Source organism: Brassica napus, chromosome C9, assembly GCF_020379485.1.
Source record: "Brassica napus cultivar Da-Ae chromosome C9, Da-Ae, whole genome shotgun sequence".
Taxonomy (NCBI): Eukaryota; Viridiplantae; Streptophyta; class Magnoliopsida; order Brassicales; family Brassicaceae; genus Brassica; species Brassica napus.
The window spans coordinates 38799047-38871135 of NC_063452.1; the positions used below are offsets into that span (position 1 = coordinate 38799047).

The window sequence follows — 72089 nt, forward strand, 5'->3', positions numbered from 1 at the left end:
ATTATATTATTAAATTATGTTATATTTTATACTGGTATAATTTAAATTGATAAAATTTATTAATTTATTATGTTTATTAACTTACTGTTTATTAATTTAACCTCACTAATCCCTTATATGTTAAAAGATAAACATTGTAATAAATGTATTTACACTATAATAGACACGTGGCAATTTCACGATGATTTGATAATATGTATGCTAATGCGTTCACACTATATTCATAAATGTGTTCATACTATGTACTTTGAGATTTTTTTAAAAAAAACTCACATATAAAGTTCCAATAAAACTCTGGATTTTTCGGTTCGAACAAAAATAGATAATGAATCAAAAGCCAAACTATATATATATATATTATTTTTTATTGTTTATGGATAAAGTTGAGCAAAATATTCATAAATTTTGATTCGATTCGTTATCCGTTTTGATTTGAACAAAAAAATCTTGATATTCGTAACTCTACGAAACAAATCAAATATTAAAATACAATATCCAAAAAAGAGGCAAATCACAAATACTAATATTTTTAGGAACATATATCTAATTCGATCTGTTACATGCATATATATAGATATATGTAAAGAATTATATATATACGTTATATATTATACTTTATATCAGTTTTACAATTTGAATTAAATTTATTATATTAGGTAATAGAATTTAAAAAGTTAAATAATGTTTTATATTTGTAATAAAATGTTATTATTAAAATTTTTAATTATTTTTTAAAAATTATTTTATTTACGGATCAAATCAGATATTCTTTAAAATTCTAAAACATTTCGGATATCCGAGTCAGCGAATATCTAGGTGGCTAAAGATCGAATCGATACGAATGCTTCTAAATACCGAGATGTTCGATCGATGTCTACCTCTATTTACGGATACAATTTTATTTTCTTTATATGAAAAATGACTAATGTCATGGCATTTTTTATTTTAAATTAAATTAATTTTATCTATCATTTATTATTTTGAACAAAAATGTCATTTAATATTAATTAACAATATCTTTATATATTTGTCAACTATTTTTATATACTTTTTACGTACACATACATGTGCACTTTGATGTGAGCACCTTGTAACTAAATATTCACCACAACTGAAGTATCAAATTTTTTTGAAAGTTGAAATATTTTTTCTTAATGCTTCTTTCACTACCGACAAAATTGTAGTGAAATGATTTGTCTTAATAATTTTCTTTTCTTTTTCTTAAATTATTATTTGTTTAGAAACTATAATATGAAACTATTGGTTCGACATGACGACTATCTAAAATTCATAACATGAAAATAAATAAATAATATTAATTTTTGGTTTTCACCAGAAAAAACCCAAAAAATCAAACATTTTAACCGAATAAACTAAAATTAATATTAATTTAAAATAATAGTTATATTCTAGAAGATTAAAACCAAAAAAAAAAAATTTAAAACCGAACCAATATCCAAATTAAACAGATTTAATGTATTTTTATTTAAAAAACGAAATTAATAATCATATTCAGGAGAAGGCGGAGATTATTACCTAGTTAATTAATTAATTAACAATCGCGCGTTGTACACCAACCCACCACGCGCTGAACATGTTCCTTTTGTAGTTACGCGCTTTATTCATTGGATACGTGGACAACACGAACACGTAACCTAATTGCTCAAAATAATTAATGGCGAGTCGACAACCGTCGGGAGAGAGTTTTTTTAATACGGAAAAAGGTTCATCTTTTTTTTAACCTTCCGAAAGTTTTATTAATTTATGCGATTTTCTCGGGAACTTATTTAAGACATTTACAGTTCGTCTCTTTTAGCAAATATTTTCTTGGTGTTTTCCTCTTTTCCCATATATTTTCTGTGTCCCTTATTTGATTGCCGAGAAACCGCGAGAAATAAAAGATTCGAGAAGGAGAATAAATCTCTCTTTCAAAATCTTTGTTCTTTTCTTTCATAGTTGCTTTCAGTTTTCGAAGCGGTATCTGCATTTTCCACCACAATTTGTTTTTTTTTTGCTTAAACTTTAACCACCACAATTTGTTAGCTCAAAGGTTCGTTTTCTTTCTACGTATTTCATTTTTGTTGGAAAAAAATTAGACATTTAACAGTTTTATCCTCTGCGTTTTTCTTATCTGTTTATGGGCTTGGATACGTTTTTATGAAGTTAGGTATTGCCTGAACCGGTTTAAAAACCTGATTTTTTTTCTTCTGTTAATATATTTTTGGAATTGGTACTTTGTTCTGATTGTGGGTGGATTTTGGGTTGGAGAGTGACAATGATTTGTCAAGCTTTACGCGCAGCACATTTGAACTAGTGGTGGTGGGTCTTAACATGTTTTTTTTTTCAATTGTCTATATCCTCCAAGTGTGTTATGAAACTTGGTTAAAATTAATTGTTTCTTCCAAACAATACAACTTCTCATGTTCTAACGCTTTTTCAAAAAAATTTATATGTATCTTTATTTGTTCTCTATCCATATGTCTTTTTACCTTTTTCTCTAAAATGTAGTTTTTACAAGAGTAGTGTCTCTCCAAGCGTGTATGTAGTTTTGCAGAAACCAAATGTTTATGCCCTTTTTATTGGGTATCTGATGCTTTACCTTTAGCTTCAAACGTCGGTCAAAATTGTGAAAAGATGCGAGGTTTTCTGTATCAGTTAGAAATTCAAATTTGGACAAATGATCCCACAGTTTGTTCCTTCCTTTGGTAGCACAGGACTATAGAAGAAGTTGTATTTTACAAATCTCTCTGGTTTTAATTACGCTTTCAAAATTAAATTACAAAGTTAGGTCCATTCATGATTAATATGTTTCCTTGATTACCATTTCATAACAACTGTCAGGAAAATACAAAAAAAAAAAAAAAAACAGGATATGTTATACAACTTTTTGTTTGTTTCTCATTCTGATAATAACTTGAGACCCATTTGGGTACACTTTCGTATCCAATGTTCTCTTGTCAAAATATTTCATCTCTTATCAATTCTCTAGTTCACAACTTAAGTAGCTCTTTTCGGTCTTAACTGGTTCTGTTTGTTCTTCGTATCTGCATTTCAGGGTCCTTGAGTAGAAAGAAAGAGAGTGAAAATCCCAGAGATTCTTCCGTACACAATCCGCTGAGGAACTTTAGTTTTGTTAAGAAATTGTGTTGTTATGGACATAAAGTCTGGTCACTCTTCTCCTGTAATGACTGATTCTCCACAGATAAGCAACTCGAGATTAACTGCTCGTCAGAGTAGACTACCTCCTTACTCATCAGCCACGGCTGTGTCACAGAACAACAATCTCTTGCTAACAGTTCCCAGAAAGAAAACTGGGATTATTGATGATGTTAAGGCTAATGCTTGGCTTGATGCAATGATAGCTTCTTCTCCTACCCCAGCCATAGTTAACAAAGACAACATAAGCAGCAGTGATGCTACTACTACGGATATGACTTATCGCGAATGGACGGTCAAGTATCCATCAGCACTTACTACTTTTGAGAAAATCATGAGTGTTGCAAAAGGCAAAAGAATAGCTTTGTTTCTTGATTATGACGGAACACTTTCTCCTATTGTTGAGGAACCTGATGCCGCCTACATGTCAAGTGATGTAAGTTTTTCTTTATTATTTCAGTTGAAATGCTAAAACAAATCAAGTTTATACTTCTTCCTCTTAATGAATTATTTGCTCTATGCCCCTTTTTTTACATGTTTAGATGCGTACGGCAGTGCAGAACGTTGCCAAGTACTTCCCAACCGCTATCATTAGTGGAAGAAGCCGTGATAAGGTAATGATGTCTACTGAACGTTTTCTTGTGTGGTGTAATGTAATAACCAATCATTTTTATGCGTCAGGTGTATGAGTTTGTTGGACTAAGTGAACTTTACTACGCCGGAAGCCATGGGATGGACATCATGAGTCCTGCAGGAGAGTCTTTAAACCACAAACATCTCAGCCGTACTGTATCAATTAACGAACAGGTTTTCATTTTCTTTCCTTTTTTTTTGTTTCTCTGTGATATGTCGGTTTATACAATCAGATTCTTGATATGTGACTTTGGAAAATTTCAGGGGAAAGATGTTAATCTGTTCCAGACTGCTAGCGAGTTTCTACCAATGATCGATAAGGTATTCACAGATACATCTTCTAATGTGTAGCTGAGTTATAAACATCATATTTGATTCTTGAGATTTATCCTCTCAGCTGCTTTGTTCGCTTGTGGAGAGTACAAAGGATATCAAAGGAGTCAAAGTAGAAGACAACAGGTTCTGCATCTCTGTGCATTACCGCAATGTAGAAGAAAAGGTTTTGGTTTATCTCAGTTTAATAATCAGTCTGGTTCCTTTAAACCAGAACACGTTTCTTAACAGCTCGTTCTGTTTACAGAACTGGACACTGGTTGCACAATGCGTTGATGATGTCATTAGAACATATCCAAAGCTACGGTTAACATATGGCCGGAAGGTACATCTGAAATCTTTTACATTTATTTCAACAAAAGAAGTTTCAAAGTTTTGACTTTTGTTTCTTTTTTTTGTCTTAAAAAAGGTTTTAGAGATCCGTCCGGTTATTGACTGGGACAAAGGGAAAGCTGTGACCTTTCTACTTGAATCTCTCGGTATGTTAAAATAAATCTTTAAGCCTCTGCTTCTGTTCTGAATCTTGGTTTAGATATTGACACCGAAACTTCTTTCAGGCCTAAACAACTGCGAGGATGTTCTTCCAATCTATGTCGGGGATGATCGAACAGATGAAGATGCATTTAAGGTTTGTTACTATGCTATAAGCTCCCCTCCAAAGCTCATTCTAAACCTTCTGTACAAGAAATAGTTTTGACTTAAAGCGCAAGTAATGTTAGGTCTTGCGAGATGGACCAAACCACGGTTATGGTGTATTAGTCTCTGCTATGCCTAAAGTCAGCAATGCCTTTTACTCTCTTCGTGATCCATCTGAGGTAAAACTTTTATACCATTAACCATTTTAACTGAATACTTATAATGAGTTTGATTATGTTTGATTGGAGCGACCGTTTTGATCATATGAGTTTGATTTTGCTGCAATTTAAATTTATCAGGTGATGGAGTTTCTGAAAGCATTGGTGACATGGAAGAGATCATTGGGTTAGTAGAAGAAAATGACTGACGTTAATATATATATATATTATATATATGGAAGTTAGAAGATTGTTATTATACAGAGACAATGGAGAAAGAGCTGATGCAAAATTAAAGCATTTCTTTGTTTGGTTATTGGTTGTTGTTAAAGTTGTTTAAACAGTTGAGATTTTAATTTAATTGGTCGGAGGAAGATCACATGAAGGCTTAAACATGCCAGAGATCTTCTTCATGATCATTTTCTCATTTTCATCTTTTATTACAGCTGTACATTTTTCTTTCATTATAAACACTTTTTTCATGTGTTGTTGGTCTTAAGCTTGGGTGTTCGGATACCCAATTGGGTTCTGACTGAACCGGGGTTCAATCGGATTTCAGTTTTTCAAAGCATGAAATTTGACTCCATTTGGTTATTTTTAAAATTCAGTTTAGATTTGGTTCGGATTTTCTCAGGTTCGGTTTGGATATAATAACACATCATAAACCAATAAACCCAACTAAACATGATTTAATTTTGGGTTCGGTTTTACACCGGATTTCGGTTACCCAAATATTTGTTTTTGATTCGAAAGCACACAATTTAATTCACAAACTTGACAAGTTTAATTAATTTACACAAACAAAAGCTTGGTGGCATGATTCAGAAATGGTTACTGTTGGAGCATGATTTATCACATAAATCCGGCCAATAAAAGACTTGATTAAAACACTCAAAATTAGGGTTAGGGTTTTGATCTTGCGTATTGAACAAGAAACACTCAAATCAACTCTTTTATATGATTCAAAGGTTTATTTATATTGAATATATGAACGGTAATACAGCGAAATTGAGAGAATGTGTCTAATGTGATACAAGCAAGTAGGAGTTTTAGCTAAAGAGACTAAAGAAAAAGCTGGGTGGCCTGCTCCGTCTACTCCTTTTATAGCTGCTAATGCATGAGTCACAGCGAAAGCTTGATCTCCGACATGAATCCATCATTATTAATCAATCTTACAATACTAAAAGTTGCTAATACTCAATGTTGAGCCTATCGACCTTAGTAAATTAAATCAGCCAATCATATGTTTTCAAATTGCCATGTCATATTCCTTTGCAAAGAAACAGATTGCAAACCTCGATTATTAATTTATTAAACCGTATACGTCTACGATGCTCCTCCTTCTTCTTTCGATCTCCACTTCGCTGCCTAAGAAAACCAGAACGTTAGGCGTTTCACTATATATCTTCATCTCCTTATTTCCCATGTTCTCCTTTAATACCCCGTTTGAGCTTCATAATATATAGTCACCACTCTTACAAACCCCTTTCAGTTGAATAGAAAGCCATACACATCCACAAACAACGCCTGTCAATTGATGAATCTATCAATCGTCAAAATCCTCTGTTACTACGATGTATATACAACTGTAGAATCTTCTCTGTCTATTTCTCCTATTCTTCACTGTTAGTTTATGATGAATCACATGTAGGAGACCGTCCCCGGATAATGCGATGTAATCCATCTGAAACTGGCATGATCATTGAACTTGAGCTTCTAATCCTTGATTAACAGGTTCCGCTTCCTATTTTCCTCCTGTTTAGTATTTTATAAAATTTGTTATCTATGTAGTCGATTCACCCACTAGAGACTAATAAACACCCATATAATATTTTGGTTTCTGCATCTTGATCTGTTTGTTATCATGTTTGTGCTTTGCTGATTGTGTTGGTTTTTGCGGAACAAGTTCAGAGTTTAGAGTTTGGCTGGACAAGACTCAGATGTCCTTCAAAACTTGAGTCTGACAGTCATGGAGCGTGTAGAGATTTAAGAGAGATCCATGGGAGTTAATCTTCCAGCTACACGTTCTTTCTTCTCTAGAGAAACAAATGCTTATCATTCATTGTTCCTGATATTGACCACTCTCTTTTGTTTTTCTTTGTTTATGATATGTGCAGGTTGCAGAGTTTAAATGCCTCCTCGAGTCCTCGGTGTTAAGCCAACACCAAAGAATGAGTACTAAAGTGTGCCAGTTATAAGCCATGATAGAACTCTAAAGCTTTGATGCTACAACCACTTGGCCACAGTGCACCTGCATTGGAAGGATCCTAGGTCAATCTTAAATACCATTATCTATGTCTTATTCGTTATCTTGAAAATATGATATACTGACTTTTCTTCTTATGTTCTGTATCTAATTCTCTTCTCGGTTATGTTATCACACTAAATATAAGGTCAAACTTTGTTTTGCTTAGTTTTTATATTCAGGAGCGGTTTCTCAGATCAATGAGTTTCAGGAATTACAGAGGGAACCACTCATATTTTCTTGACTTATTCGTTGGTTTTTATTAAAATAACAGCTTTTGAGGCTGACAAGTCTCATGTTAGAAAAAATATTGCATCTATCAGATTAGGTAAATTGTCAAAAATATCATTTTCAAAGTACCACTTTTCATGTTTACACTAACCACTTTTATCCTTATCTTTAATGAAGGGTAAAAGACATTTATAACCTTTTAATTACTTTTGACAAAAAAAAACATATGATTAACTAATCTAAACTTAAAACATCAACACTAAACCCTAAATCATCAACTATGAACCCTAAACCATGAAACATCAACTCTAAACCCTAAACCCCGAAACATCAACTCTAAACCTTAAACCCTAAAACTTCAAATCTAAATCCTAAAACATCAACTCTAAACCCCAAACGTAAACCCTAAACCCTAAATCTAAACTTAAAACATCAACTTTAAACCTAAATCACCAACTCTAAACCCTAAATAATGAAACATCAACTCTAAACCCTAAACCCCGAAACATCAACTCTAAACCCTAAACCCTAAACCTTCAAATCAAAACCCTAAAACATCAACTATAAACCCTAAACGTAAACCTTAAACCCTAAACCATATATTTTCTGAAATTCGAACCCTAAACCCTAAAACCCTAAACCTTCAAATCTAAACCATAAAACATCAACTCTAAACCCTAAACGTAAACCCTAAATCTTCAAATCTAAACCCTAAAACATCAACTCTAGGGTTTTAGGGTTTAGGGTTTAGGATTTAAGGTTTAGGGTTTAGAGTTGAAGGTTTAAGGTTTAGGGTATGTTTCAGGGTTTAGGGTTTATTTCAAAAAAAATATGGTTTAGGATTGATGGTTTAGGGTTTAGGGTTCGTATTTAAAAGAAAATAGGGTTTAGGATTGATGGTTTAGGGTTTAGAGTTGAGTTTTAAGGTTTAGAGTTTGAATTTCAAAATAGTATAATTCAGAATTTTTTATTTTTTTAGATTTTTATTTATTTAAATATTGATTTATTATATATATAAAGAATATGGGCATATGAGTCTTTTGCCACTTAATGAAGAAGATATTTTTGAAAATATCCCTTTAGTGGTGGTAAAAATGAAAAGTGGTAGCATGAAAGTGGTAAATATGTAATTTTTCCATCAGATTATGTATGTAAGGGCAGGGCACTATTTTGGATATCGTCTTTCTTTCTTTATGTGAACTTGCGTTGTCTAGATGTTTTACTCGCAGATGAGATTTAGGTAAAGAGTTCGGAAGAGATGAAATATTGGATTTAGATGACAATAAACCCGGGTATGATGCTGATCATGGATATGGTGAAGAGGAGTTTGAAGAGAGAATTGAAACATGAGGATCATGAGTTGGTTAATCAGAAGGAGGAAGAACTGGAGGAGGAAACAAAGGCAGATGAAAATGCAGGTGGGTTTACCGACGACATTGGAAATGGTCCGGAGAAGCTTGGGAGTGAAGGTGGTGATGTGCATGCTTATGATGATTTTAAGCTTGGAGAAGCTGTTGATGTGGACAAAGAAAAAGAAGAGCATCATGATGATCTCCATGATAGACGTAAGCTTAAGGAGTCTAAAATATTTAACGAAGATACTACGAAAGAGGTTTAAAGAAAGCGTTTGTCCCGTGGCAAAGTGACTGAAATTAAGACTAAGGGCAAGGGTTATACTTAGGAAAAATGAGCTATCCAATAGTAATCATCTACACTCTAGTATTTGATGGAGGTTTGTGTAGATTTACAGTGTACACCATTCTCTTAGTCATTGTATTTTCGACCACTATGTATAAGGATTGACCATATTTAGGGGAGGGTATGCGTAGCTTGACCATATATAATCAAATGTGATGCTTCTTTTGTTCTTTCAAGTTCTCATTGACGAACATGTACAGCTTCATGTTTTTCTTCTCATTTTAAAGAATATATAAAAGTCGTCATCTATAACTCCAGCTTATAAAATTCTGTAGATGGAGTAATCTTTTTTTTTTTTTTTTTTTTTGACGTCAAAAGGCCATTCTATTACTCAAACTTGAGGTGGTCTGGGTAACCAAACCGGAATAGAACAACCAATAAAAAGTAACTCCTTATGGAAGGATAGATGGAGTAATCTTTACCAATCAAAATTACGGGAAAAAATAAATCTGTGGCCAAAAAAGAAAATTATGTAAGGCACAAATGTTAGATTAGGATAACAATGCACAACCTGGTAATCTAAATTAAATATATACTAGATTTTGACCCGCGCGGGTATATTTTTTAAAAAATATGATGTTATTTGTTTTTTTATGTCACTATTTAGAGTTGGGCAAAAAAACTCGAATTCGAAGAACCGAACCGATCCCAATCCGAATAAGTAGTACCAAATCTGAACCAAAATTGATTAAATATTTGAATTATTCAAAATTTTGGTATTTGAAGAACTGAAACCTAATTCGATCCGAATCGAAGTATTTTGGGTATCCAAAATGGATTTATACACTTATATATTTTAATTATTTTTAGATTTAATATATATAAAAACATCCAGAATATATATGATACTTTTAAGTTCATTTAAATACTTGAAAATATATACAAATAATCAAACGTAAATATTTAAAATAGTTAAAATATACTCAAAACTCCAAAATACTTAAATAATTATTAATTCTCTATCCAAATATTTAAACCAAACCAATTTATATGTTAAGTTAGGTACTCTGACATATGTTATTCAAATTTATATGTAATATATTCTATTGTTTATATATTTTTTAAAAATTAAAACATATAATAAATTTTAATTTTCTTAAAATAATTTAAATTGGTTATCCATATCTGAACCGAATCCTCAAAGATCTGAACCGAACACGAAATCCCAAACAGATCCGAAAATGAACCCGAACGCCCACCCCTATTATATATCCCATATGTTCATAGGTTATAAAAATATGTGTTATCATATAATTAATTGTTTTTATACGTACCATCAAATAAGTAATCTTATAATTAATAATATTTTATACGTACAATCATATAAATAATCACATATATTTTATTTTCAAATTTCAATGTGAAATATAAAAAACATAATTTAAGTTGGTGTTTGAAATTTGGCTTTGTATTGTATTTTTCTTATATATATTGAAATTTATTTTATAATGGTTATTGGAAAATATGTTAGTAAAAATCAAATTTTGAATATATGTATATTTTAGAATGAATTTTTGATATAAAACAATTTTAAATTATTATTTTGATTTGAATATGTATATCAAGTAACATAAGCCCATTACTTTTTAATATAATGTTATGGACTTCCAATTTTTTTAATAGCATAAGCCCGTTACTTCGTTTTTTTCTTAATTTACTGCTACCAATGTTTCCAAACATCACTATTTTTTATGAAATTTCAAATTTATTGATAATCAACAAAGAATAGGCATTTACAGAAATTGAAAAAAGTAGCTAGCTTCTAAATAGTATAGTGGAAAAGAATTAACAAAAATCTAGATTAGCTAAGAGAGACATTGTCTCAAATTGTCACTTCAAACCAACGCCACATCAGTCCCTCTAGCTTATCCCCATAGGAATATTTCAGAGATGTGATTATGTTTCTCATAGTCTTATCAATCTGAGAAGCCAGCTTCTCAAAAGGTATCCAAGCTTTTCCATGCCTCCTTGCATTCCTCTCCCTCCAAATATGGTAAACTGTCATTTGAAAGACCATTCGTACAAGGAATTTATCTAGCATAGACCGACGATCATATTGAATCCTCACAACAGTACCCTGCCAATCTGGTGTGATGCGGGTACCAAAAAGTCTTCCCGACACTCGTAACCAAACCATATAGCTGTAAGGACATGCGAAAAAATAGATGGTCCCTAGTTTCATTCTTCTCCCCACACAGCAAACACTCCTGATGTAAACCCCAAACCCTCATACGATCTCCTGTAGACAGCCGATTCTTGATTAAAAGCCAAGTAATGAAAGAAAATCTAGGAACAGCCTGCGTGAACCAAACCACAGTGCTCCAATCAACTTTCTCACGCCTGTCTCTGAGTTGATCCCATGTCCTACTAGCTGAAAAGAACCCCTTATAATCATCCTGAGCATGCTTCCACAAAACAATGTCTGGACCTAGGTCACTCACAGGTAAAGGCCGTTCTTGAATCTGCGCAATGAGATCCTGGAAAACACAGGTCCTTCCTCCTCCAATTCTCCATTGTGAATTGTCAGTCGCGTCACATACCTTAGCAGTTCTCAAAATGCATAGATAACGAGTGTCTTGCTCGCCTGTTATATCAAGAAGCTTCCCTACATCCAACCAGTTGTCAAACGAGAAGAACGTCGACTTACCATTATGTACCTCATGATGAACAAATTGGTACGCAACACTGCGAAGTTTCAACAACTTCCTCCAAATCCATGAACCCGTGGAGTTCTCTTTTTCATCCCAAAAGGAACTATTCCGCATCAGGTAATATTGAATCCATGATTTCCACAACGAGTTACCTGTAAACAGACGCCATATTAGACTTAGAGCAAAGACCCGAGTGGTGTCTCTGAACCTTCTCAATCCTAAACCTCCTTCTTCTTTAGGGTAACACAAATCTGCCCATGCGACTTTTGCACTGTGAGTCTGTGTAACAGAACCTGACCAGAGGAATGCGCTGCAGAGACTCTCAATCTTGTCCAGACAACCAATAGGGAGGATGAAAGCTGAGCTCCAGAAATTTGCAATACTGTAGATTACTGACTTGATGAGCTGCAGTCTCCCGGCATAGGAGAGACTCTTATTAGCCCAAGAAAGCAATCGCTTCCTGATTTTGTCAATCAATTGCTCATAATCTTGTTTAGTAAGTAATTTTGTAGTCAACGGGAGCCCAAGGAAACAAATAGGTAAAACGCCCATGCCTATGCCATTTTCAGCTGCAGTTTCAATATCTGCTCCACATCCTCTTGAGGTGAAGATTGATGACCTATGTTACATGGAATCGGAAGCGGGTACCTGGAAGCGGAAGCGTTACGAAGCACAGAAGCGATTTTTTAAAAATATTTAGGAAGCGGGTACGTGTTGGAAGCGTATTTCATATATATGTATATATTATTAAACACCATAATAAAATTATATTAAATATAAACATTTTTCATACTGAAAATTTAGTTAATTATGCATATATGATAACTCGAAAATAAAAATAAGTATTTATAATTACAAAGTAACATATAACAATATATATATATATATAAGTTATATGACATATATATGGCTTTTAGACTGAAAAAGAAAACAGAGCACATCAATTAATCGATTGAACTCAGCACCAGAGACCACTTACAACACACAACCACTCTAAGCTGATTTTTACAAAAAAAAATCAATCGATTGACCCACAGAAATTATAGTTGAATAATACAAACAAACAAACAAGTGAACAAAAAGAAAAGTATAGTTAGATTACTATAAAGAAAACAGAGGTATATGAATTATCTTTTCTTGGAAGTTTACTGTAACGAGACTTTTTAGTTTTCCGCTATTACATTTCTTTGTTTCAAAAAATGAATCTGGATTTTATGTTTATAGAATGGACTAAGTTGGGCAACAAAACAAATTTGTGCTTTGTAAGCTATGTTTATGATACGAACACAGTAAACTGTTGATGTTACAATAACATCATCTTCCCCGAACATCATCTTCTCTAACGCTTCCAATTTGCACCACCGACGCTTCCACTTTAGAATCATATGCTTCCATTACGCTTCCAAACTCTTCAATTCTGGAATCGCGATTCCAAGACGATTCCGTGCGATTCCGCTCCCGACTCCGCTTCCGGAGCGAGAAACGCACAACCATGTACGCTTCCATGCAACGCAGTTGATGACTTAGTTGCATTTATGTGCGGACCAGAGAATCCAGCAAAACGGTTCATCACTTGTAGTACCCCTTCTAACGACTACACAATCCCATCTTTTAAGACTAGAATATCGTCGGCGAAGCTTAAGTGCGTTAAGTTCACTGCCCTACACTGCAGGTGATACTCAAAGCCTCCATTAGCTGCCGCTCATTCAAAATTTTCGAGAGAACATTGTTCATGATCACATAAAGATAAGGAGAGAGAGAGAAACCTTGTCGAATCCCTCTTGCACTTGAAAAGAAACCCTCAAGATTGCCATTTACTGCAACCGAGAAGGAGGCGGTGGAGATACAGACATTAATCCACTGGATGAACTGATCTGGTAAGTTCATGGCCTTCAACACAGAGGTGATAAAAGTCCACTTAACTGTATCAAAAGCTTTTGATATGTCGAACTTAATATCACATCGAGGCGAGGTGGTTGATTTGTGATAACCATTAACAAGCTCTGATGCAAAAAGGACATTTTCCAGAAGAAGTCTCCCTTTAACAAATGCACTCTGGTTCGGCTCAATTGCTGTAGGCATTAGGACTTGAAGACGAGCCGCTAACACTTTTGAAATGACCTTATACAAGAGGTTGCAGCAAGCTATCGGTCTAAACTCTTTCATACTCTGCGCATTCTCGACCTTTGGTATTAAAGATAGAACGGTAGCATTGATCCCAGTAGGCAGAAACCCATACAGGAAAAAAGATTGGATCGCCGTTATGAATTCACCTCCAACTATAGGCCAAGCAGCTATAAAAAATTCTTTAGTGTATCCATCCGGTCCAGAGACTTTATCATTAGGTAAAGAGTGCAGAGCGGTGACAATCTCCGTTAGAGTAACATGAGCAACCAGACTTGCAGCCAGATCAGAGGTACATCTAAAGGTCAGTAGATTCTGTAGTGCAGCTACCAAAATCTCCTCATTAACCTCTTGGTGTTGCTGAAGGAATCTCTGAAAATGCAGAACAGCTACGGTTTTAATATCTTGCGCAGAAGTGAGAGTCACACCTTTATTAGTAATGAGAACCTTGATCGAATTTTTCGAGTTTCTGGTCTAAATTGCTCGATGAAAGAAAACAGTGTTATGGTCTCCAGCTTGAAGCCACTTGATACATGAATTTTTCTGAAAAACCCGTTCTTCAATGGCGGCTAGCTTATTCCAGATGTTGGAGAGCTCCTCTACTGCAGCAAAATTTGCTGGAGAGGGATCAAGAAGGACCTGGTTCTGACAGATGCAGAGAGCCTCAAACGCCTGCTTGGTTCTCTCTGTTATATTCCCAAAATGGTTTCTGTTGAGAGCTCTCAACTCTTGTTTCAGTGTCTTGAGTTTGTGATGGAAACGACTGAGTGCACTCTTAGAGTTATGAATCGACTCAGTTGTGTCCCACATAGCTTTAACAGTTGGTAAGAATTGCTCATGATATGCCAAAAAATTGAAGAACTTAAAAGGCCTCCTTACTTCTTCTCTTGTGTCCGATAACAGTACCATAAATCTTGCATGATCTGAAACTCCTCCTGTATCAAACCGAGCATATGACTGAGAATATTTATGCATCCAAGTCTCATTAACAAGAGCTCTATCTAGTTTCTTTCCAACTGGGTTACCCTCTTGTTTATTCCACCATGTAAACAAAGCACCCACATATGTCAAGTCAGTGAGATCACAAGCTCCAACTACTTCCTGGAACTGACGCATACCCGCTTGATCTGAGAGATAATCTTGTGCTCTAGAATGTTCCCCCGATGCAAGAGTGACATTGAAATCACCAAGCAACATCCAAGAAATAGGTAGATGGCTGTAGGCCGCATGAGTTGCTCTGATATCCTCCCATAGGGACCGTCTTTCAGCCGCTGTATTATAAGCATATACTGCAGAGACAATAAATTCCTCACCCGAGTCTGGTATCTGAACTGCACAAGTGATAACCTGAGCACTTCGATGTAGCAACGTAACCAACACTTTATCTGACCAACATAAGCATATCCTTCACAAACTGTGATGATCATAATAGGTTGGAACATCACTATTTTTTTTTAACTGATATCTATATTGCCAAACAAAAGCTTAAAGTGCTTATACTTTAATAAGATAGATATTTTTAATACATAAAGAGATAATAGATTTTAATTAATAAATAATATTTGGTTTATCTTAATTTTGATATGCATATAGAGTGTATTATCCATATAACAAAGTATAAATTAGCATAAAATTAATATAAAAACCTAAGAAAATATGGTCATAAAATAAATATGATATAATTAATGTATTCATTAATTTTCTTTTTCTTTTTCTGACAAAAAAATCGAATCTAGAGAAATCTTCCTCTCCTTCACTATGTTTGTTGCACTATATATTCTTCTTTTATAGCCAAATATAATACATTTAAAATATATATATATATATATATATATAATACATTTTTTATATACATATATATATATATATATATATATATATATATATATATACACGACTACATGTAGTAACATTATACTCTCAAATCTTAATATTAATAAAGTTATTAACATTTACATGCAAAAACACTTACGAAAATAATAACTTATTAAGTTAATGTTGTAGAAAAGAGGAACATAAAGAAAAAGAAAAGAAAGAAATTCATTATATACAAAATAAAACAAAAAACAAAACTAAAAACATACATAACATGTTTGCAACAAATTAAAAAATATATAAGTTGGCATTTGGGTATAGCGCAAACAATTTAAGCCAATTTTAGCATTCTCTTAGAGTGTACTTCATATGATATTTTTTAGATAAACAACGTAAGACTAGAATAATGTCAAAACGTTGTCAAAACATACAAAATTTGTATATACTAAATAAAGTAAATAATTAATGAAACTTTGTGCCTTTTGGTGTGTACAACTGAAACAAATCATCATATACTATTAAAGTAAATATTAAAATATGTTTATGGCTTTTGATTAGCTCATTACAAATATTTTTTTAAGAACCTTTTTAGGATGATTCTAAAAATGTTTTTGTTACAAATATAACATTCAAGGATCAAAATGACAAAAAGATATTTCATTAAAGGATAAATAGACATTTATACCTCTATGTTTTTTTTTTGTCATCAACTTAAAAAACAAACTCATACTGACTCTGTGAACTATATCGGCAACTCCGCATCCATGTGAATGACGAAAGACGGTTGCATCCTAACATTTCGTGCTAGACTATCCGCCTACAAATTCTGCGTTCGTGATACATGCATGATCTCTGAGCTGAGGAAACTTTCTTGCAGGTTCTTGATATCTTCCAAATAAATTGCAAAAGCGGGTTATTCTTCTGGTTCCGAAACCATCTTCACCAATTGAGAACAATTCGTTGCAAACATAACCCGAAATTGACGCAAATTCCTCATACACTCCATTGCCCAAAGTAGCGCTTCCACCTCCGCGTGAAGAGGGGAAAGACTAGCTCTGATATTCGTTGCCCCCATCAAACCATCAAAACCTTCCAGGATACTAAACCAACCTTGGTCTGAGAACCGATCATTATCTTTCCAAGAACCATCTGTAAAACACCAACGCCCTGGAATCAACGGTAAATTTGATACCTCTACATGTTGTGCTGCTCTCTGTGTGTTTAATACTTGTGCGTCAGCCCAAAGTATTGCTTCTGTTTCAGCATATTTGAGCGTTTTCTCGGGTCAACGTCTATATTACTGAACCTTGTTGTTCCTTCCTTTCCAAATGTACCATAGAATTCATGTAAACTGATGATCGTCGATGTTCGGTCGAACTCTCCAAAATAGATGATCCATATTTGTGAAGAGAGCACTAGTGGGAAAAATAGCTGGATTTGAAGGTATTTGTGACACGGCCCAAACCTGACGAGCTGGAGAACATTCGAAAAACACATGGTTTATCGATTCCTCAGAACCTCCACATCTGGCACAACATACATCCCCTTGTAGTCCTCTCGCTTGCATATTCTTCTTAACTGCTATACATCCCGACACCAATTGCCAAAAGAAATGCTTAATCTTTGGAGGGCACCGTAGTTTTGAGCAGAACGCTTTCAGTATATCTGCTATGGATCCATACACTGCTGTTGGTTTTTCCCTATCTGGGTAAACCCGTTCTACTTGGTAGCCTGATTTGACCGTATATTTGCCGTTATTAGTGAAATGCCATCCATCTTTATCCACCATATGAGTCTTGCTCAAAGGTATGTTTTCTATTATTTTTGCATCTTCGGGATCCACTAAAGCCTGAATTACCTGCGAGTTCCAAGTTCGCGAAGCTGAATCAATGGGAGAGTCAACTGTAAGGGCCGGATAACTGTTGTGTTGTTTTTCATTTGCTAGTCTCGGGCGAGTGGTTGGGAGCCAGGGATCATTCCATATGGAGATAGATGATCATGATCCCACCCTTTTAATTAGTCCTTTGCTAACCAGAGATCTAGCAGATACGATACTCCGCCAGCCATACGACGGGGAGTATGATCGGATCGGTTTCAGGGGTGAAGCATTCCTGTAGTACCGTCCTTTAAAAACTCGAGAGAATAAGGTATTTGGCTTCTCAATGAGACGCCATAGCTGCTTACCAAGCATCGCCGTGTTAAAATCCATAAGGTCCTTGAAACCCAAACCTCCTTCGTCTTTGTTTAGACAAACTTTGTCCCATGATTTCTAATGCATGCATTTTGTACTACCACCTGGGCTCCACCAGAATTGTGCCACCGCACTCGTCAGTTTCTTCACTGTTGCCTTTGGCAAACGATAACAAGACATCACATGATTTGGTAAAGCCGTAACCACTGATTTAATGATCACTTCCTTTCCTCCTTTTGTAAAGAATTTAAAATTCCAGCCACTAACCCTGCTATACAAACGATCTTGAACAAATCCAAAAGCATGTATCTTAGACCCTCCGAGATTCTCTAGCAGTCCCAGATAAGATCCCTTCCCTCCTACATTTTGAATTCCCAATATATCCTGCAACTCCTGTCGGCTGGATTCCTCAATCTTATGTCCAAATTGAATCGAAGATTTTTGAAAATTTATCAGTTGACCTGATACATCCTCATACTCCTTTAATATCCTCAGAATGGTTTGACACTCTTCTTTTTGTGCCTTACAAAAGAAGAGGCTATCATCCGCCAAAAGCAGATGAGATATTGATGGACAAGCTCGAGCTACCTTCATTCCAGTTAATTGCTTCTCCCCCTCAGCCTTTTTTATGTTTGCAATTAAAGTCTCAGTGCATATGGTGAATAAATAAGGCGATAACGGATCCCCTTTACGTAAACCCCGTTGTGGAATTATGAGGCCACGTGGTTGACCATTTAATAAAACCCGATATTGAACCGATGAAATACATTACATCATTAACTTGATCCAATGTGAATCAAAGCCCATTTTGTGTAAGAGCGCCCGAATAAAGTCGCATTCCAATCTATCACACGCTTTACTCATGTCCGTTTTGATTGCCATATACTTTTCTTGGCATGCTTTATTAGTTCTCAAACCATGGAACATTTCCAAGGCTATAAGAATATTATCTGATATCAACTTTCCTGCTACAAATGCCGATTGAGTCTCCGGGATAAGTGTGGGGAGACAGAGTTTTAATCTCTGACATAAGACTTTTGATATGATCTTATACCCTACATTACAAAAGCTTATTGGCCTTAGTTCCGCCATCCTAACCGGTCTTTCCGTCTTTGGAATCATACAAATATTTGTGATATTTAACCTTGAGTCCATTTCTCTTGACACCAAAAACTTATTAACCATCTCCACCAAGTCATTCTTAATTATATGCCAGGAATGTTGAAAGAAGAGAGCTGTCATTCCGTCCGGCCATGGGGCCTTCTCCGGATGCATCATAAACAAAGCCTGTCATACCTCGTCCTCGGTCGCTATCCTTAACAGCGTTTGATTCATCTGAAAGGTGATACTTGGTACGATCTCCTCCAAGAAACTATCAAACTCTGATGGGGAAGTGGTACTAAACAAATCGTCGAAATAGTCTACTGCCACTTTCTCGACCCCTTTATCCTCCGTTATCCAGTTTCTATCTTCATCATGTAGCCCCACAATCCTGTTACGCACACGTCGTTGCTTTGTTAAAGCGTGATAAAATTTTATATTTAGATCTCCAGTCGTGTACCACGTGTTCCGACTCTTCTAATGCCAATAATCCTCTTCATCCTTATACGCATCCTGTAATTTCCTCGAGACCTCTATGATTTCCTGCTGAGTCCTATTGTTGTCTGTTTGTACCTCCCCGAGAACTTTTTGAAGTTCATTAATTTTTTCCTTTCCATATGGTAAATTATTTTTCCGCCATTTAGCAATTTCATGACGACAGTTGCTAATTTTTGTAACAATATCCTCAGAGCGACTTCCATTATCTTCTGACCGGCCAACAACAATTGATTCCATAAGACCTCTATGGTTAATTAATCTAGAATTATGGTTTAAATTTGAGGGGTGGGTATATGATTTTTCTTTAAAACAAACTACAAAATTTCAACATAGAATTTTAAAAATAGTTTCAATTATAATTTGGGATTTCAAATTAAAACATTGAAAAACAAGTTTAGCAAAAAATTGAATAATTGAATAATTAAATAATTATGTATATTTAAATATCTATAAAATAAAGTTAGAATGATCTTTCCTTCTTTAATGAAACATGTTTTAGTCATTTTCCTCATTGTGAGTTATTTTGGTGAAAAAATCTTAAAAGGGTCATTTGAGAAATTTTCCGAAATTCTTTAGTTGTTATTTCCAGTCTATCACATATATATATATATATACCATTAGATTAATTTTCCCATCGTTTATTTATAATGTTATACCAAATAATTCTGTGTAAAGTCCAATTTAGTCACCAATCAATGCATTATAAAATAATTTTGTGGAAAGATCAATTTAGGTTAGAACATCACCAATGAGAGAAGTTTTACAAATTCCGAAAATTTCTATTATGCTTTCCACTATTTTAACTCCCTCTTAAACTGTTTAATAATTAATTTAAAAGTGTAAAATAGTAATGGAAGTATGTTTCTACTCTAACATACAAACAATATTGCAAGGTTATATATATTTTCTACACAACAACAATGACTAATAATTTCTGTATATTTGAAATGCACATAATCTATAGAAAGTACTTTTATGTAGTACTAAACATGGAATCATTCATATTGAAATCTCCAGATTTCACATTGGTCATCAAACTTTACATATTGTATTGAAAATGATTACACATTTATGAATATATATATATATATATATATATGAAATGAAGGTTATTTCCTATTCTTCAAATAATAGTTTAAAAATTAATCAGATTACATATAAAGAAATATACAAAACATAAAATAGTAGAAAATATTAAAAATTTATTAAATATAGAGTATTTGAAATTTTAATAAAAAGTTAAACATGATCACTGAAAGATTAATAGAAATGTTAACTATGTTTAAATCTAAAATATAAATTAATGATATTTTGAATTTTTTATTATTTTCAAATTAGTTCATTCTAATTGGTTAAATATTATATCAAAACAAATAAGTGATATAACTAACTTTGCTGTTTTTTTAAGTTTAACATTAAAATATATAAGTTTTATAGACAAACAAACAGCGCGTAGCGCGATAGAACCTCTAGTACCATTAAAAGATGATCATTCTCAAATTATACTCTTAATGAAATTTGCAGTTTTCTCAAGAATACTCTTATTTTTACAAAGAATTAATAAAATCCATTAATAGTACTTAAATCTTTTGGTTTTAGGCCTATGGAAACACCTAAATGGATCTAAAAGTAATGGGCATACATATATAAAAGATATGTTAACTTTAAATTTAATATAAATATTCTAATTTAAATATATTATGAACCATAAATAAATTAACAAACACATGAAATATTATTTTCATAAATCTATGTATCAATATTCAAAATAGATAATTCGAATATTATGCATATTTTTAATACAAATCAAAACTTTATATCCTATACCATATATCCTATACATATCTGAATATCATTTTTCTGTGTATAATGTCATTTTGTACATAGTATTGATATGGCAAATACAAGTGTTTAAGAATATTTTAAAAATTATCTGAAAATCATTTTTAAATCTAAAATAAAAAAACAAACTTATAATAGGTTATTAATAACGAAAATAAACTAATATTGTCATATCAATAATTTTTTTTTATATTATCATTTTTTTATTTGGATAACATAATATTCTACAGAATCACAAATTTTTGTAATATTTAAAAATATATGAGTAATTTAATCATTTAAAAAAATACTATCAGATATTTTGTGTTTTTATCTGATCAATGGTGTATCATATCTCGGGTTAATAGTGAGTTTTTGGGTTTTTATCGGGTTCTATCGGATTTTTAATTAAAGATTTTTTCATCGGATTATGTACAATGTATCGGGTATATATGTTCAACCACGAATCTAAGTTGGATATGAAAACAATTCTTAAAACTCAAACATTATTATAAACCAACTATCATATTTCGAACAAATACCATATTTTGAAGAGAAAAAAATATGATAAAAACTTAAAAACTCAATTGTTATGGATCGAAACAAAAATAATGTTAGTTTGTAAATCAATATTTAATCAATAAATGAAAAACAAATCTGCGCTTAGAACGGGCGGATTAAAATCTAGTGCATCTTTAATTCCCCTGATCTCCTCCACATTCTTAACTGACTCATTAATTCTCTGACTCATGTCGGGCTCGTGGCGGACCTTTGTCCTTCTAAGGCTTGTCAACGGTTGGACCAGATTTTCAAAGCGATTTAGAGAGGGATGAAGCACCCACCTTCAACACAATGCATCATCTTTATTCATAATAAAATAATTAAGGCAAAACATGAATTATTAACAAAACTATTTTATGCGCATCATCATTTTTATTGGTTAAAAGTTTTAGAACATTAACACTGAGAAGAAACTCACATGGTTCTCTCAAGAAATAAATAAATTGTTGATTTAATTTTATAATTATATTTGGCGTTTAGATATTTCAACATATAAATCAATTTATTCAGCCAATAAAAATATAACATTTGGCGTTTAGATATTTCAACAAATAAATAATTTTTTTTAGGAGAGAAACGTTTCTCAATTATCTCTTTCATCCTTTCCTTCTCTCTCTTTTTTTTTTCTAAATTTTTAATTGGTAAAAGCTACCTCTAAATAATGTCACTGACTGATGTTCTTATATGTAGGGATGAGCACGAATCAAATACCCGATTTTTAGAGATATTCGTGATACAATATGTTTTATCCGAATAATCAATTATCTAATTTGATTTGATTCTTAGCTACCCAGATATTCGATGTCCGGATATCTAGAAAATTTTATATTTTAACTAGATATTCGATTCGATCTGTATATATAAAATAAAAAATTAAAGATAATATAAATATATAAATAATAATATTTTATTACAAAATAAAAAAATTATTTACCTTTCGAAACTTTAGTAACTAAGATAATTAATTTAGTAAATAAAAATATTATAAAACTTACATAATTTATATGAATTATATAATTTTTATATATAATTATTTAAATATATTTATATATATGTATAATGGATCGGATCGGATATATGTTACTAAAAATATTCGTATTTGTGATTTGCTTTTTTTCTTACAGAGGTTACATATTAGTATTTAGTTTGCTTCGTAGAGCTACATATATCCATAATTTTTTGTTCGAATAAAAATAAATAACGAATCAAAATTTACATATATTTTTCCATGCCCTACTTAAAGTTGTAACTTTCAGTTTTGGGTATAAAGATGTTGATGTGTTGTAATGTAGTTTAATTTAATTATTTTCCGAAACTAAATTTATAGCTATACAAATGAAGCTTGCAAAATTGTTCTTACAATAATACTACCAATAAAAATAAAAATATATAATTTATTTTACAAGTGCCACTTCAAATATTATCCGAAATATAAAAATAAAATAAGTGAAATTTACATATAATATTTATAATTTTTTTTTTAACATCAAACATCTGATCTATTACTAAAGTTTGAGGTGATCTAGATAACCAAACCGGAATAGAACAATTAGTGTAATTCGTATTAGTGATATGTTCTTGCTATCTTAGTTAATGAATTTGTTGTTTTGTTTCTAGAAGAAAGATGATAAACAATTGAGAAGTCAACTCTTCAAATTTGAAACCCCTTTTAACGCCGTTACAAAGGTTGGCTAAGCTTTTCTCCTATCAATGATACCAGATCCTTGCAAATAATACCAAAGTGTTAACACGTTGATATTTATAGCATATATTCCATAGCCCGATAAAAGACTTTAAATTTTGCATATATCAATGACTTTCTTTTTCTCTGATTTTTAGAAACCCAAAAGTCGGATTTATTCAAGATTGTGCAACTCCATCCATAACCGGAGGCAGACCACATGGAGGAAAGGGTGGGGGGGGGGGGGGGTGGGGGTCAATTGACACATGTTAAATATAATTAAATGATTTTTAGACTATAAGTTTTGTAATAAACAGTTCAGTTGGTCATTTTGTCCTTCCCCTGACACCCCTAACCTGAGTTCGATTTAGTTGAGGGCTTTTTAGTAATTAAACTTCTCAACTAAAGATAAATCGTAAAAGAAATCTTCAACTAAAAATTCTGTGAAATAAACCATCAACTTTAATTCCGTTAACATATGTTACCCTCTGTCTAAAAAACCATGACGGAAGGTGAGATACGTTAACGGTTTATAAGTTAAGGGTTTATAATGTTGAAAACTAAGTTGAAGAGTTTTTTAACGATTCAAAAATAGTTGAGGGGTTTTATCACTAAAATTCATTAAATGTTTTAAAATATTTATTAATATTTAAACATTGTTTTAGATTGATTTATAAGCTCTTAAAACTAATTTATAAATTTTAATACATTAATTTATACATCCTAAATTAATAATTTTCAACACTATTTACAACTTAATATAACTTTAAAATATTAAATTATTTGATATTGGCAATAATGATATAAGAAAATTTGTGTGTTTACATCGTTATTTTCAAATATCATATAATTTAAAGTTTCTAAGTTATATTAAGTCTTAAGTAATATCGAGGATAATTCATCCATGAAGTCAATCTTTCTTATTAGAGTAGGACACATTTTTATTCTTGATTTCCGTCTTCCAGCTCATACTTTCCCCTATCCCCCAAAAATAATGCATGACTATTTTTATTTTCATTGATTTTTGAACAAATACGATATATTTTTGTTTTCTTGTTCAATAAAATAATATATTTGATATATTGTTTTTGATTTATTGTATTACTTTATGTTTCAGTAGGATCACGAATAATGTTAGATTATTTTATCCTAACGAGTAGCAGAAATTGTAAAAACTTATAAAATCATTGTGAAACCGTATTAATCATATGTAAAGTATTAAAATATTTATGAAGATTTATAAATCGGTTACAGAATAATGTATGAAAATTTATAAATTATTTTTAAACGCTTTTATCAATCTAAAACAATGTATAAATGATAATAAAGACTTTAAAACATTTAATAACTTTTAGTGATAAAACATCTCAACTATTTCTGAATCGTAAAAAAACCATCAACTAAGTTTTCAACATTATAAACCCTCAACTTATAAACCGTTAACATATGTCTCCCTCCGTCACGGTTTTTTAGACGGAGTGTAACATATGTTAACGAAATTAAAGTCAAGGGTTTATTTCACAGGATTTTTAGTTGAGAGTTTGTTTTTACGTTTCATCTTTAGTTGAGGGGTTTAATTACTAAAAACCCTTAAATGATGTTTAGTACTGCTTCTGTTCCTAAATATAAGATGTTTAGGTAAAAACACACATATTAAGAAAACTATTTTTTTATAAAGTATCATAAAAACTATAAATTAATAGTATTCAACCAATTACAAAATAGATTATTAAAATATGATTGGGTATACAGTTTTTAATAAAGTAAAAGTTACCTAGGAAAATGAAAACATCTTGGCTCTAACTGGTCACCATTAAAAAAAATATGGGGAATAAGAAGAAATAGAATGAAAAGAATAAAATAAGAGGAAAAACTATTCTTCTCCTAATTTGATAAGGAATTATAGTAGTGTATCTATACTATTAAAGCAGAATCTCTACTAGGATTCTGCCCTTAATTTTTAAGTTATTTACAAAAGAATGCCATTATATCTTTTAGAATTTGTTTAATTATTTTCACCAACAATATATATATACTATTAAAGCAAAATTCTACCTTTAACTTTTGGAGATAATTACGATGGAATGCCATTAGAGAATATTCTGAAATTCGAAAAAGGTAAACTAAAACAATACATAGTTAACGCCAACTATTTCAATCGATGTATGTAAAAGCGTTTTCCTATATCAACAACCTATGTGACTAGAAACTAGAAGCAGTAAAAATATATACATTCTCTTTCTAATAAATTTATTAAGTTTGGGGAAAAAAATTCTACGATTCTTTTCTAAATAAAATATTATAACATTGGTTTCTTTCTTAGCTATAGGGAGGAGGTAGCTCTGACTGGCGGATGCGTGAGAGATGGGAAATGCAGACAGTTTCTTTTTTTGACTGAAGAAAAATGGAGAAACTCTGGTTGCTTGAGTATTAAGGTACTTGGTGTTTTCTAGGTCATTAAAAGCCCATCTTGGGGTGAATTAGGGTTGAAGTTTGATGAAACATAGAAATGATATTAGGATAAAAATAAGATGTGGTGGTTGAGTGTATTGATCAGAGAGATAATCTCTCTTGCTTTTGTTAAAATATTTAGTGCATATCATTCTCTATGATGAATAGATTATTATCTCAATTCCACTACTGTTATAATTTATAAACGTAAGGAGTGAGATTAATTTTGTTCTTAGACAGTTTTGTTTTGACAGAATTAACTGAGATGGCAGCAACCATCATCGGTAGAAATTTCCAATAGATAGTTAGGAAATTTAAGAAGATTTAATAACACCAATAGTTTGGGAATTTCCAAAACTAATTGTGTATATTCCAAAGAATATATTTTTCATTAACTAACTTTAATATCTACTACCAAACTTTAGCAAAAAAAAAACTTTAAGATCGACCAACCTAATCCTATAAATACAATTATAGCTAGTAGCTACTGTAAGTTTTCTCATCTTCATTCCAAACAAAAACCGAAAATGTCTTCTATTATACAAATCACCTTTTTGAAAAATGTGAAACCTTTCGAAATAGGTTGTAATGTTAATCTTACATATGTGGAAGCATTACAACTCCATGTACATATTAGAAACCTATTACAGTAGAACTTCTATAAATTAATACTCGATAAATTAATAATCTCTATAAATTAATAAATTTCGTCGGTTCCAGTTTGGACCGGTGTAAAATGACACAAATCGATAAAATAATAAGATAATAATATTTTTAAAACACTCATGTAAATATATAGTCCCATTAAATCATAAATTAATAATCTATCTCTATATATTTTATATAAGTACAAACTAAACATTATATTGTTGGTTTTATATTCACAATGAAAATACTTCCATTTTTCTTAATATTTTAATATATTTTGATAATATTTAGTAAAATTATATCGAAAACCACATAACAATTCTATGACACATAAAAATATACACCAAATAATATAATAAAATAATATGAAAGTCATATTTCTAGAATTTAATTAATTTATATACGGTAAAATCAAATATTTTCTTATTTTATTAATAAAAATATTCAAAAATAGAAAAAAAATCTAAAAACGGAAAATTTTGTAAATTAATATCTTTATAATTAATAAATTCTAAAGTCCAAACATTATTAATTTATAGAGGTTCTACTATTTTGTAAACATAAACAATAATTAAAAAAACATAAAAAATCAGCACAACGATATCAGCACAATTCTAAATGTCTTATACACAAACATAAAATCTATAAATAAAAATATAGTTTAAAAATATTTGTCTTTTTAATAAAATCTTGAAAAGAAAATGATCCCACGGGTCAAAATCTAGTTATTTCTTAAATATTAAAGAATATAAAAGAATCATAGGAACAAATATTCTTTGTAAATGGTGTAAATTGTAAAGAATGATAAGAAATTTACTATTTCTACTTACTCATTTGGTCACTATTTATAGCCCTTATATATTGGAACATCAAAATTTTGTAAAACATCTTTCGTTTAGGAAGGGGGGAGTAATAAACAGTTCGGTTGGTCATGTTATCCTTCCCAGACACCCCCTAACCTGACTTCTTTCTTTTCCTACACCTTTTATATTTATTATAGTTTGGGCTTTTTTGTTAGGCTCTGGGCTTAAGTGTAAATTATGACCCAGTCCGCCACTGAAACTACAAAAAACGAGTCATGAGTCCATGCATGATCCATTAATCATATATATGTCATGTAAGCTTACGGAGAGATAGATAATTGATTCTGTTTTTTTTTTTTTTTTTTTGACGAAAAATAATTGATTCGGTTGCTCTTCAGATTCCTCCACATTTTTGATAGCTGAACGATGCTTGAATACGTATATGAATATGAGTTAGGTGTGTGGTCAGTTTTTTTATCCCTAAAATTGAGATTTATAATATCTAAATAAGGAAAAATTAGTGCTATTTACACACACGTATTTATAATCAAAGATCCTAAATTATTCATTTTTTTTTTGCAAAACAAGATCCTAAATTATTCATTCAAAGACGTATCTATATATCAAAAAATAATAAAATAAATCACGTCGTTAGAGAACATGGAAGCTTACTCAAGTAATTACAATTTACACGTCGTTACACACACAATATGGTAGGTAAATCAAAAGGAAACAAAAAGAGGAAAACAGAAATCAGTGAGAATCATTGTGTTTTGAGAAAGTATCCAATTCACAGCCACACTTATAAAGGCACAGGTCCACTGAACTTTTGCAGAAATCAGCATCCAAATAAATTACTAACAAATTAGAAGAATGGTTTTTGGTTTTTGTTTTTCAAAAACCATTTTCTCAGCCAATCAAGATTTCTAAAAAGCTGATTCCCTAAAATTATGGGAAACCAAAACTCTTTCTACAGCCAATCAACATTTTAGTAAAAGAGTTTTTCTATAAACTAGGGAAACCAGTTTTTACATGATGTATCAACTTTTAAGTGAAAAACCAAAATTCATGTTTTTCTAGTTTTTGTAGAGGAGCACGTAGCTTCTTATATTTTTTTTTTGCTTTTTGATAATATTAATATAATATTTATCAACATTGATTAAATGTATATGCCCTAGAATAAATGTATTTTTTTTTGAAACACAAAGTAAAAATGTAATCTTAGTTTATAAATATTATGTATTAGTCATAAACAAATTTTTTATTTTTTATTTATATTTTTAGTAAAACATGTTAATTTTTTTAAACATGATAAATTGCGAAACATTTTAATTGTGAAAATATATAATTTTAAATATTTTAATAATTATTAATTTTTTTCAGAAATCATTTTTCATCCACTCAAGATTACACATAAAACTAATCATTTATATCATAAAACAATTGTCATTCAAGTTTTAAAATAAAATATATTTTATATACGAAAATTTCTAAATAGTTTATTATTTTAAAATATTTTAATTTTTGCAACTTATATCTATTTTATGATTAACATTTTATTATAATATATTTTTTATAATAATATAATAACTAGAAACATGTTACTGTATTTTATTATTAAACAAAATCATAATATTTTGATAAATTTTTATGGTAACTTCTAAATATTTAATTGATATTTTGTTGTATTATTTTAAAGTAATATATAATTATTCTTTGAAAACTAAAAAATACTGCAAAACCAAAAACTAAAATCAAAATCTAAAAGCTAAAACCAAAAGCTGAAAAATTAAAAAAAAAAACTGAAAATCTAAAACCAAAATCTAAAATCTAAAAACTAAAATCCAAAAACTAAAAAGTAAAATCAAAAACTACTAAACAATCATCACCTAAGCAAAAGAAGTTGTTAGCCTTTTGGTTTTGTCTCTGTCCCTAATTAATAAATAAATAAATGAGAGAATAAAATCTTCATTATTCTCTTTTTTTTGTTAGAGGAGTTTCAAAAACGAGCACACACACACTGTACACAACCTTCATCTTCTCCGTTTAACGTCGTTTTCGAAGATCAACGAACCAGAACATAAAAATGGCGGCGGCTAGTTTCTTGTCGCGGTTTTCTATGATTTGGGCGTTCGTCATTACCTTGGCTATTCTCGCGGGATTCACTCTCGCTGGCGATCCTTTCGTCTCATGCGTGTTTGAAATCACTTACATCACTGCTTCTCCTCTTGGCGTTCCTCAACAGGTTTCCTTTGCCCTTCATTCTCTTGTAGTGGTTATCTAAAGTGGACATCGCAGGTTGACTAGGGTTTAGGGTGGTAGTGATGATCTGCATAATCTCATGTTGTTCTTTGCAGGTTATAGCAGTCAATGGGAAATTCCCAGGCCCTGTGATTACAGCCACCACAAACTACAACGTTGATGTCAGCGTTTTCAATCGTTTGGATGAGCCTCTCCTACTCGCTTGGTGCACCTTTTTAAAAGATTCTCTTTAGCTAGTTTGATTCCTGACTCTTTCTTGAAACTTTCTTTTCTGGTCAGGAATGGGATTGAGATGCGGCGTAACTCGTGGCAAGACGGTGTTCTTGGCACTAACTGTCCCATTCCTCCTCAATGGAACTTCACTTATAGCTTTCAAGTCAAAGATCAGATCGGAAGCTTCTTCTACTTCCCTTCGCTTCACTTCCAGAGAGCTTCTGGTGGTTTTGGTCCGATCGTAATCAACAACCGGGATCTTATTCCTATCCCTTTCAGTAAGCCTGATGGTGATATCAGCTTTATGATTGGTGATTGGTATACTCACAACCATACAGTAAGTGAGAAAGGTTTTATTATTTCACTTTTTGATTGTACGATCTTCCAATCTTGGTGACAACTCTCTGTTTGCTTCTTTAGGCATTAAGGAGTGTACTTGACTCTGGTGAAGAACTTGGGATGCCTGATGGAGTTCTCATCAATGGCAAGGGTCCTTACAAGTACAACACCACTGTACCTGATGGAATTCAATACGAAACCGTTAACGTTGATCCAGGTTCATCATCTTTGATAGTTCCACTGTATGTTTGCTTTGAGATCTTAGTTAGCATCGAAAGTTTAAAGCTTTCTCCTTACAGGCAAAACATACAGGATCCGTGTCCACAATGTTGGTGTCTCGACAAGCTTGAACTTCAGGATACAGAACCACAAGTTGCTCTTAGTTGAAACAGAAGGTCGCTACACCTCCCAAACAAACTTCACCGATTTCGATATTCATGTGGGACAATCTTACTCTTTCTTGGTCACCATGGACCAAAACGCCTCAAGTGACTACTACATTGTGGCGAGTGCAAGATTTGTGAATGAAACAGAATGGCAAAGAGTCACAGGCGTTGGCATTCTTCACTATTCAAACTCCAAAGGGCACACCTCTGGTCCTCTGCCACTTCCAGCAACTGATGTGTCTCACCCTTGGTCTGTCATGAACCAACAAAGGGCCATTAAGTAAGTAGGTCTTTAAAACTCGTGTCTTTAACTGTGGGCTTGACTCTTTTCCATATTGCAGGCAAAACACATCTGCGAGTGGAGCTCGTCCAAATCCGCAGGGATCATATCACTACGGACAGATAAACATCACAGACACATACATCTTGAGGAGCATGCCTCCAACCAAAATCAATGGGTCACTTCGTTCTACGCTTAATGGGGTTTCATTTCTGAATCCGAGCACGCCCATGACGCTTGCGGATAAGCATAGACTGAAAGGAGTTTATAAGCTGGATTTCCCATCCAGACCTGTTGACAGTAAACCTCCACGTCTGGGCAGTTCTATCATCAACGCAACATACAAGGGCTTTATTCAAGTTATCTTCCAGAACAATGACACCAAACTCCAGACCTTCCATATCGATGGATATTCCTTCTACGTCGTTGCGTAAGAAAACCATACCATTATTACTTTGCTTACTAACATTGTTTGCTCTGACGTGGATTTTCAAAAAATCTGGTGTTCCAGGATGGACTTTGGTAACTGGACTGAAGACAGAAAAGGTTCTTATAACAACTGGGATGCAATATCACGAAGCACGATAGAGGTTCATTCGCATTTGCATTAATATGTCTCTCTTACACCAACATCATTTGGTTGTTTACTTGTTTTTTTTGTTTGATGTTTGCATTCAGGTTTACCCAGGGGCATGGACTGCTGTACTTATTTCCCTGGATAACGTCGGAGTTTGGAACATCCGAGCAGAGAACCTCGACAGATGGTATCTTGGCCAAGAAACATACATGCGAATCATAAACCCTGAGGAAAACGGTAAAACAGATATGGGTCAGCCTCAAAATGCTCTTTATTGTGGTGCTCTCAGGAGCATGCAGAAGTAAGCATTAGCAACTTCACTACTCTGCGCTTTCCTCTCATATCATCTTTAGATCATGACACTTTTGTTTCCTGATTTATCCTTCAGGGAACAACTCCGCAGCTCTGCAACATCAATACTAAACGGACAGTTGAATCTAATTTTGACTTTCATGATGCTTTTGTTCGCCTCGGTCACAACATTTTGCTGAGTCTCGTCCATCATTCAAGAATCATATCTGGTTCTTGTCTCCCATTGGTTAGTTTGTATAAGTACAAACTGTTGGGTTCTTGTTTTCTTCTTTGATTTCATTGATTGTTTGTTTATATACTCAGATTCCTTACTTATGGTTTGAAACAACTTCAATTCATGGGATTTGGTTTGTGGTCTAAAGTATTGTAACTAAAACTTCTTAGAGTCTTATCAACTTCTCTTTAATTTTATGGGTCTTCCCTTTTTGTTCATCCGTAGTTAAAACTTCATTCATAATGAATTATATTCAGTCGTTAACTCTTTTATATCATTGTAATTTAAAGCATGAAGAAGGTTAACAACCAGAGATGCATAGCGTTAAAGGCCGGAAGTGAAGGGTATGCCTGTGCGTGGCAGCCACGCAGAACCGGCATAAATCTTCCAACGGTGAAAGCAGAAGCATCGGAAGCTCTTTTCAACACATGAAACCCATTCCAACGAACACGCCACCGCGTGGAGGAAGCTGGTCCGCTATTCTTATACTCCGCATAGAACAGCGTGTTTAAGCCGAAAATGGAACCTTCGATCCACGGTGACCATCCGAACGGACTCACAACACTATCCAAATACGTCTGGAGTACCACGGTGCACGAGTACTTCATCCAAGGCCGGCCCATGTACGTCTTAACAGTACGGAGGACCGGTTTGAGATCAGGAGCCGGTAGGATTCTTGAGTTATGGATAGAGATGCCTGTGTTCTGAAATGGATCAGCACGACCTTGCGCGGTTATGACATTGGATTGACCATGTAGTGGCCGGCGAGGGAGAATGATACAGTTTTGAAAAACTACGGCTGCATTTCCAAATATGAAATCGATGGTTCCGTAGATGTAGCACTCCCGGTAAAATTGACGTTGCGAGTGGACCATCAATGTGTCTTGGTATCCTTCGATTGAGCATTTGTAGAAGATTGAGAGGTCCGAGGATGACCGAAGTGCCACGGCCTGACCCTTGGCAGGTCCTGCCGTGTTCCGAAATGTTAGGCCTTTGGCTATGAAGTGAAGTCCTTCAATACCTGGATCACACGCAATTTAGCCAATTGTTACAAATGGAATAAATTTTCAAATGTAACGCTTACTTATTTTGCGGGAATAAAAGCATAGGTTACGTTTTCTTTGTGTTTTTTTTTTAAACTAGTGCTAATAATTGATGACGATCCCAATGTATGATTTAGCTTGGACGTCTCCGCCATAAATCTTATTAAATGGAAAACACAATTTTCACGGATAATTTAGAATATTTTTATTATTAGTGATATAGAAACTTGTTAGATCCAATCCATGCATTAACTAACTAAATAAAATATAGATGAATTAATTATTTACCGGCAGTGGCGGAATTGTAAGTGGTGTAACCACCTTTGACACTTCGAGCACCGGTGATAATGGTGGATCTCATTCCATCTCCGACCAACATTATGTTATCGTTATTGAGACGTACATTTATGTTTTCTTGATATATTCCTCTCTTCACGTATATCACAAACCTCTTTGACATCACCTTTCTCCGTCCAGCCACGTCTATAGCCGCTTGCACCGTCGTGACTTGACCCGACCCGTCCTTGGCAACCACGATGTTAGCTCGTACAGCACGCGCTGATTGCAACTGTAGAAGTCCCCTCTCTTTACCGGATACCCACATCGGAAAGTCCTTTCCATCAGCAGTGGTGGTACCATTGTTACCGATGGGCAAGAGGGCTCCATTGAGAGCTAAGCAGTTGCTTATTAAATTGGAGATTTTGGTGTTTGAAACTATCGGTGTAATGAAATCTGAGACGTTGAGATCGGAAGAGCCGCGTCGGCAAGTCTCGATGTTTGTAAGTGCGGTGCTCAGCCACGTCTGAGCGTCAAAGTCGGTGCACTTTTTTCCAGCACCGGCTTTTGGAGCCACGCCAGCTAGCGTCCGAGTTAGCTGCACGATCGTGTCTTCATATAAGTTAATGCAGTCAGCAAAAACGGCTTGCTTCCGGCAGTCAGTGCAGTTCCCACTTGACCGAGTAAGCTCGTCCCGGGCGGATATAGCCCGATCCATGGTTGCTTCCACCAGCATTACTCGGAACTCGGATAGCTATGTCGGCAGTCGGAAACCATTGTGGTTTTTGAAGTAGCATTTGCATGGATCAGGATAAGGAGTTTGGTTGCACCACTTGTCAATGCCGGTGGTGGAATTACCGTCGGCTAAAATGGTGAGAGGATGAAGGCAGAGAAACAATACTGATATTAAATATAGAGATAGAAAATAGATTGTGTGCATCATCACATGCATGTTGCTTCCTTTGCTAACTGATGTTGTTTAGGTGTGAGGAAGAGAATGTAATTCAAAGTAGAATGTTAAAGACTAAATAGAGTGAGAGCATGACACCAATCTGTATTTATATATTGTGGTGGTATTAACATCAAACCGAAACAAGAAACACAACATTTATATTGGTTCTAGCTAGATCCACCTTCGCGTCTACGTTGTTTAGCTCGATTGGCTGTTTTGTTATTGCGTGAACGATTTTATCATCACTATTAGCTTTTTTTTTTTGTTCACTTAAAATTTCATTCAAATATTAAACCGGGTTTGGTACAAAGCCTCTTAGGGCTTGCTTAGCTAAGCCATCTTCAATCACAAGGTTTTCACGATGGCAGAATCGAAAGGAAATTTCATCAAAATACGACGAGAGTAGATGAATATCAGATAGGATCCCATGGATTTCAGAGAAATATGAGGATCCTTCGATCGCAGATACCAGTTGCAGAGAGTCGGACTCAAAGGTCACCTTCCTCAGCTGTAGGTCGATAGCTTGCTCCATCGCTGAACGCATTGCTAGTCCCTCCGCCACGAGAGACGAGATCACAAGCGCACAAGTAACACTGTGAGAGGAAAATCTCTCATTCCGAACATCGCTGAAGGTCCATGCGAGACCCGCAGCTTTAAGTTCCTTCTTCCAAGCCGCATCAGATCGGCAAATGACTTCGGTTCTTGGGGGTCGGGGGGTCTGTGGCTTCTTGCATCTGGGGGTACTAATAGGTTGGGTTTCCTTCCATTCTTTTGCATCACAGATGGCTTTTGTAATCGTTTCCTAAGCTGTGAATTCTCGTTTTTGAAACACGAGGAGATTCCTTGTAGACCAGATAGAAGCGATGATCCATGGAGCAAGATGGCAATCACTAAGGCCAATAGGAGGGAGGACAGCAGCATTCAAAGCCCTTCTCCAACCCATCTCAAAGGAGGGTACTTGTAAAGCATCGAGGTCTCCTGCATAAGGTGTCAATTTCCATACCTTCTGTGCATAGGGGCAATTGTAGAATAGGTGTAAAATTGATTCAGGACACTCACACCTGATACATTTAGCACTAGGAAGGATTTGTCTTACAACCAGGAGTTCTCCAACAGGGAGGGCTTCATGTAGGATTTTCCATAAGAGTAGCTTCAGTTTAGGTGCCATCTTAACGCTCCACAAATCTTTAATACAATCATGAGAGTACTCTTGGGCTACTGGGATGTCTGGTTTGTTTTTCTCTAGCGCAACATAGTATCCAGTTTTAGCAGTGTAGATTCCTGAAGCTTGCTTGCGCCAGATTCGTTTATCAGCACCTCCCCATTTGCTCGGTTTGATAGACTTGATAGATTCATAGATAAGAGGGAAGTGGTGATTAATTTTCCCTTCATCCCAATCTCGTGACTGTGCTTGGAGTAGTTCAGCAACTTTCAAACTTGACTCGAGTTCAGGTATAGGTCCCATTGAGGCGCCGGAGAGATCAGATAACCAGGAGTCTTGCCACGCTAGTGCACTCTGGCCATCACCAATGGCCCAACCCAGATGTTCTTTAAGCAGATCTCGTCCTATTAATATCCCCCTCCAGCCATGGGAACATGCTGCTGGGGGTTGTACGGTGAGGAAGTCTTGGTCATGAAAGTATTTCCCAGCAAGTACCCGAGCCAGAAGACATGAGGGCGAGGTCAGAATGCGCAAGCTAATTTTGGCCAGGAGGGCATCATTGAAGCTTTGTATGTCACGAAATCCCAAGCCTCCATCGCTTTTAGATTTCACCATTGTGTTCCATGCTACTAGAGCCATACCGCGATCTCCTGCCTGTGGATCCCACCAGAAACGTGTCAGAGCAGATTGGATCCTTTTACAAAAGGGATTGTGGCAGTTTAAAGCATTGCATAGTATGGTTTGGTATAGCTTCTAGTACAGACTTTAGGAGAGTCATCTTGCCCACAGAAGATAAATATCTTGTAGCGTATCTAACCGCCCTTTGTCGGATTCTGTCCACAATGGCAGTAAACAGGTCTCGTTTTTTCCGGCCAAAATGTTCAGGCACACCAAGATACTTCCCTGCCCCTTCCTCTTTCTCAATTCCCAGCTCTGTTTTAATATTTTCTTTGAGCATTAGGGGAGCTTGGTGAGAGAAGGTTATACCTGACTTTTGTGGATTGATTCGTTGTCCTGAGGCTGTCTCATATAGTGAGAGGATCTTTAGGAGGGCTGAGACGTTTTTTGGGTTGGTTCTACAGAAGAATAGAGTATCGTCTGCGAATAAAAGATGATTTATGCTGGGGCAGTGTGTAGCTACCCGAATGCCTTGCAGACATTTCTCTTCTTGCGCCTTTCGACAGAGTCCTGACAAAACTTCACTGCACATGATGAAGATGTAAGGTGAGAGGGGATCTCCCTGTCTAATGCCTCTTTTCGGTTTGACTAGTCCCTGAGCCGACCCGTTGATGAGAAAGGAATAGGAAACGGTTCTTATGCATTGCATTATCAGATTGGTCCAAGTAGGGTTGAAGCCGAGTTGTAAGAGGACAGCTTCAATAAAATCCCATTTGAGACGGTCATATGCCTTACTCATATCTGTTTTGACGGCCATTGAGCAGTGTTTGGTTGCTTGGGAAGTTTTGAGAAAGTGCAGGACCTCATGGGAGATGAGGATGTTGTCAGTGATAGCTCTCTTTTGGACAAAGGCAGATTGATTTTCCGAGATCAGGTCTGGAAGGACTTGTTTAAGCCTATTGGCAAGCAGTTTAGAGATTATCTTGTAGTAGACATTGCAAAGTGCAATTGGTCTATAATCTGCAACTGTTTTTGCCTCAGTGCTTTTCGGAATCAATCTGACATGAGTGTGGTTTAAAGTTCTCGGCATTACACCGGAAGTGAAGAAGACCTGGATCTCAGATACAATATCTTCTCCGATAGTTGGCCAATTAGCTTGGAAGAAACTTGCAGAAAACCCATACGGACCTGGTGCTTTGTCCGGATGAATTGCAAGTAACGTCGGGTACACTTCTGCTGCTGATGGGGTTTGTAGAAGAGCTTATTCTCCAAAGTGGATATTTTCGGTGATATTGCTTGGGTGACAATCTGTTTTCTCTCGCCAGGGACAGTTGTGAATAGGCCTTTGAAGTAGTCAACAATTGTTCCTGTAATCTCCTTCTCAGTGAATACCGGTTCCCCATCCGCATTTTCAATTACTGAGAAGTTGTTAACTGCGTTTCTGCCTTTGGTAACAGCATGGAAGTAGCCAGAATTTCGGTCACCAAGGCTAAGCCATAAGTTCCTGCTCCTCTGCTTCCAGAAAGCCTCCTCTTCCAGGTATGCTGATTTTAACTCGGAGTTGATATGGTTAAGGAGGTCTGAATCATTGTTTGGGCTCGTCATGGCTCTCTCAAGCTCGTCTTTCCATTTGTTGATGAGCAGCTTGCTGTTTCTTTGTTGTTCCTTATTCCATAGTACTATAGCTCTTCGCGTCTGGCCAATTTTATATTGAACGTCTCTGTTGCCAGCTTGCTTCCATGTATCTCCGACTAGTGCTTTGATCTCAGGGTTCTCTTTTAGTCGTCTATCAAATCTGAAGAGACCTTTACCTTTCTTCTTTGTTACATCAAAGCAGGCTAGAATGGGTCTGTGGTCTGATCCCTCGTATTTTAAGTACTCAACGCTCCCTGAGTGAAAAAGATCAAACCACTGGCTATTGGCAATAGCCCTATCCAAGCGGCATCTTACAACGTCATCTCCTCGTACACCTCTCCATGAAAGAAAATCACCAGTGTGTGGGAGATCATAGAGGTCACATTCTGATAGGAAAGCTCGAAAGTCTCCAAAAGATCCTTCAGAGCGATCTCGGCCACCAGTTTTTTCTTGACTGTTGGCGATATCATTGAAGTCACCAATTAGGAACCATGCTTCATCTCTGACAAGTGCTGCTTCAGTGAGTTTTTGCCATACCGTGCGTCGTTGGATAGGCTCAGGGTCACCATACACGAACGAAGCTCGAAATCTTTTATTCTCATAGCAAATTTCAGCATTAATAAAGTTTTTACAAGATTCAGAAATGGTAAGGTTAATGCCCTGGTTCCAGAAGAGAGCTAAGCCTCCACTACCATGGCCTTGAGGGCTGATCAAGAGAGAGTTCTTGTAACCCAACGAATCACATTTCTGGAGCACAAAGTCGTTGGCATTCTTTGTCTCCGAGAGGAACAAGATATCAGGAGAGAACCTCTTGTGCATCTCCTTTAGTTTCTGGACTGTCGTGGTATTCCCCAAGCCTCGACAGTTCCAGCTGATAATTTTTAAGGAACTAGATCGGGTGGATTCTGAAAATCCACCCTCCTTCTCACCACCGCAGGTATGATCTGAGCTTGGGGTTGAGAGTTTGTCGCAGAACTGTTCCCCTGTAAGGAATTAGACTGTTGAGGAGTTGTCTTTCTTTTTGAGCCTCCTCCTCTAGTAGAAGAAGATGGAGCAGACCGTCTTTTGGGAGAAACCCGTACTGGAGCAACCCTTCTCTTAGTTGTTCCTGTTCCAGCTCCTGTCTTGACTCCCAAGGCCTTTGGTTTATTTTTTGTAAGTGGGGGTCTTCCCAGTCTCTTTTTCACTGGAACACGTTCGTGCTCAAGGTTCATAGAGATGTTGGCCGCATCTGCTGGTGGCCCTAATCTTGCTAGAGCTGGTAGTCTAGATGAATTATCCTCATTAATGTTGAGAAGGGTTTCACTCCTAGTCTCAGCGTTGGTAGGTAAGGGAGTAGCATTTAATATAGATGCATTAATGGCGGAGTTTGCTGCAACCATATTTCTAGCAATTTCCTCAGCTTCTCCTTTTTCTTCTGCTAACCGCATTCTTTCTTTCCTTGCAGCACTTTCAGTGGGATCTGCACAGCTGGTGTATTGGAGCATCACTTCTCTTATCTCTTCTCGGGCCTCCATGATAGCATTGGAGTAACCAGCATCTACTGGGGGTGCAGGGCCTGAGCATGGCAGTGTTTTCAATAGTGAGGTAGCCATTCTTTCACCATTCGTTTCCTCAGCTTGAACATTGGACCCTCCTGTTTTGTCTCTGTGTTGTTAATATTCCGATTGGGGAAGTCTTTGACCCGTATGAACCCATCTAGAACCACCATGTTCATATTCAGATCTCTGTCTTGTAGTGTTTGTTTGAGTACGAGAGGAATCTTGACTGGCTCGGGGAAAAGTTCGGTGAGTTCTTCTCCCACCATCATAAGTCCTATTATCAGATCTGTATTCAGAAGATGGAGGTGGCTGGTGATTGAACCCAGTCCTCCTAGCATCTCGCATAAAGCCATTAGGTTGGCGGGAGTCAGGGTCTTTATCACCTTGTTTGGCTGAGTAGCTTCTGCTGGAGCTTTAAGAAAGAGTTCGCAAGAAGGTTCACTGCTAGCAAAGGAGGAGCCTAGCAAGAGATTGAGTTAGAGGTTAAGAAATGCGACGATCCATAGAGAAGAGGGGCTTACCGGGGCTGCAGCGGTGGAGGAACGGCGGCCCTCCGACCTCGGTCGGGGGAGAACCCGGTGGATTTTTACCCAAGGAAGGTAATTATCCAACAGTTATTTCTAAAAGAGGAAAAGAATTTGAAATAACAGGGGATTTTGCAGAGTAGCAGTAACAGGGAGCACAAAAAAACAGTAGGTAAAGGGAATAACCGCAGAAAGTCAACTTTTTATGGACCGTTATCGAAGCAAGTGTCTGGGAGAGAAACGCATTTACGCATGGGCATCTGGCTAACTATGACCATACTTCATCATTATTAGCTATTAACATATTATTTTAGAGGAATTTTCAGAAGCTACTAAAATATTTCGACTCTTCACCTTTTTAAAAGAATTTTTGGCTAGTTATTAATCCTTGACGATAGTAGTTTTCGATCGATCGTGTATATTATAATGTTTGGATCACAAGATATTTTATGTTAAATATGTGAATAAATTGAAAAAATTAATTTATAGAAACAATATAATTTTTTCTGCCTTGTCCTCATAAAAGAACAATAATTAAAAAAAAAAATAGTTCTTAAACTATTATACTTCCCAACTTCTAAGACCAGCAGGCCCGGCAATAAACGATTTGCATCGACTATTGCTAGAAAAACGCCTTACCGTACGAGATCTTGGATTCTTTAAATGCATCTAAAATAATCCAACAACAATTAAATATCGTCACTTGAAGGTGTTAAATATGATTAATTAACATCCTACTTGTTTTTTAATTTATAAGAAAACAAAAAATTTAAAAGTTGTTCTATAATAACGTTAGTTTCAAGAAGTTTTTTCATATCCGACCCATATCCGTTGCCGAACCGTAGACCCAGTACGTTGTATATAATCTGGTTTGGATTTAATGAAAAATTCGTTAATTAAAAATTTGCTATTAACCCGCGATCTGATACCACTGATCTAATGAAAATACCAAATATCTAATAATATTCTTAAAACTTTTTGATTAAATTTTTCATAAACTTTTTAATATTATTTAAACTTGCGATTCCTTAGATTTTGATAAAAATTTATTATGTCACTTAAATAAAAATGATAATATAAAAAACCTTATTGATATGACATTCTTAGTTTATTTTCGTTATTACTAATTTATTATAAGTTTATATTTTTATTTTAGATTTTAGATTTTATTTTAAAATTGATTTTAATTTGATTATAAATTTTAAATTTAATTTATGATAATTTTTAAAATATTCTTAAACACTCATAATTGATATATCAATTTTATGTATAAAATGACATAGTAAATATTATTTTTTAAACCCATAAGTCCAATTTGATTTGTAGTTAAATATATAGTCTTTAGTTATATAAGTCCAAAAATGTAATGATTGTTTTGCCATTAATGACTATTTAACTCTCTTTGAAATAATAATGGCATATTTAATTTTTTTTAATATTTATTATGAATCAACCATTATTTCTTCTATAATACATAATAATCAACATATCTTATAAATTTTAAAGAATGAAGGTCTATTTAAAATATTAGGGGTGAGATGGTATAGGCCATCGAAAATTAGGGTATAAATTTTTAAACATTTTGGTTGTTACTAATAAGAAATCTTAAAAGAATCTTTAGATTACGTTTTCTATAAAATTTGACGATAATTATGTAAAGCTATTAAGATACGAATATATCAACATCAATAATTTTCAAAATCGTGTATAATACACAATCTAAAAACATGCATATATTTAGGATCCCAAAAAAATCTCAATATTAAAGTAAATTGTTTGTTTATTATTTCTGTTGCAGGGTTTGGTTTTGTATTTGTAATTCAACAAATGTAACGAAAAACACAATCTTAATTCTTATAACTAAGTTTTTAATATGAATCGAATAAGATGATAAAGAAATGAATGTATAAAATTGTTTTGATATATAACATGAATGTATAAAATTGTTTTGATGTTAAGAACTTGATGGTCTAATGGAAGAGATGAAATATAAGTTTGCTTTATACATGCCCCCGTTGAAAATCATTTGATCCCATTGAATAACATGTGTGTATGGAAAAAACGTTTGATAAAAAAAATTATTAAACATCACATTGATGCCACTCTGCAAAGAACTTGATGCTTTAATGGAGGAGGATGAGACAGATATGATGGACACATGACCGTTTTGTATTGGAACATTTGATCTCGTTTGATAAAATGTGTGTATGAAATATCAATCGCATAATTTTGATAAAAGTAATTGTTTACACTTAATTTTTGGTTGATATAAACTGGTGGGTGTTGAAAATTATGCCGTGGAAGGGTAATATAAATTATGCATTTTGGGTGTATATAAAAGGTTAGGCTAAAAATGAATAGGTCGAATAGGTCCAACAATTTTGCATAGATAATTTTTTTCAGAATGTTTCTCTTTTAATAGTATAGATGTATAAAATTGTTTTGATGTTAAGAACTTGATGATCTAATGGAAGAGATGAAATATAAGTTTGCTTTATACATGTCCCCGTTGAAAATCATTTGATCCCATTGAATAACATGTGTGTATGGAAAAAACGTTTGATAAAAAAAATTATTAAACATCACATTGATGCCACTCTGCAAAGAACTTGATGCTTTAATGGAGGAGGATGAGACAGATATGATGGACACATGACCGTTTTGTATTGGAACATTTGATCTCGTTTGATAAAATGTGTGTATGAAATATCAATCGCATAATTTTGATAAAAGTAATTGTTTACACTTAATTTTTGGTTGATATAAACCGGTGGGTGTTGAAAATTATGCCGTTGAAGGGTAATATAAATTATGCATTTTGGGTGTATATAAAAGGTTAGGCTAAAAATGAATAGGTCGAATAGGTCCAACAATTTTGTATAGATAATTTTTTTCAGAATGTTTCTCTTTTAATAGTATAGATATAGAATCCAAGAAGTAAGAGCATCTTTATCCCTAAAACTCCATTTGGATCTTATTTTATTTTTTATTTTTTATTTTTTATTTTAAAAAAAAATTAAAAACTAACCAATCGCGGACCGCCACATGTCAGTGGGATCCGCGAACAGTACAAAAACTCCACCAAACTTGCTTTTTGCAGAAGAGGAGGAAGAGGTGGGTTTTAACAAAATTGTGGGACCCACCTCTTAAGAAACCACTTAGGAGATGGGGATAAATATGCTCTAAGAGCACCTTTAACCCTGTCTTTTAAGGGGTTTTAAAGGGTGTGGACCCTACAAAAAAACTAAAACTCACCTCTTCTACAAGAAGCGAGTTTGGTGGAGTTTTTGTATTGTTCACGGACCCCACTGACAAGTGACGGTCCGCAATTGATCCGTTTTTAATTTTTTTTTTTTTAAATCGAACTAAAAAAAAAAAACCTAAGAACCCACGCCCTCCAGCGTTGATCATGCTCTAAACTCTTAAGCAAACGCTTAGATGTTCATACCATTTTTCTTCTCTCCGGATATGAATCAATCGCTTAATCAGTTCACATGCAATTTATATCTTCAACCACCATGATTAACTATTAGACTCGAATCTTAAATAAATGCAGGACCTGTCAACATTTTTTTTTTCTTTTAAATATCACCAAGACTATAGTTTAGTGGTTTCTAATTAATGAACAACCATTTTCTTTGTTTAGAATATCATCAAGATTGTATTTTAATGGCTTCTATAAATTTCCCCATCCATATTATTAACAGGATTTGATGTGTTCAGAAGCAGATCTAGAACTTCTTAACATGAAGCATTTTTATTATCTTTGAATGTCAGAGGTATTGAGCTAATTATTTTAATAAATTCAAAGTTGTGGATTAAAAGATTAAAGCTAATTCTATTTAAGAATCAAAATATTGAATTACTTTCTTTTGTTTTGAATTATATTGAATTACTTATATTGAGTTACTTATACAAAGAAAATATTGAATTACTTATACAAAGAGAATTTAAATTTAGTATGTGACATTTCACATGTGACCCGTTTGTTGTAACACGACCGTGGATGTGGTTCGCTCTAGTTGAAGGTAAATATAGCAAGTAAAACCCATGAAGAAAATGACACCAACAAGCTATAGATATTAGATATAATAACTATTTTTTTCTATTAAAGCATACAAGAAAATAATAAATCTGTTCTTTTGTTAGTACCTAGGTGGTAATGAAAAATAATTTTTAGGTGTCCTTCCAAAAGAAAAAAGTAATTTGTCGTAGATCTAAATATAGTCCAAAATGTATAATTATATCACAGCCCCCAGTCCATAGAACAATTAGTTACGTGATGATTTCTTCTATAATACATAATAATCAACATATCTTATAAATTTTAAAGAATGAAGGTCTATTTAAAATATTAGGGGTGAGATGGTATAGGCCATCGAAAATTAGGGTATAAATTTTTAAACATTTTGGTTGTTACTAATAAGAAATCTTAAAAGAATCTTTAGATTACGTTTTCTATAAAATTTGACGATAATTATGTAAAGCTATTAAGATACGAATATATCAACATCAATAATTTTCAAAATCGTGTATAATACACAATCTAAAAACATGCATATATTTAGGATCCCAAAAAAAATCTCAATATTAAAGTAAATTGTTTGTTTATTATTTCTGTTGCAGGGTTTGGTTTTGTATTTGTAATTCAACAAATGTAACGAAAAACACAATCTTAATTCTTATAACTAAGTTTTTAATATGAATCGAATAAGATGATAAAGAAATGAATGTATAAAATTGTTTTGATATATAACATGAATGTATAAAATTGTTTTGATGTTAAGAACTTGATGGTCTAATGGAAGAGATGAAATATAAGTTTGCTTTATACATGCCCCCGTTGAAAATCATTTGATCCCATTGAATAACATGTGTGTATGGAAAAAACGTTTGATAAAAAAAATTATTAAACATCACATTGATGCCACTCTGCAAAGAACTTGATGCTTTAATGGAGGAGGATGAGACAGATATGATGGACACATGACCGTTTTGTATTGGAACATTTGATCTCGTTTGATAAAATGTGTGTATGAAATATCAATCGCATAATTTTGATAAAAGTAATTGTTTACACTTAATTTTTGGTTGATATAAACTGGTGGGTGTTGAAAATTATGCCGTGGAAGGGTAATATAAATTATGCATTTTGGGTGTATATAAAAGGTTAGGCTAAAAATGAATAGGTCGAATAGGTCCAACAATTTTGCATAGATAATTTTTTTCAGAATGTTTCTCTTTTAATAGTATAGATGTATAAAATTGTTTTGATGTTAAGAACTTGATGATCTAATGGAAGAGATGAAATATAAGTTTGCTTTATACATGTCCCCGTTGAAAATCATTTGATCCCATTGAATAACATGTGTGTATGGAAAAAACGTTTGATAAAAAAAATTATTAAACATCACATTGATGCCACTCTGCAAAGAACTTGATGCTTTAATGGAGGAGGATGAGACAGATATGATGGACACATGACCGTTTTGTATTGGAACATTTGATCTCGTTTGATAAAATGTGTGTATGAAATATCAATCGCATAATTTTGATAAAAGTAATTGTTTACACTTAATTTTTGGTTGATATAAACCGGTGGGTGTTGAAAATTATGCCGTTGAAGGGTAATATAAATTATGCATTTTGGGTGTATATAAAAGGTTAGGCTAAAAATGAATAGGTCGAATAGGTCCAACAATTTTGTATAGATAATTTTTTTCAGAATGTTTCTCTTTTAATAGTATAGATATAGAATCCAAGAAGTAAGAGCATCTTTATCCCTAAAACTCCATTTGGATCTTATTTTATTTTTTATTTTTTATTTTTTATTTTAAAAAAAAATTAAAAACTAACCAATCGCGGACCGCCACATGTCAGTGGGATCCGCGAACAGTACAAAAACTCCACCAAACTTGCTTTTTGCAGAAGAGGAGGAAGAGGTGGGTTTTAACAAAATTGTGGGACCCACCTCTTAAGAAACCACTTAGGAGATGGGGATAAATATGCTCTAAGAGCACCTTTAACCCTGTCTTTTAAGGGGTTTTAAAGGGTGTGGACCCTACAAAAAAACTAAAACTCACCTCTTCTACAAGAAGCGAGTTTGGTGGAGTTTTTGTATTGTTCACGGACCCCACTGACAAGTGACGGTCCGCAATTGATCCGTTTTTAATTTTTTTTTTTTTAAATCGAACTAAAAAAAAAAAACCTAAGAACCCACGCCCTCCAGCGTTGATCATGCTCTAAACTCTTAAGCAAACGCTTAGATGTTCATACCATTTTTCTTCTCTCCGGATATGAATCAATCGCTTAATCAGTTCACATGCAATTTATATCTTCAACCACCATGATTAACTATTAGACTCGAATCTTAAATAAATGCAGGACCTGTCAACATTTTTTTTTCTTTTAAATATCACCAAGACTATAGTTTAGTGGTTTCTAATTAATGAACAACCATTTTCTTTGTTTAGAATATCATCAAGATTGTATTTTAATGGCTTCTATAAATTTCCCCATCCATATTATTAACAGGATTTGATGTGTTCAGAAGCAGATCTAGAACTTCTTAACATGAAGCATTTTTATTATCTTTGAATGTCAGAGGTATTGAGCTAATTATTTTAATAAATTCAAAGTTGTGGATTAAAAGATTAAAGCTAATTCTATTTAAGAATCAAAATATTGAATTACTTTCTTTTGTTTTGAATTATATTGAATTACTTATATTGAGTTACTTATACAAAGAAAATATTGAATTACTTATACAAAGAGAATTTAAATTTAGTATGTGACATTTCACATGTGACCCGTTTGTTGTAACACGACCGTGGATGTGGTTCGCTCTAGTTGAAGGTAAATATAGCAAGTAAAACCCATGAAGAAAATGACACCAACAAGCTATAGATATTAGATATAATAACTATTTTTTTCTATTAAAGCATACAAGAAAATAATAAATCTGTTCTTTTGTTAGTACCTAGGTGGTAATGAAAAATAATTTTTAGGTGTCCTTCCAAAAGAAAAAAGTAATTTGTCGTAGATCTAAATATAGTCCAAAATGTATAATTATATCACAGCCCCCAGTCCATAGAACAATTAGTTACGTGATGATTACACACGGGTTTTTTTTCTGTTCAACACAAAATAGTCTATAACTTACATTAATATTCATATATAGTTTCGGGTGTCGGCGACCATTGTATAAATTTATGCGCTGCAAGTTCTTGTTAGTTGTCACACAAGACCCAACTGATTAAATAGGTTGTTATCTTCAAAATATATAGATGATCAGTTCACTATATAATGTTTAATAACTCTATGCAGTTCGAATAATTATGTAATTTAATATATAGTGGACATTCAACTTGTCGAGAAAGATGTCATGCATGTTCGTCTTCTCTAGCTGATAAAAGTATAAAAATTGAACCATGTGATCCCTCGAGTGTCCATGCACACATTCTCACGCAATCACCACATTTCTCGTACAAGAGATGCTCTTTTTTTTTAATACAAAAAATCATTTTTCTTTTTCTTTTGTTTTATTTAATGACAGAATATCGTTTTTAACTTCTTTTGTGCCCCTATCATTTTTAACTTCTATTATAGAAAGCAACTGTTTCACACGAAAAATATATTTTTCGGTATATATCAAAGGGGTAGTATATGCATGCTATGATATTTTATTTGTTATAAAGGAATATATGTGAAGTATATAGAAAAATTAGGTTCAAGTACTACACTAGAAAAAAAATATGAGCCTGGGTCAATTATTTCAAGGCAATTGGTCTCCATCATGCATATTTAAAAAAAAAATTTTTATCTAAGGTATATTTAACTTATTTAGTTAATATTTATCTACAAACTTTTTATATATTTATTTGGAGATTTCCTAAATCCATGTAACGGAAATATTTGACATCTATATTATCAGGAAAGTGAATTTTTAAATATAATTTATATTATTCATAATAGATTTTTTTAAAAAAAATTGAAATATATTTAGCAATTTTGTTTAACGTTAAATAATTATGTTATTACAAACTATTAGAAATATTATGAATTATAGAAGGATTAATAAACTATTAGTTAAGGTTTTTTTTTTCCAAATATGACCTAAAATTTTAATTCAAACACAAAATAACCCATGTGTTTTCTGATTTTTTTTCCCTATTCACCCTAGAAGTTCGAGTTATTCACGAAAATGCCATTACATTTTTTTTTTCTTTCTTTTCTTGAAAATGATTCTTTTACCTTTTCATCCTCATCTTCACCAAGTATTTACAATATTGCCATTGCCATCAATAGCTAACCACCATGAACAACCAATTTGAAGCTCTTAATGCACCAAAGTTTCGATTTTTACTCTTCATATCTCATTAATTATGCACACAAATCACATATCTTTCACTCTCTCTCAAATTCATTAAAAAAAACTAAGATTTTGATTCCAAGCTTTGTAAGGTTCATAGAGACATTGAAGCTCATGATTCGTGGTCATTAACGACTTGGTAGCTTTTGTAGTGAAGTTCTGGGTGCTTGGAGAAGCAAAGCAAGTAATCTTACCGGCTCAAAGTATGAAATCATTTTTTTCCCCAGATCTGTTCGCGAATACTTCGGGAAAACTTTCAGGAGACTTCGCTAGATGTGTTCTCCATCAAGAAGACTTTCCTAGAAGTCTTCTAACTTTCCTTTATTAAGAAAAAAAACCCGAAAATCCCAGAGAAATCTTCTCGGATAAATATGTTAGTTTTGCAATTGACCGAAGTTTGTCAAAAATTTGACTTTTTATAGAAGACTTCTCGGGAAAATCTTTTATAGAAGTCTTATGAAAGTTTTCCGGAAGTCTTCTCACTGTCGAAAGAAGTCTGCGTGGGTTACTTTTGCAATTCAAAAATAATAGTGAAACATTTAATATTAATGAAAAGACTTCTTGAGAAGTCTTCTGAAAGAAGGCTTGGCAGAAGACTTCTAGAGAAGTCTTCTCTGGAAAAGTCAAATATAGTCAATTGCAAAAGTATTTCAGATAGACTTCTTGCGACATTGAGAAGATTTTCAGAAGACTTCTATAGAAGACTTCAAAAATATTCTAATGGCTTCAAAACAGAGAAAGCTTCAAAAATAAACTTTTTTGTTTAAATAATAAACAAAACAATCAAATTAGGTTGAATCTATAACTTTTTAGAATTTAATATATAAACACACACAAAATACATATACAAAATTTGTACCTTTTGGAACAGAAGACTTTAGAAGACTTCCTGAAGACTTTCCTAAAGTCTTCTGAGAGTTTTCTGAGAAGTCTTTCAAAGTATGTCTCAGATCTAAAAAATCTGCAAATTCAAAAACATTCAAATGGCTTTAAAACAGAGAAAAACTTCAAAAATATAATTTTATGCTTAAATAATAAACAAAACAATCACATTAAGTTGAATCTATAGCATTTTAGAATCTAATATATAAAACACACAATAATACATATCCAAAATTTATAGTACTACCTTTAAAAGAGTGAAAGATGAGAACCATGTAATGAAAAATCTGCAAAAAAAAGATAAATTAGTGAAAAGACATTAGGAAAAAATGAGAAATAGATTTAAAGTTTGGTGTTTTGATGTTCAAAGAGATTAGAGAGAGGTTGGAGAGTTTTAGAGTGAGAAACATTACATTTTTGTTGCAGCCATTTGAGAGGAAGAAAGAGAATGTGTAAATTTTCTTTATATATGGAAACAAAAATTCCAATTAGGTTAAATATTTTCGATACAGAAGACTTCTTGGTAAGTCTTCTACGAGAAGACTTCTTGGGAAGGCTTCTAGACTCTAAAATCAAATACATGAGAAGACTTCGCTTTAGCCGACAAACTAAAATTCTACTAAAATTTAGGCGAGAATATGTAAGAATACTTTTTAGGAAGTCTTCTGGAAGTCTTCCTGAGAAGTCTTCTAGATGTTTTCCAAACCATAACCTAATCAAATAACTAACTAAATAGCGAAAAATAATTCATTAAACTTAAAATCAATTTATATAGCGTTTAATAGATAAAACTAAACACATGTTGGTAATTTTTTTAAAAAAAAGTTAAGATTCTAAAATCAAACCCTAAATACAAACAATACTATAACATATGTTACTAAACCCTAAACCAAAGTCTTCTCGGAGACTTCCATACCCTATAATCAAATAACTAAGCAAAAACAGTTCCTTAAATTAACTTAAAAGAAACTTAGAAAGTGTTTAAATCAAGTAATTAGATAGTCACTAAACACATATATGTCAAACTAAAAAAAAAAAAAAGATAATATTTCAAAATCTAACCCTAAAAATACCAACAATACTATAACATATGTTACCAAATCCTAAACCGAAGGCTATCCTGACTCAATCTACATTCATTCATCTATGTTAAAAATAATTCAATTTCAGTAAAACTAATTTTCCATCATTTAGAAATGTTTATTAATACATGATTTTAGTTTTTTCTCTTTCAAAATATTTTTTATAAAATTTATTAATTACTTTTAAGATCTAATACATGAGAATACTTCGATTTAGGCGGAAATCCTAAATTCTTTTAAGGGGTTTTTGCCAAAACTAATCCACAACTTTATTTTAACCCCAAACTTATACCCAAACTTGAATCAAATGCAAAACTAACCTAAAAGCCTAGTGAAATTACAGCTCAGCCACTTGTGACCAAACAAAAAAACAGAAGCCATTTTTACGAATATAGCCCTAGTAAATCGTCTGAGTCGTCTGAGATGTTGGAAGTCGTCTGGACGACTGAAGTGTAAGTCGTCTAGTACCGGTTTATTTTAAAAATAATTTATAAATCTTGTAAAAAAATATTTTGATGCGTGAAAAATAAAAATCAAGTAATTATAAACAATTTTAAGTGATATAAATTAAGATATGATAAAATTGATTTGTTTTGAAGATAGATGAGTGGAAGTAGTGAATCATGAAATACTTTGGTTTAGGAGTTTAGCAAACATATGTTGTAGTATTGTATGTATTGTTAGGGTTAGATTTTGGAAAACTAAAATGTTTTTTTCAAAAATTAGTTTTCACCTATATGTGTTTATTTATGTGTATAGTAAACACTTTTCAAGTTTGATTTGATTTTATGAAGTCTTTAATTAGATAATTAAGTTTAGGGGTTATGTTTAGGGTGTGGACGACTTATATTTCAGTCGTCTGTTGAATAATTTACTCGGACGACGTATATTTTAGTCGTCTGTTGAATAATTTACTCGGACGACTTACATTTCAGTCGTCTCGTGAAGAAATTAAAACAGATGACTTACATGTAAGTCGTCCAAATATTCCCGCCTAAAATTTTTTAAAAAAATTATTTTCCCGCTTAAATAATTTAAACGAGACGACTTACTTGTAAGTCGTCTGGAAAGTCTTCTATTTTAGTTTCCCGCTAAAAATATTTAATTTCCCGCTAAAAATATTAAACTCTTCTGGACGACTTACATGTAAGTCGTCTGTTTTAATTTCTTCACCAGACGACTGAAATGTAAGTCGTCCAGGAAGTCGTCTGAGTAAAAAATATTTAATCTAATTGGATTTTTTGTCTCCCTATATAAAGAAAAATTTACACATTCTCTCTCCTCCTCTCAAATGGCTGCAACAAAAATGTAATGTTCATCATTCTAAAACTCTCCAACCTCTCTCTAATCTCTTTGACTTGAAAACACCAAACTTTATATGAATTTTTCAGTTTTGTCTCATGTATTTCTTACTAATCTATCTCTTTTACAGGTTTTTAATCAAATGGTACTCATCTTCCATTAATTTAAAGGTAAATCTATTAATTTTAGATATGTATTTTTGTGTGTTCTATAAATGTAGATTTATCTAATCTTCCACTCATTTTCTCTATTTTTAAGTCATTTGAACGTTTTTGGATATGCAGGTTTTTCAGATCTGGATTTGATATGTAGGTTTTTCAGATCTGGAAGACTTCTTGGACGACTTACCTGTTAGTCGTCTGGAAGTCGTCTGGACTTCTTGGAAGTCTTCTGACAAAGTCGTCTGGACTTCCAGGAAGTCGTCTGGACTTCCAGGAAGTCGTCTGGACTTCATGGAAGTCGTCTGAACTTCATGGAAGTCTTCTGACGAAGTCTCCCTTTCATAATAGATCTGAGCGTTTTGATAAGTTCTTATGTCTGATTTTTCTTCATTTGGGAACTTCTTGTTGTATAAAGTTCTTACTTTTTTCCCAAACTAAAACTCTCCAAACCCACTCTAATCTCTTTGACTTGAAAACACCAAACTTTATATGAATTTTCCAGTTTTGTCTCATGTCTTTCTTACTAATCTATCTTTTTTGCAGGTTTTTAATTAGATGGTACTCATCTTCCACTAATTTAAAGGTAGATCTATTATTTTTAGATATGTATTTTTGTGTGTTCTGTAAAGGTAGATTTATCTAATCTTTCACTCATTTTTTCTGTTTTTAAGTCATTTGAACGTTTTTGGATATGCAGGTTTTTCAGATCTGGATTTAATATGCAGGTTTTTCAGATCTGGAAGACTTCTGGGATGACTTACCTGTTAGTCGTCTGGAAGTCGTCTGGAAGTCGTCTGGAAGTCGTCTGGACTTCTTGGAAGTCTTCTGACAAAGTCGTCTGGACTTCCTGTAAAGTCGTCTGGACTTCATGTAAAGTCGTCTGGACTTCCTGTAAAGTCGTCTGGACTTCCTGTAAAGTCGTCTGGAAGTCGTCTGAACTTCCTAAAAGTCTTCTGACAAAGTCGTCTGAACTTCTTGGAAGTCGTCTGGACTTCTTAGAAGTCGTCTGGACTTCTTAAAAGTCGTGTGGTCTTGTCTACTCAAGTGGAATCCAAGCTTGTCTTTGTAGAGGAATGATCTATAATAGTTTTGTTTGTGGTCTGTTTTGTGAATTGCATGTCTACTCTTTTAGTTGTGAATTTTTTGTAAAATCAGTAATAATGTTTTCCAAGATGTATTAAATGTGCTAACAATGTGTTTACACATTTACAAATCAATGAAATAATAGACTTCAGTAGCCTTTTTCTTATCTTTGGATCTCTCATATGCAATAATAAACTCCAATGGCCTTTTTCTCATCTTAATAAACAAGAATGTTGGTAGCTTTATATTGATACAACATTTTAAGAAGTATTTTAACCCTTCTTCCAACTCATAACAATAGTCATCATTATTGTCTATAACAATAATACTTAAGAGATGGAAACAAACAATAGTAACTAGTCAAAGCATATCATATTTTATTATAAGTTTGCGTTGAAAAACTTAGTCAAATTTAGTAAAACTAAGGGAGAGAACATATTTTGTAAATATGAGTTTTACATATCTTGAAGTTACTTATCACTCTTAAAAATACAAGTTATTCAAAAACTAACGTAGAAGACTTAAAAACTAGCGGAGAAGACGCGGACGACTTCAATCTAAGTTGTCCAGACGACTAAACTATACGTCGTCTGGTCAACACAGAGGTTATTTTTGCAATTGACTTTGAAATCTGTTTTTCGGACGACTGAAAAATAAGTCGTCTACTATTGTTTGGCTAAAAAAAAACTCCAAAAAAGCTAGACGACTTACATTTCAGTCGTCATAGGTTAGTTTTGCATTTGACTGGATAATTTCAGAAGTTTGACTTTTCTGGACGACTTACATTTCAGTCGTCTAGTGAAAATTAAAATAATAATATTTTTTTAAAAGTAGACGACTTACAGTTAAGTCGTCATAGGTTAGTTTTGCAATTGAAAAAAAAAACTTCAAGATTTAATTATATACAGACGACTTATAATTCAGTCGTCCACGAGACGACTGAAATGTAAGTCGTCCAGGATTTACGAGGTTTGACCAGAATCTCAGAAAAAAATCCTGGACGACTTACAAGTAAGTCGTCACGTGGACGACTGAAGTATAAGTCGTCTGTGTATAATTAAATTTTGATGTTTTTTTTTCAATTGCAAAACTAACCTATGACGACTTAACTGTAAGTCGTCTACTTTTAAAAAAATATTATTATTTTAATTTTTGCCAGACGACTGAAATGTAAGTCGTCTGGGGAAGTCAAACTTCTGAAATTATCCAGTCAAAAGCAAAACTAACCTATGACGACTGAAATGTAAGTCGTCTAGGTTCTTTGGAATTTTTTTTGAAACCAAACAAAAACAGACGACTTAACTTTCAGTCGTCTCAGGTTACAGATTTCAAAGTCAATTGCAAAAATAACCTCTGCGTTGACCAGACGACTTCCAGGTAAGTTGTCTACAGCCAGACGACTTCCCAAGTAAGTCGTCTGACGAACAGATCTGGAAAAAAACTCGATGTCATACCTTAAATTGGTGAGATAAGTTCCTTAGCATACATAAGGCTTCTCCAAGCACACAGAATCACAAACGAAAGTAACCCACCCAGAATCGTTAGCTTCTATGACTCTATGAACCATAAAAAATTTAGAATCAAAATCTTGGGTTGTTTTAGCTCATTGTGGAGAGAAAGTGAGAGATATGTTGTGTTTAGTTCACAAGAATGTAAAAAGAAGAAGGGTAAATCGATTTTGGGAGCATTAAGAGCTTCAAATTGGTTGTTCATGGTGGTTGTGGTATTGATGACAATGGCAATCTTGTAATTACTTGAAGATGATGAGGGTGAGAGAGTAAAAATGTCATTTTCGAAAAAAAAAAGAAAAAAAAAATTGATGGCATTTTCGTAAATTATATGAACTTGTGGGGTGAATAGGGCAAAACCAATTTTCAAAAAAAAAGGAGGTTAGTTTTGTGTTTGACTTTAAGTTATAGGTCAATTCTGCAAAAAACCCTTCTTTTAAAATTTAGGCGGGAACCCTAAATTCTACTAAAATTTAGATGGGATATGTCAGAAGACTTCTTGGGAAGTCTTCTGTGAGTCTTCCAGACCCTATAATTAAATAACTAAAAAAACACTTTCTTAAACTTTTAAGATACTTAGAAAGTGTTTAAATCAAGTTATTAGATAGTCACTAAACACATATAGGTCAAAGTTTTTTTTTTAAAACAAAAGATAAGATTTCAAAATCTAACCCTAAATATACCTACAATGTTATAACATATGTTACCAACCCTAAACCAAGGACTATCATGAGTTAATCTTTTTTCACTCATCTATGTTGAAAACAATTCAATTTTAGTAAAAATAAATTTATATCATTTAGAAATGTTTATTATTACATGATTTCAATTTTTATCCCATCAAAATATTTTTTATAAAAAATTTAAATTATTTTTAAGATCTACTGAACGAGAACTAAGAAGACTTCTTTGCAAGTCTTCTCACGCGAAGGGTTATAATGGTAAAATTCAATACATGTTTTTTGTTTAGTCATAAGGAAGTTGTTGTAATTTTACTAGCGTTTTGGATTACTTTTGTATTTGATTGAATTTGTGATACATTTTTATATTCAAAATCAAGTTTTGAGTCATTTTTGGCAATTTCTCCGTTAGCTAAACCACTAGACCATGTGGGCTTACACAAAACAAATATCTTTGACAATAAATTATGAATTTTTTAATCAATAAAATTGGTTATAGAAATTTTGTTTTTCATCTTTTTGATAAATGATACTATTTTATTTAAGATCTTTACAAATTTTTAATAAGATATCAATTTTAATAAGGTAACAATATATTGATGTAGTTTTATCGTGTTTTAGGCTTTTAGCCCATAAAATTTTCATATAGTGGGTCAAGATTATCTTCAAGATTCAAAGTTTTATCACACTTACAAAATAAGTAAAGCAAATCACAGAAACAAATTAAAAAAAAAATTACATACACAAGTTAAAAATATATATTATGTAATTTTTATAATATTTACTAAATAAAAAACTTTATCAACTAAAAATTAATCCTGCGTTTGAAAGTACCGATTGAAATGAGTGAACTTTTAATTCAGACAAATATCATGGTCAAATTTTGAAACGGTTTTGTTTCTCACTGTTCTATTCGAGTGTTTTAAATGAGACTATGAAAATAGGATATGTTTACAATATCCGATACTTCGATATAATTTCAGTCTTGTTTCCGCATTTTCCTATACTAAATTCTCCTTTGTCCATATATAGCTAAATATTCATTCTCGTAGCAAGCGCACTAATATTGAATTACATTCAAGAATTGTTAACTTTTACATCGTTGTAATTTAAGCATGATAAAACCAAACAACGGCCTTTAGAGTCCGGAAGAGAAGGGTATGCCGGTACGTGGGAGCCATGCAGTACCTGTGATGAATCTTCCAACAGTGAAAGCAGAAGCATCGGAAGCTTTATTTAGCACATGAAAACCTTTCCAACGGACACGCCACCTCGTCGACGAAGCTGGTCCAATATTCTTATATTCTGCATAGAACAATGTGTCGAGAGCGTACGTCGAACCTTTGATCCACGGAGACCACCCAACTGGACTCACAAAACTATCCAAATACGTCTTAAGAATCACAGTGCGCGAGTATTTCATCCAAGGCCGGCCCAAGTACGTCTTAACGCTACGGACCACAGGTTTTAGATCGACAGCTGGTTGGATTATTGAGTTTTGGATAGAGATACCTGTGTTTTGAAAAGGATCAGCACGACCTTGTGCGGTTATTACATTGGATTGTCCATGTAGTGGCCGACGAGGGAGGATGATACAGTTTTGGAAAACTACGGCTGCATTTCCAAAGATGAAATCGATGGTTCCGAAGATGTAGCACTCGCGGTAAAACTGGCGTTGCGAATGGACCATCAGTGTGTCTTGGTATCCTTCCATTGCGCATCTGTAAAAGATTGAGAGGTCTGAAGATGACCGGAGTGCCACGGCCTGGCCTTTAGCTGGACCCGCTGTGTTCCGAAATGTTATGCCTTTCGCTATGAAGTGAAGCCCCTCGATACCTGGATCACACGCAATCTAGTGAAATTGAAAAAAAATTGAAATAGAATTTCAAATGGTAACGCTCACTCATCACTCATTTCGGGAAAATATAGCGCTAACGATGTTTTTTTTAGCGCCAACTGTTGTATATGTCATTTTCTTAGATTTATAGCACCAGCGTAGCTCAAACGGTGTTCTAACTTGGCCCCTGGTTCTACCTTTTCTGTTTTATTATTGATAGTGCACCCGCTAGATAAATTGTCTAGCTTCACCCCTCGTTCTAATCCACTAAAAATCTCTCACGCGAACCTCCCAAAAATTTATAAAAATAATTAAAAGCAAAACAATTTTCCTGCAAATCGATGAAAATAACATATGTATATCGTACAAAACAATAATACATGACTATAAAGTCTTCAAACCCTAATTTTTGTGGGTTTATAGTTCTTAAAAGTTTGTCAGTTCTTGCTAGTTTTGACATGGGTTCATTATTGGTTTTTTAATGAAAAACCAAATGGGATAACTGTACACTGTACGGTTTGCAGTTCAACTGCTTGAACCGGTTCCATGTTCTCATATTGGGAAAAACGTTGATAAGTTGACATCCTTTTTATATTTACTCATACCGCAGCCTTTTAAAGATAAACTGATCATGAATTGCTTCTCTTTATTATAATCTTTTATTTTGCAAATTTCATATATAACTGGGCACTTCTTACTTACATCCGTATCCATTTAACACTCATATACGCATGCAAGGCATTTCTCAGGATTGTGTAGTCAAATTAATACATATACTAGTTCTAATCTATTAACTATAAACTAAAACAATAAGAATCAGTAAGTTACCGGCAGTGGCAGAACTATAAGTTGTGTAGCCTTCTTTGACACTGCGACCTCCGGTGATAATGGTGTATCTCATTCCGTCGCCGACCAACATTAGGTTATCGTTATTGAGACGTACGTTTATGTTTTCTTGATATATCCCTCTCTTCACGTAAATCACAAACAACCCTGACGTCACCTTTCTCCGTCCAGCCAGTTCAATAGCTGCTTGCACAGTCTTGACATGCCCCGATCCGTCCTTGGCCACCACGACGTTGGCTGGGACGGTACGTGCCGATTGAAATTTCAGAAGTCTCCTCTCTTTACGGGAAACCCATGCTGGAAAAACCTTCGGATCATCAGTGATGGTGGTATCGTTGTTTCCGGTGGTCAAGAGGGCTCCGTTGACGGCTAAGCAGTTGCTTATTAGGTGGGAGATCTTGGTGTTTGAAACGATTGGTGTGGTGAAATCTGAGACGTTAAGATCAGAGGAGCCGCGTCGGCATGTCTCTGTGTTTGTAAGCGCGGTGCTCAGCCACGTTTGAGCGTCAACGTCGGTGCACGGTTCTCCGGCGGCTTTTGGAGACAAGCCTTGCAGCGTCCTGTTTAGCTGAAGGACAGTGTCTCCATATAGGTCAATGCAGTCTGTCAAAATGGCTTGTTTCCGGCAATCAGTACAGTTCAGACCGGACATCTTCAGCTTGTCTTGAGCGGATATGGCCCGATCCATGGCTGCTTCCACCAGCATTGCCCTGAACTCGGATAGATGTGTCGGTAGGCGATAACCGTTGTGGCGTCGGAAGTAGTGATTGCACGGATCAGGGTATGGAGTTTGATCGCACCATGTATCAATGCCGGTGGTGAAATTACCGTCCGCTGTGGTGGTGAGAGGATGGAAACAGAGTAGTAATAGTAAGTGTAGAGATAGAATAGAGATTTTATGCATCATCGTATTCACGTTCCTTGTTTCGCTAAACGATGTGGGTTTTGATGTGAAAGAGTAGAACTGAATGTAAATCAAAGTAAGACTTTAGAGACAAGACATAATACAAACATGACTCTAATCTATCTTAAATCTATTCTATTATATAGTAATATATTGTGATGGTATTAACATTAATTAATATCGTGACTTGTGAGGTCATGAGTGAGATATACCTCCGATCGCATCTGTATTGTTCAGCTCGATGGCTGTTTTCTTGTTACGTGAACGATCGCATAACTATTTAGTATGTTTAATATTACGAAGAGATTTTTTTTTTGAAAAATTATAAAGACATTATAAAGAGATTGAACTAATTTATAATATTAAATCAGAAACATTCCTATTTTTCTTTAATAAAATGACAATTTTCTCAAAATACCTCTAAATTTACAAAGGAAATTTAATTTTTATGAATGACAATTTTATCTTTTAGGTTTTGGGTTTAAAACTATACATACCCATTAATTTAACTTATTACATTTATGACTCATTAAGAAAGTAAATTTCATCAATCATAAATTTAATTTTATCAATAGGCATACACTCACTGTATGCTTCTAAAAACAATTATCTACATTAAAGTCGTCGTAGTATTGATCATGCCAAAACCTATAAATTAAAATTCATATCATAAATACAATGCATTTAAATTATGTGACAAATAAAATTGTTTATTAACTTTTGTGTATTATTATAAAATGTATAAGAATTATAATCAATTTTTTTTAAAAAAAATAATATCTAATTTTTTTTGGGTTTTTGTCGGGTCAACCTATTTCGGTTCACAGGTTAATGGCAGAATTTTATGTTTTATTAGATTTTTCACTATATTAATTCGTCAGTAAAGTACATATATACTCCTTCTAAAATTACATAATTTATAAAAATTAAAATGTTTTCTTTGCACCATTTAAATGTAGAAGCACTATTATTCTTCATCATTCTTTTGGTTCTGGTATTTTGTTTTTGGTATTTTGGTTTTAGAAATTTAGGAACCGTTAAAATATTTACAAAGTTTTGTTTGGTTTAAATTGGGTTATTTCGATTTTTGGTTCGGTAGCGAAGTTGGGAACCGACTAATATCCAAAACAATTTGTGCCCAATTTCTTCTGGTTCGATTATGGTTTCTCGGATAATTTTGGATTTATAGATAAAAATATCAGATAATTTAGGTTTTCAGCTTAAAAATCGGGTAATTTGGGTTGTTCGGATAAAAAAATATCGGATAATTCAGATAATTTTTTAATATTTGAATAAAAATATTCAATTTCTGAGAATTCAGTTAATAAATAGTATTTGTAGGATATTTGGTTATTTAGAAATTAAATATAATTAATATTTGTTGGTGTATAATTTGTATTTTAAAAATCCAGGTACCCATTTGGTTCACGATTCAGTTTCAGTTTTTTGATTCTAGAGATATAAGATTTGCTCAGCTATTTATGAAATTCAGTTCAATTTGGATTTTTTTTTCTTCAGTTTGCTACGATCTGGTTCGCGGTTCTGGATAAATATACGCAAACCTATACATTGTATTATATAGAAATTCAGTTAAAAATGATTTAATTTTAAAAACTAACCACTCTTTTCAAGTGCGGATCAAAATCTAATATCATTTTTAAAGGCGAAACAGAAATTTAAAACTCTCTCTCCTAAAACTATCTCGAGCTCCTCCGTAAACTGTACATACGGTGGCCGGCGGTCTATGTTTTCACCGCCGGTCGCCACCTCTCCTCATTATTTTCTTTGTTTCTGTTTCCGCTTAACCTCTTGTCTTGACCTCTCTTCTCTTTGTCCGGTGGCTCTGGATTTTTCAGGGTTCTACTGGCGATCTAGCAGGAGGCTTTGGATGTCTGCAGAAGCCCTGGAGCAACAGCGAAGAGAAGGATAGTCGATGAGGCTAAGGGATCCTAGGAGCCTTCTCATCCGTGACGGATGGTCCCAGATCTGGTTCGCTTTCCCTCGCCGGAGATAAGATGTGTCACTGCCTCCAGACCCACTGCTGTCTCGTTAGCTTCTCCCTACTCTCGCTGTGGTTTGATTCTAGAGTTCTTGTAGGACTTTTTCACTCAGAACTGAGTGAACAGCGCTAAGAGATCTCTGCTTACCAGCTTGCTCCAGCTTATCGATTCTTCCAGCAGATTCGTCAACCAGAGCTATCGCAAATCGCTCACCGCACCAACTGATAGAGTTTTAGCTCAGATTCTTCACTAGAACTCGATCGCAACACTCAAATCTCTTTATTGAATCAATGGAAACAATGTATTACACTTTGTATAGAGAATCAATTGAAAATAGATGGCTTATCCCAATCGAATCCTCCTCAAGTCTAACGACTCAACCCACTATACAAAGCTAACTTCCAAATGAAATCTACACTCCTTATTTAAGCTCCTCAACGGTCTCTAACAGAAGACCCTCTCATTGAAGCCAAGTCTTTCACTCAAGCAGACCCTCCGGCTGAACAAGAGTCTTTCTCCGAATTCAAAGCTTCTTGAGTTTCCCCTTCTTCTCCCGCCACCTTCTTCTTCTTCCTCACATAACAGTATTGTGGCTTATCACCATCCTGTCAGTTCTGCGATGGTGAAATCTCTGGTGGTCCGATTTGTCTTCTTGCTGCATTGGTGGCTCCGGTGGGGTTTGTGAGGACTGACCCGATTGGGAGCTCTTGGCGGTGAGGTCCATCTCTTCCCTGAAGATGTCACTTGATTTTGAAGTTAATTCTTAGTTCCTCCTGCGCTCTCAACTCAGGAAGGACACCAGTGGTTACTCCTCACATCCTTTCCGGCATAGTGTTCTACAGAGTTATCCCTGAGATTCTCTTATTGTGTCGTGGCCGGAGTCGAGAGATTAAACCTCTGCATATGCCCCTAAAGACTCTCCTTGTTCTTCATTACTTGTTGTCTGTTTTGTCAGATGGGTTCTTGATGTTAGTCTGCTGGTTTCTGGTTCGTTGTGCTTGGTGATGGCTTCTTCACGAGTACCGTGGCAGGGACGCCTAACCTCCCCCGCTTCTCATTATTAGGAGCATCCTTCAGAACCTTCACCAACACTCTATTTCTGATGGCTAACGTCTTTGTTTGCAGGTTCTTCTAGCAAACTGAAGCTGTTGGCCTCCTAGAGTTCATATGTTAGTCTACCGTATGTTGTATTCGTTAGCTTTAGCTTAGTCATTTAGGTGTAGACTAAAACTATCTTTTGTGCCATTTAGTCTTTTAATCTTTTTATGGAGGTTTTTGGTACCTTCTTAGTAGTCTCTAGGAGACTTGGATACAAAATCATTGTATGCATGAGTGTAAGTCCAGTTAAAGATGAATTGAAAAATAAATTTAATCTACAGTAAAATTAATTGAATTAGTTAGTTCAAAACAAAATTGATAAATTATTATTGTATTTCATAATTATTCTCAAAACACAAAGTCAACAATTAAATGATGTGAAAAATCAATTTAATAATAAAAATAAAAGAAAAGCTAAAAATACTTCACAAATGTTATATGATTATAGTATATAGCAGTTCTCACAAATTTTGACTGCACGCAGTCGAGAAATATATAATAATAATAAATAAAGCAGATCAAATTTTAATTTACAGAAATTCTTGTGTGTCACCCATCTTTTGCCCGCTCCCCAATCAAAATAAGAATGGTGAAAATGGATAAAAAAAATTGTTTCAAAATATTATACAAAATTTAAATAGTTTATATAAAATTTTATACTATTATTTACTTTCATAATTAAAATAAGTATGTTATAGAATATACTTTGTGACATACAAAATAGCATACTAATATAAAACAATATAAATATTTATTAACTTATTATATTTATATTATTGCATGAATCTAAATAGTAACAATATATCACTTTATAGTTTTTAAATTTGGATGATTTAATAAAATTTATTATGTCTCTTTGATAATATTAGATATTTTTTAAATATATATAGTAAAATATTTACAAATTTATGTACATTTTTTTGTCATCAAATTTATGTGTATATATATATTTTAATGTGATTTTATATTCAAAGTCTACCATTTTATGAATGGTGATTATTATATTTACCTAACTGTTAGTAATTTTGTATGCTTTTATCTATAATTTTTATAATATTTTAAATTATTATTTAATGTTTATAAGTATATTTAATTATGTTTTAAAAATGGTCATAAAATAAAAAATATTTAAACAGATAAATCTTACATATGTAAATATATGAATTCTTATTTTGTGGAATATCTAACTTTTGTAGATCTTTTATGACTGAAACCTTTAAGATCAAAGCTAACATTCATTACATATTATTTAAATAAAATATAAATTAAAAGGAAAATTTTCAGAAATATCACATTCCTAATAACATTTTTCATGTTTACTTTAAACACTTTTATCTTCACTTTTAAAGAAGAAAATGACACTTTTAACTCTAGAGTTAACTAATCTATACTTAGGGTTTAGAGTTGAGGGGTGAGGTATGGTTTTTGGAATGTGGAGTTTATAATTCTAATAAATATATAAATTAATACTTAAAAGTTTTTCAAATTTTTTTTAAACGAATTTCAAAAAGATTTTTCGAATTTCAAAAAGAAAATTTGAAAAAAAAAACTTTGAAAACAAATTTCAATTTTTTTTGTATTATAAAAAAATTGAATTTGAAAACATAAAAAAGTTTTTACGGTAACCATGAAAATTCTCCAAAACAAAATTGATGGAACGCTAGTAACATTATAAAATTACTGAGTAACTAATGTACAAGATGGTTCATGATTTTTATTTTCATATTTGAACCACATGCTGTCGGTAAATATTCTATTATTTTGAAAAGTATATCACTTCACAAGTGATATAAGATGTTGAATGGAAAGTAAATATGCGGTCCTATCATGTTAGTGTTTTTCTCTATTCAAACTTTTCTTTTTTTTTTTTCTTGTGTAAACTCCACTATTTTGGATCGCAAGTGTATAATTTATCATATTTTATATTGTCTTATTTTACATGAATGGAAATAAAAGGTGGACTCTCCACCTTTTGAGTAAAATCCACCATTTTATTTATTTCCCATTCATACATAATCTTAGTCTTTTAGAAAACTAGATACAATTAAGTAGGGCGACAGCGATAAGGAGTGATAGGGTGACAGCGATACAGAGATTTCCCTTCCACTTTCACCGGTGTTTCAATGGTGTCTTTGGACCCCATTCCACCAGATGCGGAGTCTCTTCCTCCGGCCGATGGTACCATTGTCGAAGAACAGAGCTCTCCATGGCGCAAGGAGCAAGCTTCGGATGCTAGTTCTATGGATTGTGAAACGATTGAGATCGTTAATGGAGAAGCCTCAGTTCAGGTCCCCTCTGTGATCCTCACAGATCCGAATATTCTTTGGAAAAGTTTTGTGGTTGGTTACTTCATTGGAGATGCTCCACATGCGGGTCCGTTCATGCTACAATCAACTGTCATTGAAAAGAACATGGTCCTATTCCATGTGGAAAACCCTCAGACTCGTTTACGGGTCCTTCGACGCAAGTACTGGCATGTGTCAGACGTTCCTCTTGTGGTTAATGAGTGGTCTCTGGCTACAGCTTCAACGGCTCCGGAAATTTTTGGTATGCCTATGTGGGTATCCACATACCAGGGGTAGATTATATGGAGTCAAGATCACTGGCCACAACGAATGATTATTAGACATTCCAAATGGATTGAAGCCATCCGTACATAAGCCAAGATAAACATTACGAGGTTCTTCTGCAAAACGGGGATGTTGATCTTGAAAGTATTTCCACTCCGCCGCATCTGACGGATGACACATTTCACCCTCCTTTGCTTGGTGCTCTGCATGCCATCTCATTGCTGATGCAGTCTTCTTGCTCTGGTACATTCTCTTCAATCTGTCAGCAATAGGTAGATACCACATACGACTATATGGTACTTTCGTCCTACGCCGTTCATTTCTAGGCTTCCATCTTGGTGCATCACAAAATTGACATTTATCCCATCTTTCATCTTCTTTCCAGAAGATCATACAATTGTTAACACAAACATCAATTGTATGGTAGGGGAGGCCCAAATTGCGCATCAACCTTTTTGTCTCGTAATGTGAAGCGGTTGATTGGTTTCCAGGTGGTAAATAGTCTGATAACATTTGGCATACCGAATCCACACATTTTTCACTCATATTATAATCTGTCTTATTTTGCAAAACTCGAGCAGCTAAGGATAACTGCGAGTGACCTTCGTGACAACCGTCATACAAATGATTTTTTGCTCCTTCTAACAAATCGTAGAATTTTTTTGAATGGTTGGAAACCGGATCTACAACATTTTGATAACTATCACCCTGTTGATAATTATCATAATTCAAATTATCATGAAATGCATCATTCACTATTTCCACATATCTATCTTCTACTAAATTACCAACTTCTTCACTACCACTTAAATGCGTCGGATCAACATAACTCGTTCCTAATCCCATGTCGATTTCTTCTCCATGGTTGTACCAAACATAATAATCTTCCATAAATCCTCTACTATATATATGTTTCAAGATTTTTTGCCCCGAGAGAAATTTTTCGTTTCTGCAAATACTACAAGGGCAAAAGAACTTACCACCATTGCTCTTCGTTAATTCCTGACTATTTGCAAACGTCATGAATTCTTCTACCCCCGCGACAAACTCTCTCGAGAAATTCCCCGTTTCTTCATCATTCCGCTTGTACATCCAAGCACAAAAATTAATATAGTTGTTATAATTGCTCGTCATTGTTGTTCAAGATTTTTTTTTCTCGAAATTGTTTAAGGATATGATTCTTACACGGGTGATGAGATAAGAAATGTGTCGGTTTTGATCTATATATATAATATTTACCGACTGTTTTGCTACTATTTTGCTACTTTTTTGCTACTGATTTTGCGACTACAACAATCAGTCGTCAAAAACCGGTGTACTACTCCCAGTAACGATTTCCACGTGTTTTGTAACGGTATTTTGCGACTGATGGCCGACAAAAATATAGTGACCTAGTATAAGTAGCTAAATAGTCGCAAATTACCAACTGAATAAGGACTAAGTTTAGTAGTCGTAAATTAGCGACCAACTAGTAACGGATTTAGATTGGTCGCAAATCAGTAGCTAAATAGTAGGTATTTGGATGGTATATTTAGCGACTGCAGATGTAGTCACTAAATTCAGTAGGGAAATCCATGTTTTCTTGTAGTGGGTGGATCTCAAAGAAGTGCCAAGTCACTTGTTCTCTCACAAGAGACTCAACTGTGTGGTAGGCGCAGCGGGTTGTTTTGTTAAGCTTCATCCCACTACGGAGAAGTGTGTAAGACTGGATGTCGCTAGAGTTTTAGTGGAGGTGAATCTTCATAAACCTCTTGTTGAACGGATTTCATTCATAGATGTTGATGATTCTAAGGTTACAGTGGTGGTAAGTTATCATTGGATCCCGCAAAGGTGCACAGTTTGCAAGAAGTGGGGACATAAGGGAGGAGACTGTAAGTATGGCACGGTCACCATTCAGAAGAAATCACCCCTATCAATGATAAGAGTACTACTACCCCCACTCCAGCTTTAGATGGCAGCGCTGCAAGGGAGGTTGTTCACTCTCTGATAAGTGATCTTGAAGTGTTCTCTGGAACTGCTCTGCTGGTGCCGGATCAACAAGCCATGGATGTTGGAGAAGTTGGACAAACCATTGCAGAAGTAGACCAGGTTACTGCATCTGCGACGACACATAAGGATGTCTCTAGGTCAGACGAAGAGATTAATGGAGGTATGGTGGATGGAAGGCAGAAGGAGGTGCATGATATTCCAGCTCTTGATGGGAGTAAGAAAGAATGGAGGAATGTTGGGCATTCTACGCAAGAGAATAGGCGCTCTCACAAACCTAGTGACGGTTCGGAATCTGCCATTACGGTTTCTCCTTCTCGTTTCCAGCCTTTGGCAGATGTAGATGAAGAGGAAATTTCAGACGATCAGGGGGATTTTGAAGAGGGAGAACTGATTGAAAATAAGGAGGCGAGTCTTAAGACCACCCGAAAGGCTCCAAAAGGTTCTAAGCAACAGATGGTAAACAAATCTCAGAAGAAGAGAGTGGCATCAGTTCGTGATTTAAAGTTGCAGCATCTACAATTCGGAGTAAAGAAATCTTCTGTTAGGAAGATATGACGTCCTTCTTCGCTTGGAACATGCACAGGTTCAATATGCCGCACAAATATGAGGTATTACGGAAATGGATTCATTCTGAAAATCCAACTTTCGGGTGCCTGTTAGAGACGAGAGTTCAGCATGATAAATTCCATAGTATTGTTACTGATGCTTTACCTGGTTGGAACTCTATTGCAAACTATGAGTACCACCACCTTGGGAGGATTTGGTTTTGCTGGTCTGATCAGGTGATTGTCACTCAATTGAATAAAACTAGCCAGATCATTTCTTGTGCCGTTCAGAACCCTGTTACTGGTGAGCAGTTTATCTGTTCCGTCATCTACGCTTCTAACTACCTTGTCGATCGACAGACTCTGTGGGCTGATATTCGAGCAACTCAAGCCGCTTATGGTCACTTAAATATGCCATGGATCTTTATTGGTGACTTCAATGTCACTTTCTCTTCTCAGGAGCACTCCCGAGCTACATATTATTTACCATACCAAACGGGGATGAGGCAGTTTCAGGATGTGGTCTCGGACTGTGGCTTTTCGGATCTATCAGCAACTGGTGCACTTTTTACTTGGTGGAACAAACATGAGGGGGATCCAATTGGTAAAAAAACTGGATCGTGCTTTGGTTAATGGAGACTGGCTCAGAGTTTTTCCTTACTCTCAAGCTCAATTCAAAGCAGGTGTTATCTCTAATCATGCAAGGTGTTCTTTCTGCATTGCTGATCGGCCTGCTGGTAATAGGAAACCTTTTCGGTTTTTAAATACCTTGCAGATCATAATCAGTATATTCCAACGGTGCAAAGGATATGGGACTCAAGCCCTCCACTGTTTCACTCTAGTATGGCTCTTCATCTGTTTCACAGGAAGCTTAAACTTCTAAAGTCTGATATTCGTGCTTTAAACCGGACACAGTATGGCGATATCACTACTAAGACTCGTGAAGCCTATGCAGTGCTATGTGACAGGCAGAATGAGGCGTTGGTGCATCCCTCTGTTGATTCCTTTTGGATTGCAGCTGAGGCTTTGGATAGATGGAACCACTTGGTAACAATTGAGGAGAAGTTTTATCCGCAAAAATCTTGTGTTGGGAGTGGGGGACATAAATACACTTTTCTTTCATCAATAGGTTCAGTCTCGAAATGCCAAGAATGCAATCGAGTCTCTTCTCTCGAGTTCCAGGAAAGTCGTCATAGATGCAGCATATATTAAGAAAGAAACGGTTGATCACTTTCAGCGCTTCTTACAGACGCAACAAGATACATCATTGGTGTCCTTGGAAGAGGTCCAAACGCTCTTGAGTTATCGCTGCTCAGATAGTAAAGTTTTGGATTTGGTCTCTCCTATCACAGCCTCTAAAAGTTACAAATTTAAACTACAATATTCAAATTTTTGTAAACAATGTCTCTAAATGAATAAAATATCTAAAAACATATTTCAAATATTATTTTTAACTAAATGAATAAAATATATAAGGAAGATATTTGTTTATTAACGTTATATACAAATGCTTTTTATGATTTCCTTTTATATATATATAGGGTCATAGGGATAGTACCATATTTTAATGTGCTTTTAACATATTATCCATTTTTATTGTATGATATATCAGACTTTAATTATATTACTGCTATAAATCATGATGATGAGAAACTAATCTTTAAATGATAAACCAGCCATGTGATATGCACACATCCCAAGCAATCACCACATATCTCGTACGTATCCTCATTCGCAAAATCTTCATAGTAATTTGCGATAGCAGAGTCCATTAGCTGGAAGGTGTGTGAACGCCAAGAACCATAGGGATGGAAACTGTGGGTGTAGATTGGATCTGTAACACGGAACGCAGAAACTGTCGTTGACTTCTCCGTAGCACGATTCGCGAAAAAATAAATAATATATGATAAGAGTTAAAAAAATAAAGAAAAAGTCCATTTTTATTCATAACATAAAAGTTTTCTAAACCGTCATATATAAATGAAAAGAATAAAAATCATAATCCAACTAGGAAAAATGAAAACATAAAGACATAAGAAAAATGAAAAGTTGACCGACTCTCTCTTTCTTGGATTGCTGATGGTATAATCTCTTGGTTATGAGCCATCCACAATCTGGTTCATAACACTCCCCTTGGATGCCATAACCATTTAGAGCATGTAATGTGCTTTAATGTTGCCTCATTAAAACCTTACCAGGAAAATCCAATTGAGACAAAACCATGGTGAAGGAAAAAGAGTACAACACACATTACTCTCCAAGATTTGGAAATTACTGAAGGTCCCTTGGACCTATCCAATTTTCTGCAATCTATGGGTGATGAAGATCTTGGGTAGAATATGCTTCGTCCTCGAACATGATAGTTGGTTCTTCTTTACCATCGGCCATGCCACAATCTGATCGAACATATTGAGTCACCGACCTCAAATACACACACACGAAATCTTGGATGATGTTGCTGTGATATGCGTGTACCACTATGTGTAAAACATAACCTGTCTGAAAAACAAATCAATAAAACCAAATAACCCCTCTTTGGGCTGGTTAGTATAAAATAAACCAAAATCAAAGGCTTCTTCATCGTCCTTCTTATGGACCAAACAGATCAGTATCTAAAACAAGACTTCTGCATCGTCCATCTCAGGACTAAATGGACTTCTTTATCGTCCACCTTTGGACTGAATGGATAAGTGTCCAGAACAAGTGATCTCACGCCCATGTACTAGATAATGGGTGAGACTGGTCCATATTAAATCTCTTGAGTACCATTTTCTGTATATAATATTTGATGCACAAGGATTTCATTGTTAATGTACTCAAGCTGTAATCCCAAACAAAACTTTGTTTTCCAAGATCTTTCATCTCAAACTCTTTCTTGAGATATTCAACTGTTTGGAAAATTGTATCCAGAGGTTCCTAGGATATTCAGATCATATACTTTGATGATTATCAATATTGTTCTCGAGAACTTGCTGTTCTTTCAGCTCAATACCCTCTAGTACTTTTATTATCCAGTGGACCATATAAATATGCAGTCACTACATCAATTTGCTGCAAGTCTAATTTTCTCCCTTATATAGCCAGACTTATGAGAAATCTAAAAGTAGTTGCATCCACCACATGGGAGTATGTCTTCTCATAATCTATTACTGGTCTTTGTGATAATCCTTGTGCAACATCAGCTTTATATCTCACGATTTCTATTCCTCACAAGACTCATTTATATCCACTGGTTTTAACATCATATGGCATCTTAATCATATGGCCAAATACACCTTTCTTCTTTAAACTATTTAACCCCACGTTTCCATTCAATCTAATATGTTCTACGAGTGTGCACTCTTATATTGATGTGGGTTCATGATCCTCGCTTATATTCATAAATTCAAGTGCTATCTTGTATGCAAATAAATCATCTTATGTCGACATTCCTTATTAGTTCCATTATGTTCCAGACATGATATAATCGATTGAGATTCATTATTATCAGGACCTTTAATACTTTGCAGCTTGGCGTCACAAGCTACATTTTTTGGTATATGTACCTTAGAGCCGGCCGGCCTTATCTCCATGTCTGGGATGGTTTCCTTAGTAACCTCGAATTTAGATTTTGATTATCATTCTCTGCACCTTTCTTTTGTTTCCGAGGATTCTTATCTTTAGGAACCTATTGGTCTACCACGTTTCATACGTTGTCTAGACTCTGTAGCAACTTGACTGTGTCTCTTCTTGGACATCAAATTCGTTGGTGCTTTAGAAGCTGGTTTATATATGACTTAGTCATTCTTTTTCGGGTCAGCAAATGTGTCTGACATTTGATTAGCTAGCTTTGTAAATGTATAATCTTTGGACGTCTATTTCACATTCTTTAGTCCGAGGATCTTGCCAAGACATTGATGGTTGGTTCCATTCTATTTCTTTTACCATTGTTTTACCAGCTTTATTATTTTTCTCCTCCTGGTTTTAAAATAATCTGTGTACCTGGCCTCAAATATAATCACCCATTGTTGGCTCAAAGTACTTTATTATTGTGGGAGAATCATATCCAACATATATCCCCATCCTCCTTTTGAGGTCCCATCTTAGTTCTCTGTGGTGGAGCAATTAGTACATAGACATCACATCCAAATGTCTTATGATGGGTATGTCTGCCTCTTGACCCGTTAGAAATTGTGATAGGGGATATTTATGCTCACTAAATGGCCTGATGCGTATTAACTTAGGTGCATGTAAATTTCGTGTGGCCCAAACTTTGAATGGGAGTTTTGACCTCATAAGTTATGGTCTACCAATCAGCTATTTGCGTTTTTAAAGATTTCGGCCAAGCCATTCTTGGTATGGACATGTATCACAGAATTGTCCACACTTACCCCCATGGACATACCATAATCATTTAAACGCTTGGGACATGTATTCACCAGTATTATCTAGACATATAGTCTTTATTATAAAAAAGGGGCTCCTAGACGTTTTACTAGTGATGGCCTAATGAGTTTCCCTTGTGTATGTGCTACACACGTGAGATTCTTTGGGATAACTCTTCTTATCTTTTAATGTGTGCTTTTTGAATATCAATTTTCGCATCATGTTTGGACCAGGATGGCCAATTCGGTCATGCCATAAAGTGTATATTTTCGCAGGCTTTTAGCCTCTATCATACTGATCTATGCATAGTCTAGGTCAGTAGAGAATGCATGTATAGTCTTTAGGACTTATTATGGTCTTGGGCGATTTTATACATATATCTGAAGGAACTCTTTGTTTCCTTCGCCCATTGTTTCAATATGAAAACCATTCATTATTATATCCTTAAAACTCAATAGGCTGCTCTTGCTCTTAGAGATGGGTGAATATAAGGCATCACTTCTAGATGCATACCCTTAGGCAATAATATATTAGTCTAGCCATAGTCTTCTTTCAGACTGGCGATACCTGCTTTAGTACTTATATTGGCGTTTTTCAGTGTACTCATATAGAAAAATCATTCATTCATTTAATCTAAGCAGACAATGTAATAGAAATAAATTCAAGGAGATAAAAATCAGAGAAAGCATACAAGCAAAGCAATCACACAAGTTTGATGTCGAAATCAGATTATCAACTTGATTCTTTTAGGCAATAATAAGTCTCATATTCCATAAGATCATCTTGATCATGTTCGAAATTATTTTCACCATCTTTATAGACCAAGTGGGTTTCAGGATTCTTCCCTTTCAGACTCTCTTTGGAAGTCCTTCATATCTTAGCCCAATGGTTCTCCATTCCACATCTATGGCACACTGATTTGGTCGAGCTTTGTGGTTTAAATGATATACCACGACCACTGCCTTGACCATGGCTCAAATTGGGTTGATACCCACGGCATCTGCCATAGTGATTCCCACGGCCAAATGTGTTATAGTGGCCATGACCACGTCCTTTCCACCCTCCACGGCCATGGCCATGTGGTCTATCATTCTGGA

General features: G+C 34.1%; 4 protein-coding genes and 1 pseudogene across 5 annotated transcripts; 1 reads left to right on the plus strand and 4 right to left on the minus strand.

The window, feature by feature from the left end:
* The first annotated feature begins 1746 nt into the window (after positions 1-1746).
* LOC111198494 (trehalose-phosphate phosphatase A) lies at positions 1747-5400 on the plus strand. Of its 2 annotated transcripts, none has more exons than XM_022709203.2 (11): positions 1747-2050; positions 3056-3592; positions 3699-3770; positions 3838-3963; positions 4054-4110; positions 4187-4288; positions 4370-4447; positions 4532-4601; positions 4680-4750; positions 4842-4937; positions 5058-5400. In XM_022709203.2, exons 2-11 carry the CDS (start codon positions 3152-3154, stop codon positions 5106-5108), a joined length of 1164 nt encoding a protein of 387 aa, XP_022564924.1. In that variant the 5' UTR covers positions 1747-2050; positions 3056-3151; the 3' UTR covers positions 5109-5400. The 2 variants fall into 2 exon arrangements, with proteins under 2 accessions (XP_022564924.1, XP_022564925.1); XM_022709204.2 differs by lacking the exon at positions 1747-2050 and adding an exon at positions 2079-2319.
* A 26942-nt stretch (positions 5401-32342) lies between these two features.
* Positions 32343-34289, minus strand: LOC106435694 (annotated as a pseudogene).
* A 289-nt stretch (positions 34290-34578) lies between these two features.
* Positions 34579-37159, minus strand: LOC106435689. Its single transcript, XM_013876596.1, has 3 exons — positions 36212-37159; positions 35141-36105; positions 34579-35032 (listed from the first exon to the last, which is right to left on the minus strand). The coding sequence occupies exons 1-3, from the start codon at positions 37157-37159 to the stop codon at positions 34579-34581; spliced, it is 2367 nt and encodes a 788-aa protein (XP_013732050.1).
* Positions 37160-38585: 1426 nt separating this feature from the next.
* LOC106435690 lies at positions 38586-39299 on the minus strand. The gene has a single exon (XM_013876597.1). The coding sequence runs from the start codon at positions 39297-39299 to the stop codon at positions 38586-38588; it is 714 nt and encodes a 237-aa protein (XP_013732051.1).
* A 16511-nt stretch (positions 39300-55810) lies between these two features.
* On the minus strand, positions 55811-58503 carry LOC106435688 (probable pectinesterase/pectinesterase inhibitor 60). Its single transcript, XM_013876595.3, has 2 exons — positions 57504-58503; positions 55811-56674 (listed from the first exon to the last, which is right to left on the minus strand). The coding sequence occupies exons 1-2, from the start codon at positions 58426-58428 to the stop codon at positions 55977-55979; spliced, it is 1623 nt and encodes a 540-aa protein (XP_013732049.2). The 5' UTR covers positions 58429-58503; the 3' UTR covers positions 55811-55976.
* Positions 58504-72089: the final 13586 nt, after the last annotated feature.

Excerpts from the sequence above, each read along its gene's own strand:
- LOC106435688 (XM_013876595.3), bottom strand. The coding sequence starts at position 58,428 with ATGATGCATAAAATCTCTATTCTATCTCTACACTTACTATTACTACTC. Across the intron at positions 56,675-57,503 it reads TTATAGTTCTGCCACTGCCG|GTATCGAGGGGCTTCACTTC; the intron begins GTAACTTACTGA and ends CGTGTGATCCAG.
- LOC106435689 (XM_013876596.1), bottom strand. The coding sequence starts at position 37,159 with ATGCCGAGAACTTTAAACCACACTCATGTCAGATTGATTCCGAAAAGC. Across the intron at positions 36,106-36,211 it reads AGATGACTCTCCTAAAGTCT|GCAGGAGATCGCGGTATGGC; the intron begins GTACTAGAAGCT and ends TGGGATCCACAG. Across the intron at positions 35,033-35,140 it reads TGGATCATCGCTTCTATCTG|TACCCCCAGATGCAAGAAGC; the intron begins GTCTACAAGGAA and ends CCAACCTATTAG.
- LOC111198494 (XM_022709203.2), top strand. The coding sequence starts at position 3,152 with ATGGACATAAAGTCTGGTCACTCTTCTCCTGTAATGACTGATTCTCCA. Across the intron at positions 3,771-3,837 it reads GTGGAAGAAGCCGTGATAAG|GTGTATGAGTTTGTTGGACT; the intron begins GTAATGATGTCT and ends TTTATGCGTCAG. Across the intron at positions 4,448-4,531 it reads GGTTAACATATGGCCGGAAG|GTTTTAGAGATCCGTCCGGT; the intron begins GTACATCTGAAA and ends GTCTTAAAAAAG.
- LOC106435690 (XM_013876597.1), bottom strand. The coding sequence starts at position 39,299 with ATGGCTACCTCACTATTGAAAACACTGCCATGCTCAGGCCCTGCACCC.